The sequence below is a fragment of the Ziziphus jujuba genome, chromosome 1, assembly GCF_031755915.1.
Source record: "Ziziphus jujuba cultivar Dongzao chromosome 1, ASM3175591v1".
In the NCBI taxonomy this organism is placed as follows: domain Eukaryota; kingdom Viridiplantae; phylum Streptophyta; class Magnoliopsida; order Rosales; family Rhamnaceae; genus Ziziphus; species Ziziphus jujuba.
In genome coordinates this window covers 4464915-4536018 of record NC_083379.1, presented here as the reverse complement: position 1 = coordinate 4536018, position 71104 = coordinate 4464915, and the positions used below count along the sequence as shown (strand labels likewise).

Genomic DNA, 71104 nt, shown 5'->3' with positions numbered 1-71104 from the left:
TTAAATCAATTTAAACATCTATATAAAACAAATAATAAAAATATAATAGAATTTATCTTAAAATACCAAATCGATTTAAATGATAAAATCAAGGCAAATAACTTTGAAAACATTAACGAGAATAGGTAATAAAATCACGATAACAATTTCATAAAATTTGTGTAAAGCTTTAAATTTAAATAAATAATAAAAACATTACTAAATACATTTAATTTAAAATCATGTCATCAAAACAATTTGATACACCTACTATATGCTAGTGGCGCCAACGGTACTCAGCGTCCCGAGCACTGCCAGACAGGAGGTTAAAGAGAGAAATCGGCATACGATTGCGTGGCGTCCCACCGAGCCGCTGCAAACAGGCGTCCCGGCCATGGAGGGGCGGTCTATTCTCATCCGATGGCAACCACAGGACAACTCCATAATCACCTGTGCGCTACTCACACCCACCTGCGCACTCACCACATTAACCTGTGCGCTAATCATATCCATGTATAAAGAACACCAGTACGTGTATGATGCATCTAAAAATCATAAAATCAATATATTTATTTTCAAATCTCAAAATCTCATAAATACCACTAGGTTTATTCCATCCAATTAAACCCATAAATTTTCCACAATTCCTTTATAAATCATCATCATAAATTCATCGTATAAATTTCATCAATTTCAAATCCATCAACCCTCAATTCCATCAATTTAAATATCCAAATTTTCCAATGGCATAAATATTTTTGAAACATAATAAATTAAATCAATATTTCTTTCTCAAATCTTCAAAAAAACCAATTTGAATCAAATATGTCATTTAAACATCATAAAATCCACAACAATCAAAATTCTCATAAATAAATTCCATAATAAATCAAAATATAAATACATTTTTATAAAACACAATTAAATTCAACAATTCAAATTCACAACTTCTTTAAAATTGAATTTCATAAAAATAAAATCTTCATAATTTGTCAAAATCAAATTATGCTTTAATACACATATACATTTCAATTATTTAAATTGTGCAATCAAAATTCCAAATATAATTTTGCTAAATAATTAACGGATGAAATATCACATTTTCAAATAATCAATTATCACAAAATACTTATAATTTAACACCCGAAAATAATTTTGAAGTTTGGTCACTCACCTCGAGCACGCAATCCAACCGAGATCTTCTATATGATCAATTCTACGGCTCACACGTGCTCCTAGAACAATAATATTACACAGGGTCAAATAAATTAATATTTTATTCGGATAAATAATATCCCATACCTGGGGGCTAACACAAACAGTATCCAAAATTCACAAATAAGGTATTTATAGAAAGCTAGTGAGACGAGGATTACATTAACGACCTCCATTGACCTCAATTTCGTCGGTGGTGGCCGAAAAATGAACGGAAAGTTCCGGCCAAACACTCCCCTCCACGCATCTCACAAACGGCTTGGAATTTGGGCAAATGGAAGTCATTTTCGGAATCAGGGGGTTGAAATCTAGGGAAGACCGGTCTCACGATCGGAAACTGCCGAAAAAGGGGCCAGCTGGAGGACTGCCTGTTATCGGTTTTGGACGGTCGATCCCAGCACGTTCGCCAGCCAAATGGCCTAAAAATTGGCCGCCGACGTCGCCTGACCATGGGCTCTCAAGCCCACTGATGCGTGTTGCCTTCCAACCATTGAAACCCGGTCAAAGAGAGAGGGGGAGAGGGTCAAAGGAGAGAGAGTGAGAGAGAGAAGTCGCTGTGCGTGTTTTGCTGGTGTTTTTGGGGCTCGGGGAAGAAGAAGGAAAAGGGAAAGAAAGGAAAAGAAAAGAAAAGAAAAGTGTTTTTCCAACGTGAGGAAAGGGAAGGAAAGGAAAGAAAAAAGACAAAAAAAAAAAGAATAAATGAATAAATATTAAAATAATAAAATAATAATATATAAAATAAAGACAAAATAATATAATATAGTATTTTCTTATTGCTGATATGTGTCACTTCTAAAATATTACACATGGTGCATCCCACTTGGTGACACGTGGCATAATTATTCGTACTTTTAAAAATAATATTAAAATAATATTATATTTGAAAAACTTTGTAGATCCATAACTTTTTAATGAAATGTCCAAACCAGGCGTGCTACTAGTCTATGAACTCGTGACAATGCGTATTTTTCAGCAGTATTTTGGTCAACGTGAAATTCCACCAGGAGCAAAAAGTCAACATTTGACTCTTTCTCGGTCAATAATGGTCAAACCCAATCAACCTCAATCAACGTGAAGAAAATTCCGATGTTATTCGAGACGGAATGTTACAATCCACTACTAAGATTGAGAACCAGAGATTGATCAATTATCAAACAAGGAAAGATCACTCTAAAGCACGAGAATTCTTATATGACAAGAATCCCATTGATAGAGAATGTCTTTAAAAACATAAGTTGATCTTTTTTGAATTTATTCGAATTTTATGTATTATAGGAAGGTGTTAATTAGCTTCCTTTTTGTTCAAAACCATACCTCTATATATTCAAACCATCTTGTGAAGAATACAAAATGGAAAAACAATAATATACCGTAGATCATCTTCTTCATTAACAAGTTGTCGTGGCTCCCTTTGTGTGGCGCATTCATTTATCATTTATGTTTTCTTTTTGGAAAGATTAACATTCCACGTTGGATGCTAATGAAGGCTAACATTATATATATAGCCAAGATAGATTGCTTTCTTTTTTCACAAAAGGGGAGTTTGGCTTCCCAAGCCATGTCTCGCACGTTGCATGATGAAGCTTCCACCATGGACATGCATGAGAAATGGATTAATAAGCACGAGCACACTTACGCAGACACTGCAGAGGAGGAAAAGCGTTTGCAGATATTCAAGGAAAATGTAGGTCTTGTTGAAAACTTCCACAATGCATTTTCATATGTTTTAGTTTATGTTTTTTGCTTTATTTTAGTATGTTGTAATCCTGTTATGCATTACTCTTGGCTGCGACGACAATGCCTTTATTTGGAACTTGTATTAGTATAGGCTTTTGATTTAAATTAATTAAAAAATATTATTGAATGATCATTTTAAAATAAAATGTTATATGTACTAAAAATTTCATGATTTTAGTCATTTACTTTTATGTACTATTGTTAATTACCATGTCAAATGCGAATGACAATGATAATTTTAAAAAAATACGTAAAAATAAAATTTGAGATATGGATTAATCATCTTTATTAACTTTTTTTCATACTTAACTAAGAAGGGTATTGTGAAAATTAAATATTAAATAGAGGAAGTCGAGTGGAAGAATTAAGAATAAAAATAGATAGATCTAACTAATTTGTTTGAAAGTACACAGACTAGGTGTTTAAAGTTGACAACCATGAAAGTTTCAAAATTAAACTACTCCATAAAAAAACAAAAAAGATGGAACAATATTAACTTCCAGGTTCTACCTTTCTCTTTCACACGTGCGCACGCTTGCTGGCTGCAATTATTGTTCAAGCCTACACAACTTTATCATTACCACGGAATCCATGCAAATCTAGCCATAAAATGATTGAAGAAACTTCAAGCGTACGGTGTGAAACACATCTACTTTCTCTTGGGCAATGGGGCTTTGGGAATATCATATAGTTTTACTTTGAAAATCGAAATCATTAATTAGATAATAAAGCTACAAAATAGGACTCCTACTTGGTTGTATAAGATATATCGTGTATATAATAAAATAAAAGTTTGACAATAAAAGTGATAGAGAAGCTCAACCACATATTGTTATGATAAAGTGATATAAAATCACTGTATGCTGATATATATATATATATATATATAAATAACCTCTGCATATCATCATTGCATACCCAATTGATATTTTAGGAATATAGTTTATTATCAAGACTCAATTATAAGTAGACGAAGTGGGTTGGTCTGGTGGTCGCATGCCACTACTTGCGCCTTTGGCGCACGAGTTCGAGTCACCATGTGTGGGGAGGGCATAGGGGTAAGCCAAAAAATAAAATAAAAAACAGACTCAATTATAAGTAGCTCTAGGTATATTCAGTACAATACATACTAAACCATATTTTTGTGTTTATGTTATCAAAAAGTTTTGTGTTTATGTTATCAAAAAGGAAAACGTATACGGTAATTGGTTGTTGAAATAATCACAACTTTCTGGGCAAACCATATTAAAAGGTCCATGCATGAAAGTATTAGTGCCAGTGCAATATCCATTTCGTATACATACGAAAGTTTCTCATGGAATAATATAGTGTGCCTTGCTGATCCCATCTCGTGTCTAAAATACCATTCGTTTTCAGCCATATTCCTCAAAGAGTGTATACATATAGAGGTTAGTGGGCTATGGCCACTAGGAAGGTTATCGAGTTTTGTGGCACTTTTAGCCTAAGGAATGTGGGTTTCTCAAGTTTATCGCTGCACATTGAATGAAGTTTCAATGTCAAAAAAACGTGAAGAATGGATGGCTCGCTATGGACGCGTGTGCAAAGAACAACGCCGAGAAGAAAAGGCATATATTCAAGGAAGTTGTGCAGTTCAATGAGACTTTTAGCAATGCTGGCGATTGGCCTTACAATTTTAGTGTCAATGAATATGCAGACTATATTTTGAAGACACACGTGCTTGCATAGGCGCGTAAGCACACATCCTATTTTAAGGACATGCTAACAGGCAGAAGGTGATACTTTACCCCAGCGGAAAATATTCTACTTTTGGGTCTACAGGGACTTCTACGGAAATTTATACATAGAGATTACATCGAATATGTGGTACGAACATCAACATCATTTTGGTCAATAAGCTCCAGAAAGTATAAGTAAGTTTAGATAAAACAATATCAAATTCTAACTAATTACAGCAAAATATTCAAAATGCTAATTGGTGGTCCAAATCATTGTAAACTCACAGTCAAAGCAGGGCAAAAGCTTTACATGATAGGTCCATATTACCATAGAATTAACCATTAGAGCTATAGCTAAATGCATTTTTCTACATGTACTGAATTATCTTTAGGAACAGAGTGAACTAAATGTTATCTGGAGTAGGTAGTTGTAGAACTCTCTGTGTTAACGCAATTTGATGAGTTCATTCCGCGTACATCCACCAGAAAGTCTATAATTGATAACTTCAACTCTTTTTAGTTGGGTCGTTGGTGCCACCAAAAAAAAAAAAAAAAAAAAACAGGGCTGAGGGATTTTGTTTATTTCTTTGGATTGGGTAAAGTATGGTCGACTAAATTCTAAATTGAATGCATACAAGGTGCAAATATAGGCATTAATTCCTTATCCGGTTGAGTATATTGAATGCTTCTAGAAGTTTAAAACTCTATTTAAGATAATTTTGCTTATACTTTTTGAGAATTTTATTTCTCCGTGAAAGTTTCTTAAAAAGTTTTTACTTATTTTAGTTAAAAGCTTTTTTATATGCCTAAAGGACTTTAAAAAAACTGTTTAAATACTCTCCAAAACAATTTTGAGCTTTAAAAATTAGAAATAGTTTTATAAAAACTATGGGAAAAAAAGCCTAGTTGATATAGAATTTCTTTTTTTGGCAGTATTTTGAATATGTAAATCGAATGACTTAGAATGAAAAGATTGATGAAGGTGACAATTAACTTGGAGGACCTTCTAGAAACTTGTACTTTTAAGTATTATAAATAAAATGGATATGTTGCTCTAGGCTTCACTTGAATATGTCCAGAAGCCTGTGTCATGTGCGCAAATATATTGACCTTAATGTTGGTTATCCTCTCCTTCCTAAAACGGAGGCATTTTGTCTTAATTCGCTGTTTGTATGCATTAATTAGGCTGTACCACTTCTAGACAAATTATAAGAAATGGATTAAAAAAATAAAATTTAAAAAAAAGATATAGATCATTTTCCAAGGGAGTTAAATTGGACAGGGAATGTTTATTTTAATGAGATGAAGATAATATAACTGCATTGGAGGATTGCAGCAGCAGACACGAGGACATTCAAACGTTCACAACGTGAAAGAAACATATATATTTTATCATATCAGTATAAAACCATTATTTTATGGACAAGCTCCAAAATAGCAAACTCTAAAACGTTAGGTAATATATATTATTTAATATCAATTTTAGAAAATTACAGCAAAAGAAAAAAAAAGGGTCTAAATTTTGGCTTAATCCAAAATAAATTATATAATAAAAATATCGCAAACACCACTAACATATATAAAGCCAGCTCCAAACAAGCTTCAAAGTAGCGTAGCAGATCAATTTGTATAACATATAATATAATATATTTTTATGATTAGTTACAGGAAAACTTTGGCGTTTAACAGTACAGCGTTTACGGCATGGACTAGGTTGTCTAAATCATCACAACTTTCCCGGAAAACTAACCAGGCCGACCAAGAAATTGAGCAATCACCTTGGAAGGTGAACAAAGTGAAAGTGCTGTGGCCAGGTGAAGCCATTCTATATATACCCAACTTTCCTGGTATATATGCTCATATACATCTTAACCAAAATAGAATACCAAAAATCCTAGTAATTAATTCTTGCCAAATTCAAAAATTAATGGCTATGACACACGGAAGGTCCTCAATTTTTCTAGCACTTGTAGTTTTAGGAGTGTGGGCTTCTCAAGCCAAGTGCCGCACATTGAATGAAGTTTCCATGTCAGAGAGACATGAGCAGTGGATGGCTCGCTATGGGCGCACGTACGAGAACAATGCTGAGAAGGAAAGGCGTTTTAAGATATTCAAGGACAATGTGGAGTTCATTGAGAATTTTAACAATGCTGGCAATCGGCCTTACAAGCTAAGTGTCAATGAATATGCAGACCAAACCAATGAAGAATTCCAAGCCTCTCGCAATGGATACAAAAGATCCTCCAATTCCAAGTCATCTCAAACATCGTTTAGATACGAAGATGTGAGTGCAGTTCCATCCAGCATAGATTGGAGGAAGAAAGGAGCTGTCACCCCCATCAAGGACCAGGGTCAATGTGGTACTAATTAGTTAATATCATACCAAATTAGCCCTTTATTTTCTTTGCTATATGTTATATATATATATATATATATATTAATTAACATTGCATTGTGGTTGTTGTAATGTATATATATGTCCAATGTATAGGATGTTGCTGGGCATTTTCCGCAGTGGCAGCCACAGAAGGAATTACACAGCTGAAAACTGGGAAATTGATATCTCTTTCTGAGCAAGAATTAGTGGACTGCGACACCAGCGGTGAAGATCAAGGTTGCGAGGGGGGTCTCATGGACGACGCTTTTGAGTTTATCATTCAAAAGGAAGGACTTGCCACAGAAGCAAACTATCCTTACAAAGGAGTTGATGGTACTTGTAACACCAATAAAGAGGCTTCCCCTGCCGCCAAAATCACCGGCTATGAAGATGTTCCAGCAAATAGCGAGAAGGCGTTGTTAAAGGCGGTAGCTAATCAACCAGTCTCGGTTGCAATCGATGCCAGTGGATCGGCCTTCCAGTTCTACTCGAGCGGGGTATTCACTGGAGAATGTGGAACAGCTCTGGATCATGGTGTGACAGCCGTTGGATATGGGAAGGCAGATGATGGAACGAAGTATTGGTTGGTGAAGAATTCATGGGGCACTTCATGGGGTGAGAATGGATACATTAGAATGCAGAGAGATGTTGATGCTAATGAAGGTCTTTGTGGCATTGCCATGGAAGCTTCCTATCCAACTGCTTGAACATCTATGGGTGGTGAATAATTAATTTTCACTTGATACTAATATGGTAATTATATGGATGTTATTTCCAAATTATAAACTTATTTGCACTGATACTTGATGGATCTTGTAATTGCTTGTATATCATACAATTAATATATTATATGCTTAAAGCTTTTAAATTTCGTAACAGAAATTTCTTGATCTTACTCCAATTTCCAATTCCACCTACTCACAAACTACTATTTGGGCATAAGTACTTGCACAACTATGGCTAGCTAGGCCTTATTCCGAAAATGATTCTATATTCACAACCTTTAAAACTATACACACCTATGATTTTGGTACATTGCAGAATAGTCCCTCTATGTTAATACTTTTTACAATTTTATATTTTATTTTATTTTAGGAAATTATAAGTATGCCAGTGAAAAAAAAAAAAAAAAAAAAAAAAAAACCTTGACATTCGGTCAACATACTTTCCTTGTACCCAAAAAAATGTGATAAAACTTGTTAAGAAAAAAAATGCTGTGATAAAATATAAATTTCTCTGTATGTTGCTGAGTATTTTTCAGTTTAAAATGTTATAAAAGTTTAAAAATGATGAATGAAATGTAGATGTTATATATGGATTCGCTTTAATTGGTCCAAGCAAATAAGAATTCATAACCATATTAAACCTCACACAAAATGAGGAAAACCCATATGCATTGAAATTTAAACGCTAATTAATATTTTAGCATGAAAGATATAATTAAAGCTTGCACAGAACTTGGGTTAGCCTTTTACAAGTTTGTGGGCGATCGACTGCAGTCTTTGCGTTCTCATTAGGGATACGCTGCTGACTTAATTCTAGCACCAGTCACGCAGAAACTCCAGTAAACTGCACAGTTATACCATATAGCTAGCTCATAAATTACCCAAATTTGACGGCATATTTAAAATCCCCCATATTTCTCAGTTAACGTGCTGGCTACCCACACAACCTCTTGGAGTGCAGTTCACTCCTTCGATCGATTTTCCACAAGCACACACAAAAACAAACATAATCAGTATATGAAAAACCCATATCGTTCAGCATGAATGGAGGCATGATTATTCTCGTTAATAATTTAAATTATCCTAATTTCAACCCCATATCTCACGCCATCGTTAGAAAGTATTTCAGAATTTTAATTCTTCACCTCGTGTGATTGGAAATTTGTGCTTGCTTTCCTGCTATATATACCCAAGATTAGTGTGCTTGTTTCTTCACAGCTTTCCAATTGCAACTTTAGTAATATTTTATCCCTCTGCATCAGTTTGTAGCTATAGAGTCAATCAAATGGGTTTCACAACATTGGTGGTCATTGCCATTTTCATGGTATTGGGGAATTGGGCATCCCAAGCCAGTTCCCGCACTTTGCATGATGAAGTTACCGTCAAGAACATGCATGAGCAATGGGCACAAAAGTACGGACGCACCTATGCGGACGATGCTGAGAAGGAAAAGCGTTTCAAGATATTTCGGGACAATGCTGATTTCGTCGAAAAGTTCAACAACAAAGGCAATCGCACCTACAAATTGGGCATCGATAATGTGTTTGCTGACTTGACGTCCCAAGAATTCCTCACATATTATACTGGATTCAGGCCTACCCACTTCCCCAAGTCATCGGCCGGAACTAAATCTTTCAGGTATGCAAATCTCACCAATGTTTCAGATACCGTTGACTGGAGGGAGCAAGGAGCTGTGAATGAGATAAAGAACCAACGTGAATGTGGTAAGTTAAAAAAAAAGAGCACATATATATATATATATATAAGCGTCAACGCATGTATATATGTTTTTATATATATTTGTATATATTTAAAGTTAGGTATGATATGTTAATACATGTTGTGAAAACATGCTGATATGTTGAGTGCTAAGGTTGTCGTTTCTATTAACGAATGATATATATTACAGGATGTTGCTGGGCATTTTCGGTCGTGGCAGCGATTGAAGGCATTACCAAAATCAAAACTGGCAAGCTGGTTTCATTGTCCGAGCAGCAACTGGTTGACTGTGACAAGAAGAATGAAGGTTGCAATGGCGGTATGATGGATACAGCGTTCGAATATATAAAAGAGAACGGAGGTATAAGCAGCGAAGAGGATTACCCATACCAGGGAAGGGATGGAGATTGTGACTCTCAGAAAGCAAGAGAGAAAACTGCAACGATCTCTGGCTATGAAGATGTTACTCAGAATAACGAGGAGGATTTACGCAAGGCCGTAAATCAGCAACCTGTCTCGGTTGGCATTGCTGTTGGAGACGAATTTCAATTTTATGAGAGCGGTGTGTTTACCGGAGGGTGTGGAGAACGTATGAACCATGCTGTGACATTGATAGGGTATGGGTATAGTGATGAAGATGGAATGAAATACTGGTTGGTCAGGAACTCTTGGGGAACGTCATGGGGTGAATCGGGCTATATGAAACTTCAGAGAGAAGCTGGTCAACCTGAAGGTCTTTGTGGCATTGCCTCCGCGGCTTCCTATCCAATTATCTAATAATTATTGAACTTGATTAATCCTACCATACATATGGCTGGCTCTCTCCTCTCATTTTCTGTACTTGATTGGTTAATTTACATTCCCATATTTGATGCTATCTTATAATTATGTACCGTGCATTCTTGGCTGCGAGAATGCCTTTATTTGGAACTTGTATTGTCTAGCTTAATTTGATATAAATCCATTATATATATATATATATATATGAATATGCTAGTTTTGACTTCAATATTTATTTCATGTCCATATATTGTTGTATTTCATATTTAGCCAAGATATAATTACCAGTTCAAGACGGTTTTAAGATTAAAAGAAAGCACTGATGATCTCTTGGATTTTTACTACCAAGCATGTTGTACTCTATACACACTTCTTCCACTTGATTAAAAAATTTCGAAAACGCCTAGTCAAAACAAGAATGCTTGACTGTTAAATAATTCACTTTTTTCCTCTTCGACTCCCTCAATCACTACAAGCACTGGCTCCAAACGGGAGCACATTTTTTTTTTTTTTGGGGTCAATTACAATAATACCATCCACATATTTTCAACAAATTATCCAATCCTAATATTTGGAATCCAAAACTTCTCAAATATAAGAGTATGGTATACTAAATCACACATGTTACTTATTAGAGTGCATGCTGTGGATTTATTGATGCCTTTTTTTTTTTTTTCTTTTTTTTTCCTTTTTTTTCTATTTCACACAGACTTTTCAAACAACGATAACTGGTGGAAAAAGCTTACAACCAAAAGAAAAAAAGTTGCCCATGAAATCAGATGTTCAGTTGGCCTTAGGCATGTAATTAAGGGCGAGGTATTGAACGAGTCTTCAAGTTATGTATTTGTTACAGCTAGCTTTTTGCATAAATAATTTATCAATCAATTACCCCAACGTGCATGATGGGTTTTCAATTTAGTACTTAAAACATTTTTGCGGCCGCTAGCATTATTGACGACTTTCTAGCTTCATCATCCACCTCAATCACACAAAAACTTCGCCAAATTAAGCAATATATTGACAGTTCGTCCACTCTTCTATTTTTTTTCTTTTTTTCTTGTACTTGCCATATGCACTTGAACTTTATTGCGGAGGAATAGATTGGAAAATTTATGTGAACTTTATTTACGATGGACGTAGGCTAACCTTTTATGTATAAATACCTATTAATAATATGCTTGCTTCTTCATAATTATAAAACGTATTGTACTAACAAAAATCCTTTTCAGTTTCTACAAAACAATATGGGTTTCCAAATTGAAAAAAAAAAATTTCCAATTATGTTTGTCATTTTCATGGTCTTTTTGAGTTGGGCATCCCAAGCCATGTCCCGAACTTTGCATGATGAATCTTCCACCATGAACATGCATGAAGAACGGATGAATTGTTATTCTAAATATGGTTTCTACTGCTAAATACATTAACATCAAATACACACACATGAGAAAATGATGATAGAAAAACTTGTTAAATTTTAGTCGAGGCAAGAATTAGATTCTTTGGCCTTAAGACAATTTTTGCCTCGCACTAGTGTTCAACGGTTGAATGGATGGTGAATGTCTCCCAAGATACAACGATTACTTTCTGAGAATAATAGTACTCCAAATTCTCAAAAACAACGAACAATCTTTGTATTTTACTCTTTCTTTGTTTTATATGAATGAATAATTAAATAAAATAATGAATATTTCTTTCTCTTTTTATATTTCAATCGTAGAAATAATTATTATTATAGGAAAGATTGCACCTATTATGAAGAAACTCAATGCTTTAGAATATACGAAGCATGAAAAGTTGCTTCATTTCTATTAAAAAGTATATTTTCACTGTGAAATCATATTCTTTCACTATAATACTATTTTTTATAATTTTATTTATTTATTTATTTATTTTAAAATAAAATTTTAGTATTTTAAATATTATGGTAACTAAATAAATAAATAATATTTATAATTTCTATGCATAAAATTCCTGCATGAATAAGTACGGACACACTTATAGGGACGACTCAGAGAAGGAAATGAGCTACAAGATATTCAACTAGAACGTGGATCACGTGGAAAAGGTTAACAGCTAAGGCAATCGTACCTACAAGTTGAGGATCAATGAGTATGCAGACATGACAAGTAAGGAATTCTTCACTTATTATACCGGATATGAAAGGACTACCTATTCCTTCAACTCATCCACAATTAAATCTTTTAGGCATGAAAATGTGACTGTTACTCAAAGCAGCATAGATTGGAGGGAAGAAGGAGTTGTTACATCCATTAAGGAGTTGTTACACCCATTAAGGACCAAGGCCAATGCGGTACGTAAGAGAATTTATCTAGCACCATGCACATAAATTTATAATTACATATGATGAACTCTTTTTTTTTTTTTTTCCCCTTTCACTTTAATTACAATCATTTTAAATTGATAAAAGATAGGTTATTATTATATATATATATATATATATATATAGAGAGAGAGAGAGAGAATAAAAAAGATTACTATACGGTCTATCCACATGCAAAAGGATCGCACCATAGCCTCTTCTGTATATATATTTGTCTATCACTTCTCTTTTATATAAATTCATTTTTTTAATGTTTATTTTGACTTCATATGTGATTATTTTTGGATAAAATTATAACATTTTGAATTGAAGGCTCATATTAAATTAAATTATTATTTATTTCAAAAACTTAAGAATCATTGTTACTTGCATATGCATGCATGCAGGATGTTGTTGGGCATTTTCTGCTGTAGCAGCTATAGAGGGAGCTGTACAAATCAAAACGGCAATCTAATTTCACTGTCCGAGCAACAACTAGTGGACTGCACTGAAGACAATGACGGTTGCAGTGGAGGTTTGATGAATAATGCTTACGATTCCATAGTGAAAAACCAAGGGATAAGCAGTGAAGCGGGCTACGAGTACGAGGGAATTAATGGAACTTGTGAGATAGAGAAAGAAATGGAAAAGGCAGCACAGACAACAGGACATGAAGACGTACCTCACAATGATGAGGAAGCATTATTGAAGGCTGTGTCTTCTCAACAGGTCTCGGTTACCCTCGATGCTAGTGGCAGTGACTGTCAAATATATGGGGAGGGTGTCTTCGATGGAGATTGTGGGACATCACCAACCCATGCAGTTACAATAATTGGGTATGGGGAGACTGAATATGGAACCGAATACTGGCTGATCAAGAACTCATGGGGAGAGAACTGGGGTGAGAATGGATACATGAGAATTCTCAGAGGTTCTGATTCCCCACAAGGTGCCAGTGGAATTGCCCGTTATCCCTCCTATCCAATCGCATAGCAATGTCCTTTATGGGGGAAATTGGATTATCTCCGCCTCACCCATTAATTTAATATTATATTTCTCGTATTTATGTTTTTTTTTTTTTAATATATTCAATTCACTGCTAAAGAGCCTATATTTGCACCTTGTATGCTTTGGTTACTTGGGCAATAAAATATACAATATATTAGAGAAAATATCCTAAATCAGTTACTGTTGCACGTGTGGTTTCGCAAGCTGATCAGTTAGGTCATGTGAGAATTAGTTTCTTGTTCAAGAGTGGTCGTTATTGTAGTTTGACACGTAATAGCATCTGAATCCGATAAACTAATGATATAAAAAACCTACATAGCAAATGTCAAAATCCACAAGTAGCATATCAGAGTGATTAAAAAGTAAATAATACCCCATCCAGATTCATTTGAAGACATTGCACTTTCGTGTTAAAATACAGATATTGTACCAGAGCAACTTAGATGAAGAAATTAAATCAACATTGCGCTTTCAAATGAAAAAAATACAAAAAAGGTATCACGAGACATTAGATTGAAATTTGATGAAGATTCATATCAACCAACAACAGGACATCATAACTTTCTCATAAATTTCCTACTAAAAGTGATTCAGAGAGTTAGGCAAGTTTTCCACTACTGGGATTTGATTTTGTGCATAAAACCTTCCGTCCCTTGGCACGTCTACGCTTCAAAACCGCTCTACCACTGGTGGTTCTCATTCGTCGGCGGAATCCATGAGTACGAGCCAATGACTTCCGTGACCTGTTTCTCTTGGTTAGACAAAGAGCAGGCTTCCCAGCCCTCACCACTAAGCTGCGGCGGTTTCCTCTCCCAACCCCAATGTTAGAATTTAGATCCAAACCCAATGACAAACCTGTAAACCAAAAAATTATTTAAAATACAAGCCATGGAACAATATATTTAGTGACATACCGTAATTCTACATTTAGCTCACTGCATGTCAAGCCAAAACCTGAAAATGTCACCATACAAACATGTCGAGAACACTACTACAAACATGGCGACAACACTACTATAGAAAAAGGAAGACATCAGCAAGGGACTTTTAGTTCCAGTTCAAAGAACTGAACCACAAAACAAAGTAATTTAGGCATGCAAAGAAAATCTAAGTTACATAGGCAGAGGTCCAAGTCTCGGGTGGGTTATATGTCCAAGTTTCAATTTGATTGTTTCCCAAGGTTTTCCACATATCTGGACTACCCTTATCAGCGCCCAAGTATAGAATCCAGATATAATAGAGTCAAATAAATAATCGGAGTAACTAGCAGTATTATGCTTCATATTAATACTGAGAAAGTTAAATAAAATAAAAATTAAAAAATTAAAAAAAAAATTAAAAAAAAAAAAAAAAAAAAAAAGGCAAACAACATGGCCATGGATAAGAAACCAAGACTTTTTTCCATTGTTAAAATTTTTCACCAAATAAGTGGAATCTGGATTTTGCTGTTTCAATTTAAAGAAACTGCAATTATCTTTTGGGTTAACTACACATACCTCCGTTCACTACCCAGCAATCAATTCTCTGAACATCTTTACTTGTATCATTAACCAATTTTATTTGTTCAAATTGTAATTTAACAGATTTCTTGTTACTTCATCTCATTTTAACAATCTACCTTATAACTAAATTCAAAAGCTTTAGGAGGCTATGAACATAGAGACATGGGTGACGAGGGTAGAGTACTTGAGATAATTATTTGGTTTTTAGCAAGGAAAAGGATTAATTAATACAAACAAAAAAGTTCAGGGTTAAATCCTGAAAAGATCCTTAAAAATAAAATTTACAATAAACCCAAAATTACATGGAGTATCAGCAATAAATCCTAAAATTCTAGTCTCATATAAAATAGTATAGCAAAGCAATTTGCAAGTCTAGGTGAATCAAATGTTTCTGACTTCCCGTACCATGACAACCTAGTTTCGCGCAACAGACATTTTCTCATCCAGTAACAGTTTCTTCCAAATTTTTTACCAGCAATGTAAGTAATTTTGGCAAAAATGCACTGTTAGCTTTCATAAGCCAAAAAAAATATACATATCTTGCTTTCGAAAAATGCTCAACAAAAGGCAAAATGTACCCAACTGTGAAGCCAAAACCCAATCAGATGTTACGTCCAAATTCATAGACCTAATTGCTTAATAGTAACTCCCAATTGTCAAAAAACAACGAAAAATAAAAGTTTTTCTTTTAAATAAATAAATAAAAATTCACAAATTCGAATACAAGATTCAGCAGACCCAATCAGTTTTCTGACATAATCTTTTGGAACGAGAATTGACGGTAAAGAAAGATGATGATGAATTACCTGAAACTGAAGAACGGAAACCAAGAGAGGAAGTCAAAGGAGAAGATGCAAAGAAGGAACATTGAAGAAGGCCGGAACGGATGTTGAGGTTATTAGCAACTTTGAGCGAGACTAAGGTTCTGTTTGTTGAACCGGTAAGGAAAGTGAGAGAAGCTGAGGAAGTAGTACCAAGCCCTGCGGCTTTAGAGGATAGCCATGGTGAACACGAAACCACTGATATGGAAGCCATTATCTCTGCCTTATCTCTCTCTCTCTCTCTCTCTCTCTCTTTCTCTCTCTCCGTTTGTGCAGTCCCGTCCTCTCCTGTGTTAACCATGCCAAAACCGACCCAGGTGGGTCTACTGCCTTATCCAGTGTCCGTACAACTGGGTCATTGGAAGTGTAATGGGCCTTAACAATTTTTACGGAAACGGGCCGTCTGTTTGAACAAGCTTGGCCTAGTTTAGATTCCTTCCTTTAAAAGGATACAGGTTGCTTACAAAGGGGGATGCAGATCAAATGATAGAGCGCTCGCTTTGCATGTGAGAGGTACAGCGTTCGATCCCCTGCGTCTCCATTATTTCCCTCTGAATGATGGTTGTTTTTATTTTTTATATTTACTTTAAAGTTTAAAAACAACAGCTAGGTTCATTTCTCATAAGACTAATTAAACCTAAGAGAGAAGCATATTTTCATGAACTACAGAATAAAACAATCACTCAAAAAACTCTGATTGATACTATTTATGTACTGAAAGCCTAGTTTATTTTAAAAGTCTGATCATGCAAAGCTTTGCAAATTTCTTGCTCTGCCATGCAAGCTAATAATTTGCAAATTTTCTTGCTTTGTTCCAATTGCATTTATTCATAAATTAATTGTGTGTCGAGGACTCATAAACGTGCATCAGCATAAGCAAAAACTTAATGAGCAGTGTGGAAGTCATATATATATATATATATATATATATATATATATATATATTTTCACTTCCTAATATAACTTGAATTTATGGAATATAAAATGTAGTTGGATTATTAATATGCAAGTCATAACAGTCTACTTTGAGCTTGAAATGGACTAGAAGAAGTTATTAAAAATATTATCAACTTACATATCACAGGATTTGGTATCTTTTTTTTTTTTCTTTTTTAAATTATATGCAAGTCATAACAGTATTAATATTATTTTTTCTTGCTTTCTAATCAAGGCTAACATTGAAGGTATGCAAGATGTATGATCACATAAGTCCCACAATCATGTGCACACTATAGCCATAGGCATATAATAGATTATACATATATCTTTTTTATTTAAAGTGTTTTCTATAATGCATTTATTTTTGTCAAAATTAAATGGCACAAATTTTGAGAATAAAATCATTCAAAAAATATATAAGCATTAAATGAATATATATATATATATATATATATTGAAAAGAATGGAGCATATTAATTAACAAAATTGCTTTTGTTATTCTTGAAATTATCCACATCACAATTAAATATGACCAAATAACCTATACAATAATACATAATAAATATTATCCTAACCAGTAAAAATATATTTATATCTTATTTTATGAGAAGTTATTAATTGAAAAAAATAAATAAATTTTTTATTTAGATTTAATTAGCCTAAAACCAAAACCAGCAACTTTTTGAGAAATAGATATAGATGAAAACATATAAAAATAGTTTTTGGAAAAGGCTTATATATGGCTGAAAAAAAAAAAAAAGATAAAAGAAGAAGGTACTCCTTTAAATTTTGTATAAGACACTTAGCCATTTTTTTTCTTTTTGGCAAATAATTTCAAGACCAACCATGTTACTAATTTAATCCACTCCTTTTATAATTTAACCATCTTACTGGTAATTGTGGAAGCATATTAGTGAAAATCAAAGAGAGAATCTAATTGGGCATAACGCATCACCACATGAATATGCACATAACTCATAAAAAGCTAGTATTTTTCCTTTGGTACTCCAAGCTATAATTCATCGATAAATAGCAATTATAGCAATTTTTCTTGGTATAAATATTAAATACCCAATATTTATGGGCTTGCTTCTTCTCAGTCTGCCTAGCACTTAAATCTAAATTAATTTTGTATTATACTAACAGTGCTTTTCAGATTATTTGTAGACAATGAAAATTACAATTGAAAAGAGATTTGCACTTCAGTTGTCATTTTCTTAACAGAATAACAAAAAATGACTAGGATTCACTACGTGAATTAAATATTGAAAATCATATACTGTAAACAACAAAATCCAATTTTTAGAGGGTCAACCATTGACTTAGACACTCAGTTTTTGATAACACTTGGGTGATGAAGATTTAGTGAAAATAACAAGAATATGTGTATGAGTATGAAAATTTTGAAATTAATGAAGACGTAGACAATAAAATAATAATAATAATAATTAGAATTCACTACGGGTATTAATTGTCGAAAATCATATATTGAAAACGACAAATCCAATTTTTGGAGGGTTGACCATTGACTTAGTTTTTGATAACATTTGGGTGATAATGATTTATCAAAGAAAACGAAAATATGTGTATAAATATGAATATTTTGAAATTGACGAGGATGTATACAATCTTTGGAAAAGTATTCCGAATATGACGAAAAATATATATTCTGAATATGCGAAATAAACGACCCATTACTCGTCCTGATGTGGAAAATCAGTGTAATGCGAGCAAATTTGTGTTCATACAAAACCGTACAGTGATTTAGTCAGGCAGAGGGGACAACATGGTACATAATCCATCGTTCTTGCTTGTGCAACGTACAATTTGTGTTCAAGCGTTAATCGTGGACATACCGCAGCTCTATCATTCCAACGGAGGCCCACGCAGCGTGTTTTTTAAGCTGGGCTGAATCAAGCTGATTAATATTTGTCGCATCAATCCATGCCATGTGCACCCCAATCAAGTGGCCCACCCTATGCTTCCATAGTTTGGGCGTGCCGTGGTTTAACTTCAATCTTATTTTAAAAATAGAAATTTTCGCCAAATTTGGATTTTTTCAAAGCATTAAAAAAAGAAAAAAAATATCAAGGTAAAAAAAAGTGTAAAATTTTTATAATTTCTATTAAATTTTTTGATTTTTTTTCCAAAATTTTTTGTTTGTATCCATATAAATTCTTTTACAATGTGATTAAAACTTTTATAATATCCATTCCAAAATTTCACCAAAATTTTTGTAAAAATTTTGAAAATATTTTTTTATCTAAAAATTTTAGAGATTTTATTAATGTTTAGTAAAAGTTTAATAGATAAAATATACTATTTTACCATCAATTTATTATTAAAATATATACATATTACCTTGTTACTTTAAATTTTAATGACGGAATGATGTCTTTAATATTTTTGTAAGTAGCCAAGTTGGACTCACATGTAAAAGATTGGAAATGGGCAGCACTGCATATTACATGGCAATTGAAAATAAATAGACTATATAATTGGAGAATAATAATATAGTTATGCATAATTAATAATTCATGGATACTGTTTCAAATTCAAATATCATAGAATAACAATCATGCATATTATCAACCAATTCTATATCCATATGATTGATATATTAACAATTGCATGCAAAATTATCAAAAGAAGATATCTTTTCATATATTACACATCTATAAATTAACATGAATGACGAAGGAAACAATAATTTTCAATTATTAATGAGTTATATAATATTAAGATAATATTTATGAATTATAATAAAATTGTAATAGATATGTTATCTATTTTAATCAATAAATAATTTTACTAAATATATATTTTGTTGTAATTTATTTTTTACTAATAATAGCATATTTATAACATTTTAACACTTACTATAAATTTATTGATTAAGAGAAATATAACATTTACTCAATTTTTTTTTTCAATATTTATTGTAAAATTGATCATTAATTTGTTAAATAAATAAATTCAAAAGTTTTAATAAAAATTTTCATTTTGTTTCTATAAGTTTCCATATAATATCTAATAATTTTCTTAGATACTTTCACATTTTAAGTTTTTAATATTTTGTTGGATACTATTTTTTAAACATTATCTACAATCCATGTGGATAGATTTTTATTTATTTATTTTTTTAATATATTGATCGGGATTTGAATCACAAGGCTTCCTCACATGTCTATAAGATTTTTTTTTTTTAGTTTTTTTGATAAAACAGGTCCATAACATTATGTTCACTTTCTGTTTGAAATTAAATTTAAATGATATTCAGATTCAAAATTATAATTTGCTTCGAACTACAGTAGAGAAAAGGGAAAAAAATAATAATAAAATAAAGAGAGGAGTTGTTTTATAATTTCAACCCATCTACTTTTATCAAGTTAACTTTTATTTTCAACAGTCTAATGATTTGTTTTTATAGAACCCGAAAGCAACTAACGATTTTTTTTGGTAAGATTCAAGACCCGAAAAAATAGAAAGATTTGTGCACTTTATGTGTGATGGTATATCATTTAAATAATTACTTGTTTGATTCAAATATTAATGATATATTTACTCTTCTTCATTTCTAATTCAAAAGATAATTTATATATTACTTTTGGGTTCTATAAAATTCTAAAGTGATAGATTAGCCCTACAGAATCATTTTAGAAAAACAGACATGTAAAATCATGCAAAAGTATGCATTAGATATGGTGGCAACAAAAGCCCTAAACTGTTTTCTTTCTATTCTTACAAATTCCAATGAAGCTATCGGGAAAGGGTCCCTTAACACAAGTTGTGTGCTACCCAATTATGCAAATCATATGCCAATCTCTCTCATTTGTACATGTATATTTATATATATATATATATATATATATATATTTTTTTTTTTTTTTCTCATTCACTAATCAATTTCTGTAACGTGTTTGACAGGCAGATACAGGCATATGTATGGCCATGGCCCCCCTAGCCATACCAAATTAGTATCTTATCTTTCAAAGTTGCTTCAAACAAATTTAAAATTAATAGAAAGTTAAGCATTTGGCCCCCATAATCAAAACACCATATTGATTTTCTTGTAATCAAATATAAAATATAAAATTGTTACCTTAAAGCTTCTTATTCAAATATCCAATGTTTTTATTAAAAATATAAGGAATGTCATTTATATTTAAAATATATAAAAACAAACAACTAATACCTTGTGCTTTTTTATTTTTTATTTTTTTACTTATGAAGCAAGAAGAATAAGCACTGTTGTAGCTTTTTGGAGTTTTTATTTATTTGTTTTCTCTATTTGTTTTCTCTTTTACACTTAGAATTTTAATTTTTGATTTAATACTCATATACAATATGTTTGTTTAAAAATTTGTTTTCCTTCTAGACTATGGCCCTCCAAGTTAAACTTTCTGGTTCCACCCCCGGGTTGACGGGGATCAATGACTGAAACCAAACTCAACTTATAAAGCTTATTAATTAGTTCCGCCCCCAGTTGACGAGTATCAATGACTGAAACCAAAATCAACTTAAAAAGCTTATTAATTAGTTCCGGCCCCCCAGTTGACGAGGATCAATGACTGAGACCAAACTCAACTTAAAAAGCTTATTAATTAGTTGGTCGTGGAAGATAACATATGGAAGCCGTTTCAACTGGTAAATTTCTGCTTCGCAAATTTCTTTTTCCATCTTCATCGTGTTAATTGTTCGGGGACATATAGTTGTTCACCAGCATCAATTACTGAAAATTTTCCACTCTGATTGAGATGGTCTTCCATCCCTTTTTTTTTTTTTTTCCTTCCAAAGTAGTAAAAAGAAGTCCAAATTAATATTCCACCGTGCTGTTTGGATCTGGATGCTTTTTAAGTTCCCTACACTTTACGGTTAGGGTTATAATGCTCTTACTTATTTTAATTACTATTTTTTTTTCTTGCTTTTGAATCTAATCCACTCATCTTTTTGTTATTTAATTGCCGATAATGCTAAACACATATCATCAAGAATAAAGGAAAAATCATCTATAGTGAAAAACAAGCATAGGATATCTAATTGGGCAATGCATCATCCCCACATGAATATGAATTTCACGTCATGGATATGCACAGGCACGGTAGTGATAAATAGCTGCAACATATACATATATATATATATATATATATATATATTGTAATCCACAATAAATTGCTTGGTAGCAAGCAACTGTCCTGTCAATAATAAAAATAAGTCCAAAATAATATTTGACCATGCTGTTTGAGTTTGGAGGCTTTTGGTCTAAGTTCCCTGCACGTTACGGTATCAGGAATTGACTGAAAATTCATGTTACATATTAATTTCCAAAATATTAACATCGATCAAGGTGTGAATGCTAATTTTTCAATAAATAACCAACATTTCTGTGCTTGGCCTCCTCACGTTTTTGCCCAGCACCTAAAATCTTCAATATCATTTCACTGTAGATTACCTTAGACCATGGGAATCGAAGCTGAAAAAAGATTTGTGATTGCCGTTTTCATAATATCGGTGATCAGTTGGGCATCCCAAGCCATGTCCCGGACGTTGCATGACGATGAAGCTTCCATCAACGACATGCACAAGCAATGGATGAGTCAGTACGGACGAACTTATGCAAACGATGCAGAGAAGGAAAGGCGTTCCCAGATATTCAGGGAAAATGTGCGTTTCGTGGAAAACTTCAACAGTCATTTGAATAATAGTCGTACCTTCAAGTTGGGCATCAACAAGTTTTCAGATTTGACAACTGAAGAATTCCTCAAATATCATACCGGATCCAAGATGCCTGAAAAATACTCAAAACCGGTGGAAACTTCATCTTTTAGGTATCAAAACCTGACTGATGTGCCCGCTACCATCGACTGGAGGCAGCAAGGAGTTGTCACACCTATAAAGGACCAAGGAAAATGCGGTAAGAAAATTATCATTTCTATTATGCTTTTTCTCTAACACTCTTCCTTATATATATTTTTCCCAAAAGCTTTAAACTGATGATAGATGAACTATCATTTCTTCTATATTTTTTTTGTAATATACATTATTTGGTAAACAAAATTTGATAAAAAAAATTGGTGGCCGTAGCAGCAGTACTGTTAATCAGAACTACGTACAAATATGTTACTCCTCCCGTCATTATCATAGTTTAATCTTCAACAAGGGAATCGTACACAGACATTAAAATCTTAGGTATTACTGCTAATTACGACTATTTTTGCACATGCATGCATGCAGGGTGTTGTTGGGCATTTTCGGCAGTAGCAGCTGTGGAGGGGATTATAAAAATTAGAACTGGAAACCTAATCTCACTGTCCGAGCAACAAGTTTTGGATTGCACCCAAGGTACTAATGGTTGCTATGGCGGCTGGATGAACGATGCGTTTAAATACATAGTACAAAACCAAGGTATAAGCACTAATGCAATCTACCAATATAAAGGAACGCAAGAAACATGCAAGCCGGTGGAGAACGCTGCCCAAATATCAGGCTTTGTAGATGTACCTCGCAATGATGAAGCAGCGTTGCTAAACGCTGTGTCTGGTCAACCGGTCTCGATTACCATCGATACTACAACAAACGAGTTTATCCATTACCAACAGGGTGTCTTCAATGGAGGTTGTGGTACATCAACTAACCACGCAGTGACATTGATTGGATATGGAGTTACCGAGGATGGCACCAAGTACTGGTTGCTCAAGAACTCATGGGGTGAGGAATGGGGTGAGAATGGCTACATGAGAATTTTGAGGGATTATGATTCCCCTGAAGGACTTTGTGGAATTGCCCAAGTTCCTTCCTATCCAACTGCATAACTATAAATATATACATATATACATGTTTGCTAAAAGAGAAAATAGAATAAATCTCGACCTACTATTACTTCTAGAGATTTGCAATTCTCATGTTTATGCTAATTTTTAGATATTAAAAAAGCCTACATCTGCAACTTGTATGCCTTTACTTTGGGAATAAAGTATCCAATTAATATAGCTAATTAATTTTCGTAATAGATTTATTTCTACCTTAAGTTGAGCACAAATGCATTTGTGATAGAGTCCAAAAACAAAAAATGGTGCCGTTAGACTCATCCAATATCTAAGGGCTTAAATTTCCAACAAAATATCCTTTCTGCTTCTGCACGCTTCATACACCATCCGCCTTGGCAAATTGCCTGTCGATAGATAAATAATTACCATCACACCAAGTCAACACCGAGAAAAGTAATCTAAGTCTCTTAGTTGCCAGGTAAGTCTAAGGGAAGCATAAAGGATGCTCATATATAGAAGACCATATATATATATATATATATATATATATATATATATATATATATTATTCCAAAAGAAAAACGAAAGCCATTTGGGTCGTAAATTTAATGACAAAATATCAAGTCCAACAAAATTTTAAGTTTTCAACTTGTGCAAATTGAGTTACAACCACTGATGATCACATTAATTTTCTGAGTTCCAAAATGAATAAATAAATAAATAATTGATTTTGGGAATATTCGTTGAAAATGATGAAAATAATGAAACTAATGAATAAATGGAACAACAATGAAAAAAATGTATTCAATGAACAATATGTTATAAATGAAAAGACCAAAAGGCAAAATGATACATCAGATTGAAATTTTGATGTAGTCAACTTTCCCCTCAATTTACCTAAAAAGTGCGATTTGTTAGTGTTAGACATGCTCGTTTCTCACTAGATGATTTGCGCAAATTAAGAACCTTGTGCTCTTTGACTCTTTCTGCACGTAAAACAGCACAGGCACTGCCACCGGTGATTCTCATCTATATATATATATATATATATAAAAAATCTTGTGCATATTCCATTGGTCCGTGCCACTTAGCTTCGAGCAGGCTTCTTTTCTCCCAGTCAAGTGTTTGATGCAAATCATGTGATAGTGTAATATGTGAAGAGTCGGATTAACATATATTGAAGTACGTTGATAGAAGTACGTTAATGCTACATTTGAATCCTAAGAAGGTTAGAGAAAAGAATGACGAACAATGAAACATTACCTATTGCATACATTCCTTTTATACAATCTATCTTAGAACTAAACTCCAAAACTTTAGGGTTATTCATCCCCCCCCCCCCAAAAATAAAAAATAAAAACACTTAGAACTTATTAAAATAGACTCTTGCGTGAAGAAGGCATAGTACTTTACTTAATTACGTGTTTTTAACCAGAATACAGAAAAGTAATAATAATAATAATAATTTCATAAGGCTTGAATCCTGCAAGGATTTTAAATAAAGTTTAAAATATTCCAAAATTGCTTGAAATAATTGCAATTTATTCTATTTTTTATCGTAAATGTAATTGTATTTGTGATATGGAATTATGGATTTAATAACTTTGAGCGAAAATGCATTTATAGCTTTCGCAAGTTAAAAAACCATAAGGCAAAGATGCAAAACAGAATATAATCTCATCTACTCACCAATAAATTGCTGGACACGGTTGCTTGATGATAACTCCCAAATCCCAATTGTCAAACACACAGTACAATGGACTCATTAGTTTTATCAATTGTCATAAACGTGGATTACTTTACTTGAACTAAGAATGAAGATGGAAAGAAGGAACAATGAAGAAGGCCGGAAAGCATGTTGGGTTTATTAGCAACATTGACAGACTCATTGAGAAACAAATGCAGCTTCTTGTTGTTGAACCAGTGAGGAAAACTTAGAAATAGCAGAGTAAGAGGTACAGGGGTTTGATCCCTTGCATAGTGATCATGGATATTCTTTTGAATAATTTCTTAATCACAATTTTAACCACACTGTTATACGTTTAAGAATAGTATATCAAGCCCCATAAAGTTTAGGATAGGATCTTGGCTAATTGTCTGTTTTCTATCACACAAAACACATTTATATTTTTCTACTATTTTAGTCGTAACTGCATAAAAACATAATTCCTTTTCTCACGAAGTGTCCCGAAACCACATTTCTTGAAGCCGCATCCCCAGCCGAAGATGCAAAAATATATATACATAACATAGCTTTATGGTAATCCAGATATGTGGTCATAGTATGAATGGAAACTTAAACAAAAGATGATTCTATATCCCTTTTATATTTAGATATCAACTATAAATAGTCAAAGCTTGTTCTTCTGTACAATGTAGGTGGCAAGAATATGTATGTGGTACTTCATGAGCATTCATAATAGAAGTCAAGAATATACTGACGAGATCGAATTATCTTAAGAATTGATGGATTTTTCATGTTTGGAGACCGTTGACATTAGATGATAGCTCCAGTTTCCTCCAATTTTGGGCATTATTTATGGACATTTCACAGTTTTGGAAGCACAAGCATTTTATGGAAGTTAATTCAAAACTGAAGTAAACCAGTCAGATTCAATGTGACTCTCATGTGGTGGAAATTCTTCCTCCGCCCTGTGCTTAGTGTTTCAGGGGATGAGATCATCATATATACAACATCCGTCCTTATGTATTTTCGCTGCATCCTGTGCAATATCTGAGCTTTGGAGCTAAAGATCAACTTGTTTGACATATTTCAAACTTGTTCCCCTGATGCAATGTCTACCTTATTGGACTTTGCAAACATGTTGGTAGCCACATCCTCTGCCTTCTGAAATGCAGAATCAGAACCAGCAGATGCCTTAATTACTACTTTCCTTTTGAGAACAGTGCAATATTACAATAAACAGGTCCGTAATCCGTGCTTACCTCAAAAGTAATAATATATAGATTGTAGTTTAATAACTAATATACGAGTCATAAGAGTCTGATATGAGTCCAAAATGAGCTAGAATAAGTTGTTAAACAGAATTATTAATTTGCAAGTCATAGGATTTTGATAGCTCATGTGTATTAGAGGTCCCTCATGATCGGACTCTAGATAGGTGTTCCATTAACAGTGAATAAATATTGTACCTCGTGGTGTTTAGCCATGCCAGTTTTTGAGCTAGCTTGTATCAGATAACTATGCACGTCCTGATAGTAAGGTCATCATGTTGTATTTATACACTATCTGTTCATGAGATTAATGAAGCACAGTTTACTTTATTTATCTTTGCCTCTATGCTTTCATGGTCTCAGAGCCGTGACATACTCAAACGAGTCTTTTCGATCAAAAGGGCCAACACTTCTTCTAGTTCATCTGCTATAGTTACTGCATCACCTCTTCCTTATCTATCTAAGGTTACCCTACCAAATTATACGTTTCCTTTTCAGTTAGATCAAAATAAGTACATAATTTGGAGGTCATAAATTCTACCAGCAATTGTTGGCTGCAACATGGAAGGTTTTGTTGATGGCAAACTACTGGCACCACCACTCACCTCTATTGTTAGTAAAACCAGTGATGGCCAACTTGTAAATATGACAGTTTCGAATCCGGCTTTTCATCAATGGAGATGTCTTGATCAAGCACTTGTTGGTTGGATTCTTTTGCATTTTAAAAAAATGGTTAAAAATTTAATCAATAAAAAATAAGTTTTTCAAGCCGATTGAGGAGGTGAATATCGACCCCTTAAAAATAGTTTTCAATAATTTTGGTATAATTTTCAACATTCATATACTCATAGTCATAATCAAAATGGTAAAGTGGAACAAAAACACCATCATATTATTGAAACCACTTTCACTCTGCTTGCATAGAGCTCCATGCCTTTTAATCAATGCTGGAATGCTTGCTCTACAGCTACTTCTTTAATTAATAGACTTCCCACCAAAATACTAAATTTCTAATCTCCTTTTTAAAAATTATTTACAAAAAATTTTGATTTTTTTTTTTTAAAAGAGTTTTGGTTATGAGTATTTTCCTTTTCTTAGACCTTATAAAAATAAAAAAAATTTAATTACCATTCTAAACACTGTATTTTTATTGGCTATAGTTCGTCTCACAAAGGATATAAATGTTTAAATCTAATTACAGACAAGATTTATATATCCCCGAATGTAATTTTTGATAAAAATTGTTATCCTTTTTCTGATCCAACTGGGCCCCACACCTTAATAAATATTATGTCTAATAAGTCTAATTCTAGTTCCCCATGTGCTCTAGTATCTTCTTTACATGCTAAGCCACAATAGGTCCCAATAACTGTTGAGCCATCTTTAGTAGCCTCTTCGAGGACTTCTCTTCCATCTGTGTCTCATCATAAAGACCATGAAGAGCCCAACTCCACTACAACCTCTCACAAGTCCCCCATACTAGCTGTCGCTCCCTCAAAAAAACCACCAGTTCAAGATGAGTTTCGTTCTCAAGTGAACCTGGCTCCCACTGATTCCATCACAAGAACATTGCATCTACTCAACAACACTAATGTGAAGTCCGCGCTACGTGCAACTACTAACTTCCCTGCCCGTACTTTTCAGTCTTTCCTTGATAGCTCTTCTCCTTCACCTCTAGCTTGTGCCATGCGTCCTAGTCATTCCATGATAACTCATGCAAAGGCTGGTATTTTTCAAACCAAGGCTTTTGCTATCAACATCCAACCAACATCACCTCTATTTGAACCTTCTTCATCGGCCTTTACTCTCCTTTGTCCACAAGGGAAATCAACAATGGAAGATGAGATTACTGCTTTACCAAAAAATCGTACATGGTCTCTTGTTCCTCCTCAATTGCATCAACGCCTTATTGGGAATAAATGGATCTTCAAAATTAAGCGGCACCCTAATTGATCAATCTTGCATCATAAGGCATGGTTGGTTGCTAAGAATTTTCATCAAAAACTCGGATTGGGTGTCAAAGAAACATTCAATCCAGTCATTAAACCGTCTACTGTACATGTTGTTCTGTCTCTTGCTGTTTCTAGACAGTAGGATGTTTGGCAAATTGACATCAATAATGCCTTTTCAAATCGTTTACTGACTAAAGATGTGTATATAAAACAACCAGAAGGATTTATCGATGCCTCACAACCCAATGCCATGTTTAAACTCCATAAGTCTCTATATGGACTTTGTCGGACTCCTCGTGCATGGTATGATTAATTAAAAAGAACTATGTGCTTGGAGGTTCTGTAACTCAAAGATGGATTCTTCTTTTTTTATCTTCATTGTTCAACCAGTGTTCTTTGGGTTTTGGTGTATGTTGATGACATTTTAGTCACCGGTAGCAATAAATCCTTTATTAACCAATTCATTTGCAAGTTGGACACCACTTTCTCATTTAAAGACTTGGGTTCTTTGAATTACTTTCTGGGCATTGAGGTCCATCGTTCAAAGTTCGGCATGCATTTGTCTCCGACAGCTTATATCAATGATCATCTACAAAAAACTAACATGTTGGACTACAAAATGAGCCCATTGCCTACCAGCTCAACCGTTCAGCTTGCTGCTACTAGTAATAATTCGTTCTTTGATGGTTTCTTGTATCATAGCATAATTTGTATGCTACAATATCTCACTATCACGCGACCTGAAATTTCTTTTGCTGTGAATAAACTTAGTCAATACATGTATCAACTATCTGAACTACATTGGTCTGCTTGCAAGCGCATTATTCGGTATCTTCAAGGAACAAAGCATTTTGGCCTCTTACTCCACCCTTCTAATCATCTTAAACTCATTGGTTTCACTGACACTGATTGGACATCCAATCTTGATGATCACAAGTCTACAGGTGGCTATGACATCTATCCTAGAGATTTTTTGGTCTCATGGTCCTCAAAAAATAAAATGTTGTAGCTCGGTCTAGCACCAAGTCAAAATACCGTGCACTGGCCCACATTACAGCTAAGATTGCATGGCTTCAATAGCTTTTACACGAGTTGCAGATTCCATCTAAGCCACTCCTGTTCTCTGGGGTGACAATATGAGCGCTGAGTTCCTTGCTGCCAATCTTATTTTTCATCATCACAACATATAGAGGTTGATGTCCATTTCATTCAGGACAAGGTGCTACAATGTTCATTGGACGTCCAATACATCTTTACCGTAGAACAGGTTGCTGACATCCTTACCAAACCTTTGGTCACTACTCACTTTCAACAGCTTCAGACCAAGCTAAATGTTGTGACTCCCCCATTTAGCTTGAGAAGGGATGATAGCTCACGTATATTAGATGCCTCTCATGATAAGACTCTAGATAAGTGTTCCACTATCAGTGGATACCTATTGTACCTGGTGGTGTTTAGCCATATCAGTTTTTGAGCTAGCTTGTATATCATATAACTATGCATGTACTGGCAATAAGGTCATCATCATGTATTTATACACCGTCTATTCATGAGATTAATGAAGCATAGTTTACTTTATTTATCTTTGCCTCTGTGCTTTCAGAGATTTGATATCTCTTTTTTAGTACTTTTTTCTTGCTTTCTAATCTAATCCACTCCTCCTTTTATAATTTAATCATCTTATTGGTAATTGTGAAAACATATTAGTGAAAAACAAAGAGAGGATTTAATCGGACATAACGCATCATCACATGAATATGCACACTACTGATAAAAAAACTAGTATTTTATTTTTGGTACTCGACGATATAATTCATCGATGAGTAGCAATTATAGCAATTTTTTCTTGTATAAATATTAAATACCCAACATTTCTGTGCCTGCTTCTTCACACCCTGCGCAGCACTTAAATCTAAATTAGTGTTGTATTATACCAATAGTTTGCTCTTCAGATTGTTTGTAGACAATAGGATTCACAATTGAAAGAACATTTGCAATTGCCATTTTCATGGGGGGGGGGGGGGGGGGGGGGGGGAAAGGAAAAAGGAAAAAGGAAAAAAAGAAAGGGTTCACCATATGAATTAAATGTCAAAAATCATATATTGAAAATTAACCAAAAATCCAATTTAGAGGGTTAACTATTGACTTGGACATTCAGTTTTTTTGTAACATTTAAGATGATGAAGGTTTAGTGAAAATAACGAAAATATGTAAATTATGGACATTTTGGAATTACCAAGGGTGTATACAATCTTTTGAAAAGTATTCCGAATATGATACAAAATGTGTAATCTGAATATGCGAAACAAACGACCCATTACACATCCAACCGTGGAAAATCAGTGTAATGCGACCAAATTCGTGCCCACACGCAAAACCGTGTGGTGATCCAGTCAGGCAGAGGGGACAACGTAGTACATAATTCCATCCTTCTTGCATGTTCAACAAGCAATTTGCGTTCAAACGCGAATCATGGACTCCACAGCTCTAATGTGTTCCCACGATTGGCGCGATCCAAGTTGATTAATACTTGTCAGTGTATACTAACCTTGGCCCATGTCTAGCACACTCATGTGGGCCACCAAAATGGTGCCATTCGAATAGAGGCCCACCCTATGGATTCCATAGACTGGGGGGCGTGATTTGTTATAAAAAAACCGATTTTTCGCGACATTTTTATTTTTTTTTCAAAATATCAATTGAAAAGTAAGATTTAAAATTAAATAAATAAATAAAATTTTTGAAATTTATTAAAAAAATTTGATATTTCTTTGAAATTTTTTGTTTAATACATTCATGTCAGTTTCTTAATAATTTGATTAAAATTTTCATAATCTCAATTGAATTTCTTAAATTTTTTTCAAAATTTTCATAACATTTTCTAAGATATTTTTTATTTAATTTTTATTTTTATCCAAAAATTTTAGAAATTTTATTAATGTTTAGTAAACGTTGAGAGATAAAATATAATATTTTAACATCAATTAATCATTAAAATATATACATTTATCTTATTATTTTTAAATTTTAATAACAGAATGATATCTTTAATATTTTTTGTAAATAGCCAAATTGGATCCACGATCGAAAATGAGTAGCACCGAATACATAGCAATTGAAAATAAACAGATCACATAATTAAAGAATAATAATATAATTATGCACAATTAGTAATTTGTGAATAGCATTTTAAACTCAAATATCTGAGAATAATAATTATGTACATTGTCAACCAATCCCATGTTCATATGGCTGCTACATTAACAATTATATGTAAAGTTGTCAAATAAATATAACTTTTTATACATTATACATCTATAAATTAATATGGATGAAAAATAAAACAATAACAAAATTGTATAGTTGCATTGTCTATTTTAATCAATAAATAATTTTATTAAATATTTATTTTTTATTAGTTTTTTTACTAATATAGTATATCTATAACATTTTTATATATAAGTCCATTAATCAAGAGAAATATAACATCAATTCAATAGTTTTTCAATTGTTATGGTCAAATTGTTTATTAAATAATTAAATGAATTAATCATAAAGTTTGAACAAAAAATTTCACTTTATATAAATTTCCATCATTTTTTATTAGACTTTATTAATATTCGATAATTTTTTACATATTGATAGATATTTTTATATTTTAAACTTTTGATATTTTTATAGATATTAATTTTTTAAAACATTGTCTACAACACATGTCAAGAGATTTTATTTTATTTTATATATTGACCGGGGTTTGACTCACAAGCTTCTTCACATATCCATAACATAATGTCACTTTCTTTTTTACATTAAATTTGAATAATATTTAAATTTAGAATTATAATTTGCTTCGAAGAACAGTAGAGAAAAGAAAAAGGAAGAGAGGGGTTTTTCTACAATTTCAATCATCTACTTTTATCAAGTTAACTTTTATTTTCGATAAGCTACTTTAATGATTTGTTTTATAGGACCCAAAAGCAATGATTTTTTTGGGGGTAAAATTCAAGACACCAAAAAAAAAAAAAAATGATTTGTACCTTATGTGTGATGGTATATCATTTAAATATAATTACTTGTTTGATTCAAATATTAATATATTTACACTTTTTCATTTTAAATCAAAAACATTTACGGGTTTCATAAAATTATAAAAGTCAGAGATTAGGCCTACAGAATCATTTTAGAAAAACAGACATGTTAAATCATGCAAAACTAATTAAATTGAGTGGCCACAAATTCCAAATTCCTATAAAGCTATTGGGAAAGGGTCTCTTCAACAAATTCCAAATTCCTATTGAGCGTACATATCATATGTCAATTTCTCTCATTTGTATTTTTTTCTCCCTCCTTGACTAATCAATTTCCGGAACATGCTTGATGGGCATCAATCACTAAAAAAAAAATAAAAAATAATAAAAATAATAATTAAAAAAAAAAAAAAAAAAGCCTCATCTTAAATGCTTATTATTTAGTCGTATGAAAGCTTCGCAAATTTCTTTCTCCATCTTCATTGCGTTAATTGTTCGTGGACAGATGGTACGTTGGTTATCAGCATCAAATAAGGAAAAGTTTCTACTCTGATTGAGATGGTCTTCTTCCATTTGTTTTTATTTTTATTTTCATATATGTATTCTATTATGTATTAATTGTATAATACAGGATTTGGATTGATTATAATCCTCTTACTTATTTTAATTACTATGTTTTTTAATCCACTCATCTTTTTATTATTTAATTACCGATAATGCTAGACACATATCATCAAGAATAGAGGAAAAATCATATATAGTGAAAAACAAACATGGGATGTCTTATTAGGCAATGCATCATCCCCACATGAATATGCACAGGCACAGTTGTGATAAATATCTGCAATATATATATATATATATTTTGTAATCCACAATAAATCGCTTGGTGGCAAGCAACAATCCTGTCAATAATAAAAATAAGTCCAAATTAATATTCGACTGTGCTTTTTAAGTTGGGAGGCTTCTGGTCTAAGTTTTCTGCACGTTACGGTTATGAGGAATCGACTGAAAACTCACGTTGGATATTTCCAAAAGATTGACATCGATCAAGCTGTGACTGCTAATATTTCTATAAATAACCAATCATTCTGTGCTTGGCTTCCTCACATTTTGCCCTGCGCTTAAAACCTTCAATATCATTTCATTGTAGATTATCATAGACAATGGGAATCACATCTGAAAGAAGTTTTGTGATTGCCATTTTCATAATATTGGTGATCAGTTGGGCATCCCAAGCCATGTCCCGGACGTTGCATGATGATGAAGCTTCCATCAACGACATGCATAAGCAGTGGATGAGTCAATACGGACGAACTTATGCAAACGATGCGGAGAAGGAAAGGCGTTCCCAGATATTCAGGGAAAACATGCGTTTCGTGGCAAACTTCAACAGTAATGGGAATAATAATCATACCTATAAGTTGGACATCAATGAGTTTTCAGATTTGACAACCGAAGAATTCCTCACTTATTATACTGGATCCAAGAGGCCTACCCACTACTCAAAGACAGCCGAAACTACATCATTTAGGTATCAAAACCTGACTGATGTACCCACTAGCATTGACTGGAGGGATAAAGGAGCGGTCACCCCCATCAAGAACCAACGCCAATGTGGTAAGTGAGAGAATCAATTACAATTAGCACAACGTATACATTACGTATAATTTCACAACTGTTCATCGTTGGCATACTGGATTGAATTCGATCGGACCATTTCAAGTTTTGGTCCAACAAAAATTTTAAAAATGTCAAAGCTATTCGAGTACAGTCCAATATTCCAAAAATGATAAGTCTCTTTGCTCTTCATTCATACTAATTACGGTTATTTTTTACACATGCATGCTTGCAGGATGTTGTTGGGCATTTTCGGTTGTGGCAGCTGTGGAAGGGATTACACAAATCAAAACCGGAAATCTAATCTCGCTTTCGGAGCAACAGCTTGTTGACTGCGTCCACAATGGCAATACTAATGGTTGTAGTGGTGGTTGGATGGATGATGCATTCCAGTACATAGTACAAAACCAAGGTATTAGCACCGAAACAAGCTACCCATACGAGGCAGCAGACGGAACTTGTGATAAGGAGAAGGCAATGGAGAGGGCTGCCAAAATAACAGGCTATGTAGATGTGCCTCCCAGTAACGAGGAAGCATTGCTAAAGGCCGTGTCTGCTCAACCTGTCTCGGTTACCATCGATGCTAGAGCAAAAGAGTTCCATATGTACAAAGAGGGTGTCTTCAATGGAGGCTGTGGGACAAAGCATAACCATGAAGTAACAGTGATCGGTTATGGGGTGACTGAAGATGGTACCAAGTACTGGTTGATCAAGAATTCGTGGGGTGAGAGCTGGGGTGAGAATGGCTACATGAGAATTCTGAGAGATTATGACTCCCCTCAAGGACTTTGTGGAATTGCCATTCATCCTGCCTATCCAACTGCATAACTATGTTCCATCCAACTGCATAACTATGTTCCATCCAAAAGAAATTGGATTATCTCCACCTCATGCACCTACTATTATTACCTCTACATTTGCAGTTCTTATGTTTATGTTTTTTATTAGATATTTTTGGCTGTTAAAAAGCCTACATATATATATATATATATATATATATACATATATCTAGCATGCACCTTGTATGTCTTTACTTAGGCAATAAATTAAATATCCATTATAGCTAATTTGGGTGATATATTTATTTCTACTAATAAGTACAAACCAGCGTGCTTAAACTCAAATAACTTTTAAGAACATTTTCTCCTTCAGGAATTATATGCTATGAAACCCTCCTGAGTTCTCTTGCTATTTCATAACTGACATGCCCAAAGAGCAATGAGATCACTTGCAACGGGATATTTATCACTAGAAAGTTAATTTGACATGGTTTTCTTTTTCAAAGGATTGCAAGTTTGTAGTTAATTAGAATTGAACAAATATAAATAGTTCAACATGCTATGCAACTAAAAGATATTTATTTGATACTATGCAACAAAATATCCTAAGATGTCTGGTTCTAATTAGTCAAACATAAGTCAACTATATCAATTCGTTCCCAAAAAAATAAATAAATAAATTAAAAATAAAAAGCAACCATATCAAAAATAGAAATTTGTCTTTTCATAGTCAAAATTATAATATTTACACACATAAAATATTATTGGTTATTACATGCAATAACTACTCTAAAAATTAAATTTAATTGAGGTAATTTTCTACAGTAATCAGATGAAATTTGTTAAAATATTAACAATATTAGTAAAAATGGACAAATTTATCAAATAATTTGTATGTATTTTAATCCAGTTGATAATTCTATTATTCTTTTATAGATTTGTGTCCTTTGTATCATAATAATTTATTATTAATAAAATTGAAGTGTAAAATAAAGAGGGTTTCATAAGCTGGAGTAGATTTATAATATAATATGACCAGATCTTGTTTGAATTCAAACAAAAATTTGACTCAATTTATAAGTTATATATTTTAGGATTACAGAATTTAATACATTCCAATTGAGATGGGATAGTAATGGGCTCAGTGCCCTATTGTGGTTTTGCATTTTACGAATCCGCTAGCAGTAGTGTCTTTTAAAAATAGTCGCGACCAGATTTTGCACGCAAGAAGTTCTACATGGACCACGCTAGAATACGTCTTACATACCATAACACACTCATTCTGTAGTTTTGTTCAATTACCATTTTACCCTCATATACATGAACTTTTCGTATGACCCTTTATATGTGGGCTGCCTCGGCGCTACCATCCGAATAGAGGCCCACCCAACATGTTCTATACATTGGGCTTGATTTGACTCTTGAGACTTCCTTCCATTCGAAACTAGGGCCACAAGGTGGCAATCAAGAAACCAAAAAGTGCAGGGGTAAACAACAGCAACAACAACAATAATAATAATAATAAAGATTGATTTTATGATTTATTTCAACCATCTACTACTTTCATGGAGTTTAAACTTAACCATCTACTCTTATTTTAAAGTGATATTTTCATGATTTGTTTTACAGAAGCTGACAATTGTAAGACATTTTTTTTTTTTCTTTTTTTGCTAATTCATAGAAAAGAAATGATTATAAAAAAAAGAAGAAGAAGAAGAACAGGCTTGTGTACTTCGAGTAATGGTTTCATATAAATAATTAGTTGTTTGATTAAAAAATCATTATATATATATATATATATATATATTTTTACTCCTCCATTATCAAAGTTTAATCTCCAACAAGGAAATCGTACACATGACATCAAAATCTTGGGTATTACTATGAAATTGAAGCCCTAGTTCATTCATACTAATTAGACTATTTTTGCCCATGCACGCATGCAGGATGTTGTTCGACATTTTCGGTAGTGGCTTCCGTATACAAATCCAACTGGAAATCTAATCTCACTGTCCGAGCAACAACTTCTGGATTGCGCCCAAGGTACTAATGGTTGCAATGGTGGTTGGATGGATAATACGTTTAAATACATAGTAGAGAACCAAGGTATAAGCAGTGAAGCAAGCTACCAATATGAGCAAAGAGAAGAAGCATGTAATGAGGCGCTGGGGAAGGCTGCCCAAATAAGAGACTACGATGATGCACCTCCCAAAGATGAAGAAGCATTTACCTAAAAGTGTGATTTGTGAGTGTTAGGCACGCTCGTCTTTCACTGGATGATTTTGTGCAAATTAAGAACCTTGAGCCCCTTTACTATTCTGCACTTAAAACTGTTCTAGTGTACCAGACTACCAGCGGTGGTTCTCATATAAACTTGTGCATATTCCATTAGTCTGTGCCACTTGGTTGAGAGCAGGCTTCTTCTCCTAATCAAGTGTTGGATGCTAATCACGTGATAGTGTAATGCTACATTTAAATCCTAAGAAAGTTAGAGAAAAGAATGACAAACAATGAAACATTACATAACCTTTTGCATATATTCCTTTTATACAATCTATCTTAGAGATAAACTACAAAACTATTATGAGTTATTCATTACCCCATAAAAAATAAAATAAAAAATAAAATAAAATGAAACTTTAGGTCTTATTAACATAGACTCTTGGGTAAAGAAGGCACAGTACTTTACTTAATTAAATGTTTTTAACGAGCAAAATGATTAATTAATACAGAAAAATAATAATAGTAATAATAATAATTTCATGAGGCTTGAATCCTGCAAGGTTTATAAATAAAGTTTATAATATTCCAAAATTGCATGAAATAAATGCAATTTACTCTAATTTTTATCGTAAATGTAATTGCATTTTGCAATATAGAATTATGGATTTAGTCACTTTGGAGCGAGGATGCATTTATAGCTTTCATATGCGAAAAAAAACATTAGGCAAAGATGCAAAACAGAATATACGTCTTATATATTCACCAATAAATTGTTGGACACAGTTGCTTGATGAAAACTCCCAAGTCCCAATCATCAAAAACACACACATACACACACACACATACAAAATGTCACAAACTTTAACACACAATTCAATGGACCCATTAGTTTTATCCCCTGTTGTTGAGCCAGTAAGGAAAACTTAGAAATAGCAGAGTAAGAGGTACGGGGGTTTGATCCCCTGCATCTCCATAATTTTCTGTTAGTGATCATCGATATCAATTTGAATAATTTCTTAATCACAAGTTTAACCACAATGTAATAAGTTCAAGAATAGTATGTCAAGCCCTAGGTAGATTATGATAGGATATTGGTTAATTGTTTGTCTTCTATCACACAAAACACATTCATATTTTTCAACGATGTTAGTCGTAATTTCATAAAAACATCTCCAATATATATATATATATATATATAACATATCTATATGGCTTTTCCTTGTAGTTTTGTAAATTTTTATTAGGTTTAAAACAATTGAACGGTCACCTGGTTGAAGCTTCTAAGTATATAAATCTTGTACACCAAAATTCTGGTTGGGGTGGTCCATTTGGGATATATATATATATATTGCTGCTACAGTCTTGACAATAATGCCAACCTCCGTGCAACATTGGAGTAGCTGACAACACATGGTGGGTTCAGTTAGGTGAGATTTAGGATCTGGTTTCTATAAAATTCTTATTTCCTCAATATGTACCCCAACACACGGGTCTACCGTGTTAGTGGTACCAAGTCATACACTTTTTCTCAGACTAGCAAGTCTACCTTTAATTAAACGAATTTGTAATTCAAAGAACAGGGCAAAAAGCAAACTCTACCTAAAAACACTCCCGACTGAGCTCAACCATCTAAATTTAACTCGAATCAAATTTCCACATCAAGAAGACAGTTTGTTTTTAATGGAAAAAGAAACAGCCATTGCATTATTCAGTATCCAAAAAAAAAAAAAAAAAAAGGCTTAGAACATATTGGTTGCTGAAGAGACCCTTTTAAATGAAGGTGAATTAGACAATAAAATCGAAATTGAGATTCCAATTTAGATTGTGAATTTTTCGCCTTTCTAGTGGCTGAACCTGTGGTTAACATTGTAGAAAATCCACTAATAATGTTTCTTAAAACCAAACAAAAAAGGTGGAACGTCTTCTAGGGGCTACCAGATTTTGCAAGTCCAGCGATGGATGCAAATGGGTCCAATTCGTAATTTTCATAAAGGGTTGGTTACTACTTGCAAATAGTACTGTGTGTAAGAAGTGGAAAATCCTCAGCCGGGCCAAAGCGACTGCGACGTAATACTAATATGCTTTCTTGCGTGTGCAACAAGCGATTTGTGCAAACCAAGGGACAAAGTGGGCCTCTACAGCGCTACCATCCAAAATGAGCCCACTACACCCAACTGTAGCCCACCCAACGCCTTCAATACATTGGGCATCGTTGGACTCTTGACGCGTCCCTCTCTTCCACGCCTTCCTTAGCAACCAAGTAGGCCCACAAGGCCACAACTAACTTCAACTAAACTAGATAGATTTTGGTCACCGGAAAAAAATAAAATAAAATAAAAAATGTGGATGAATTTTGTCTTCTTTTTTTTTTTTTTCTTTTTCTTTTTCATTTTTGGTAAGAAAGAATTTTTTTCATTAATTATTGAAAATTTATCAACTTATTTCGATGACTTTTCAACTGTCTAACTTTATTTTCAAGTGGTACTTCCAAAATTTGTTATAAAGAAATTCAAACAAGATAGGAAGATCAACATTGCTATTGAAATAGCAGTTAATATGTTTTTCTTATTATTACTGTTTTTTTTTTTTTTTAATCTGGTATAGGGATCGACTCATAATATCATCGTTTAAATATATAAGTACGGATTTTATTACTAAGAAGAGTAATAAAATTTAATGTTAAAATATTATACTTAACGTAAAATCGTTATGTATGGAAGAAACCAATATATATTTAAAATTAAAAAAGTGACATCATATCAAAGTCATGGATTATCATTTCAATTTATTAGAAAAGTTGATATGTTAAAGCATTCAATAGATGCTTTCTTCTCATCCATTGTAGCTATTGGGAGAAGAGGGTCCCTTAACACAAGTTGTGTGTTACGCTTTTAATTAATAATTACTCATATCGCTTATCAATGTCTCTCATCCCTTATGAATCAAGCCAAACAAGCAACTTAAAGGCACAAAGACGGAAAAAAGAGCCAGATAATATATCTCACTCAAGGGACCTGATTCAAAGTATGAAAAAAACAACAACAGCATGAAATGCATATAACACAACATCCATTTCTAAATCACTTTGTTTCATTCGAAGCAAAGGACTCCACGTTGCACTGTCCCTTGTGAAGGATTAGGATTCCATGGAAGAGCTTAATTCCAACCATTTAGACCTTGTTGTTTGTGAGTGCAAGCTATCCATATAGCATTTTTCTCTCTTATAACTTTTCCCAAATGGGTACCGTATGTGGTGGTGAGCAGTTGATAAGGATAATGTGGGGGCACTAGAATCATCATAATCACCTAACCCATCATTCTCATCATCAGCATGACACCATCTTTTTAATCGTTTTTTGCCCTTTCATCAATTTGATTTCATATATAACTTACACTGAAAAAGTTAATTTGGATTGTACTCAATCTGAAACAGCAACAATGGGAGGGTCAGAGAATTCCACTTCTTTTATAGAGTACTAGACCTCCTGCTGTCCTTTATATAGTTGATACCCATGTCCTACAAAGTTGACGTAATGAGTCTTTGGCTCTGTGTGTGTATAATTTAATTAAAACGGGAACAACACATACGCTTTGACATTGACAACATCTAAATATTGGAAATCTAATTGCATGTCCTTAATTTGTGTACTGGAATTTTGTTGGTACCACAAACATTACATAGGCGTTTGAATAATTGACTTAAAAATGAAATATATGTATTGTTAGTTTTCGTTCTTATTTGGCATGTATTTAGCAGAAACTTAGTTCATTATTAAGATTTGTCAATTCTAATTATTACACCTTGGATGAAGTTAAACCATGAACCAATAAGAAGAGCACCCTCATTTCCTACGTTAACTTTGTTTTTATCTCTATATTATAACGATACTAAAATTTAACAAATTGATACAAATTCAAATGAAAAAATAAATATATAAATAAGAGAGAGAATATCTATAGTGGGATTTCCCAAATCAGATGTGTTTTCCAGTAGCAGAATCCATAAATCTTTGATCTATTGAAAATGAACATCAATTTTCTAATGGTCTAAACGTCCAAAAAACAAAATATTTGATTTCTCTAAAGAAGCCTCTAGTTCTACCTTATATGTGAAGAATGGAACAAAACGTGGTTTTTAGCATGTCGGCAAATATAGTTTATTGAGGAATGGGATCCTGTTAAGAGAGAAATCATTAGCTTTTTCCAAAGACTTAAAGATAATGAAGGCTCAGAAAATTTCCATTTGTTGCAATCACCTCAATAAAGGTGAAAATTAATGATTTTACAAAATGCTTCTTCTTGTTGGGACTTGATTTTGTTTTCTCTAACAAGATTCCTGATGGACGGTTCACCAACCTCAGTATACAGCCATTTTTATGTGGGGACCCCGATATGCGCCTCAGTGGGCCTCTTGAACTCTGACAGAAAGCTTTTGAAAAAAAGAACTGGGCTCGAAATATGACTACCAAGGGGGTGTGCTTTTGTGGTGAACCTGGCTATGGATGAGGAAATAGGAATGGTCCACCGACTTTGTTTCTTGTGTTCGTTTTCTTTGGCTATTTGAAAGCTTGAAAGAGGTACGCTTGCGGGACAAAATTTTGGTGAATACTACAAAACCCATAACCGAACCACCGACTAAACCAGCTTATGGCCGTGGAATCCCACTTTTCTTTAACTCGTTTGGTGATTTTATCATCCTATGTGCAACTAAAAACATGAGGGTGTTCATCCCCTAGTATTAAAAAAAAAAAAATTAAAATAAAAATTAAAAAAGAAAAAAAGAAAAAAAAGGGTGTCCACCCCAATCAAATCTAATAATTTCTAGTATTAATCAATCCGAGTATGTAGTTTGTATGTACAAGGAAATATTCTCTTGGATAATAGAGTCCAAGATATCATACTCAATACAATGTTCTGCTATATGTAATTGATGTTGAAATTGAATTTACATATCCCGTAATATTTTGCAGAACACGATCAAGATATTTTGAATTTCATCACTTATAAAATGAGATTATATATATAAATATATATAAGCTAATCTAAACCAATTATAATTTCATTAGAATGATTTTACTAAAATTCCAATCCAAATTAAGTTTGATTTAGATTGGCTCTCTTTATTAGTTTCTTTAGGATTGGTTTTCATTCCATCAAATCCCACTTAAAATTGAAATGAATATAAAAACTACTTTTGAAAGAATTTTTATTTTTAACATGTTTTGTGTGACACAAATACTAATAATGACTATTGATATTTTATTAACTAAAAATTAGATGTGTATTCTTGTGGCAGTTGATTTCTGAAATAACAAGCAAAAAGTTGGGGACCTATTTAGGTAAATTATAGCTAGAAGAAATATCAACTTGGAAAATACGTTGCCAATTGTTACCTGCTAAAAGTTAACTAACCTTGAGAAAAGCAAATATACAAAAGGTTCTTTGCTCATGATAGGACGTTGCTATACATGGAGTTAATAAAGACTTCATAAGCATGTGAAGCTGAAAACTTATTTCTCCAACTTTAGAAGCCTCTACCAAATCCTACTTCAACAACTAAATTACGAGTCTACAAAATACAATTTGCTATAAAAATGACAATTTTTTTTTTTTTGTCCCTCTACGGCATCTCTGACCCCACCGTACAGCATACTAGCCCAACCGAAAAAAAAAAAAAAAAAAAAAAAAAAAAAAAAAAACTTATAATTTAGTCAACTTATGGGTCTAGCTAGATGCCACAGTGCCACTACGATTCCGTGAACTGTATAATATGAATTGCATAATTCTTATACAGATCATTTTGATATTTCATGTTCTTATAAAATGACAAAATAATTGTATATTCATATCAGCTACACATGGTTTAACCATGTGAATTTCTAATTTGCCAAAAAAAAAAAAAAACCATGTGAATTTCTATACAAAATTCCATATAAAATAAATAAATTCTATACAAAGATGTTGGATGTGCCCCGTGACACACAAAGCAAACGAATGAAATGGGAACATTTCCAAACCCCTCATAAAACACACCAAGTGGCAAAAGCTAACCTCCCAGTTTTTCTACACATAAAAACAAATTTAACTTTCTTTTTTTTTTTTTTTTTTTTTTTTGTGGCAACCCTTTTCTTCACCTTCCACAGTTAATTGCACAACGAAATTAATCCGACCAGATTTTGCTCAAATAACTCATAAACATGAAAGGCCATTGTCCTGCCCCTACCATAAACCATGTGAACGACCCATGCTGGTCAAGCTCCTTTTTGTCCCCATTCAATACTAAAAATGTTAATACGAGGAAAAACCATATTGGAAATATAGATTTAAGAAAAATAAAATATATCAAACATTATATTGATGTATACATAAAAAATCTAATGCGAACTATAGTTTTCTGCCTCAAAATATGGAAAAAAAAAAAAAATCAACATAAAGTTCAGTATAAAATCATATATTGTAATTTATTAATGGAATGGATGAATTATCGAGGTAAAGTCTCTCTTCCACACGCTATAAATCGCATATATCACAGACAGCTTTTCCAACATACCTCTTTTTCATCTTCCAACATTGAGGACCACAAAATCCCAAATGGGTTTTGAGCTCAAAGCTCTGTTCCTTCTGTTTCTTCATGCCCTGTTCATGTTTTTGCAAGAAGCAAGAGCAGAGCATCATGGGTTCCATAACGTGAGTATTTTGAGAAATGGAAAGCAAGTGAGTAGGTGCAATTTGTTTCAAGGAAAATGGGTTTTTGATGCTTCTATTGGTCCTCTTTATGGTTCAAGCTGTCCATTTATAGATCCTGAGTTTGACTGCCTCAAATATGGCAGACCTGATAAGCAGTACCTCAAGTACGCCTGGAAGCCTGATTCCTGTAACTTGCCAAGGTACTAACAATCTTATTTTTCTTGTTAAATTTCTTAAAATTTCTTTTCCCTGAATTTCAAATTATACAGAACATCAGGGAAAAAAACATGTATGAGAAATGTCTCTTTGAAAAGAAAACTGGTTTTTCAGAATGTTGTTTAAAATCTCCTTGGTCTTTTTTTTGTGAGCAAGAAAATACAGCTGAAAATGGTTTTTCTCTGAGTTTCTTATTTTGTATGCATTTTTATGGAACACCCTTTACAAACAAGCTCTCTCTCAGCTAAGCTTTTTAAATTTCTATGAGGAAAAAAAAATAACATAAATACACTTGGTTCTTGTAGAAGTGTTTATGGGGTTTATTTTTGCAGGTTCAATGGGTTGGATTTCCTAAGGAGATGGAGTGGGAAGAAGATAATGTTTGTGGGAGACTCACTGAGTCTAAACATGTGGAATTCGCTAGCATGTATGATACAAGCGTCGGTGCCGAATACCAAAGCCAGCTTAGCGAAAAAGGAGACTCTGTCATCTGTGACCTTCCAGGTACCTTTTCGTCTTCACCTTCTGTTTCACTGCACCAGTACCAACCCCATCTTTGTCTCTTTTCCTTTTTTTATTTTATTTTTTTATTTTTATTTCTCCTTCTTCCCCTTTTTTGTCTCCCCTCCCTCTCTTGTTTGCAAGTTTTTTTTTTTTTTTTTTTTATAATTATCTTTCTCTTTTCTTCTTCAAATTCAAAAATTTAAAAGAAATGCAATTATCTGAAATCATTTTTGTTGCTTTCGTTATTTTATTTTTTTTCCATAAAAATTAATTCTCTAGTATTTTTTTTAGATACTAATACATTCTAATGATCAATTTGCTTAAAAGAAATTTAAGCCTTGAACGAATAAAAAATTATTAAAGCTAAATAGAGGACAATGATTTTATGGCAACTCATAGGGTGAAACCGAAGGTTTCTCTTTGTTGAGCCAACAGGAGCAAAATAATAGTAAAAGCAATTGGACAAAAAAAAAAAAAAAATTACAAATGCTGTAGGGAGGGGGGAAAAAAAATTGACCTAAAAATATGAACTTCGTTGTTCCTTCTCATTAAAGTTTTCATAAATTCTTTTTTTTTTTTTTTTTTAAATTAGTTTCTATGTTTTTGGTGGTAAAAAGTGTAAAAAGTTGTATTTGTAACTTGACGTGTGTAGGCCATGTAAACTATATGTATATGTATATAAAAGTAGGTGTGGGAATTAGTTTACTGTAGTGAGACATACTTTTCCTTTAAGCTTTCCCGTGTATTGTACAAATTTTGCACTTTTTTGTTAGAGAAAGCATAAAAATAATCTATACGTACCAACTCTACAATGTTCATAATTTTTTCTTTTTTGCTAAGAAATTATGATCATAATTTAATGATTATTAGTAGGTATACAATTATGCAATGTACAGATGGACGAACTAAGAAGTTAAATATACAATAATTTAAAAAAGAAAAAGAAAAAAAAGATTTAGTTGTTGGAGGCTAAAGTTTAAGTCAAAAAGTTGATTAACATAAATAAGAAAAATAGCAAATAAAATAGAAAAGTTGGTCAGAAAGGTGGTGCTTGGATTGTAATAAGTAGAAAATTGGTAGAGACAATGAGACATAGAGAGGTTTGGAAAGGTACAGGCTGTGATCAACAACCTGCCCAATGCCAACCTGTATGATCATATTGTGGGCTGCCCCTTGGCCTCTCCAATTATTTTTCCTTTCGATTTTAATCAATTTCATTCATTGCCATCTCCATTTCCATTATTCTGCAATTACATTTTTCAACCAATTTCTCTTTCTTTTTTCCAAACTAATTTTTCATTTATTTACTCATATAAAATATGCAATTATATTTTCAATAAATTTCTCTTCTTTCCAAACTGTATTAATCATTTACTTAGTCATAAATGAAAACCCTCACATCTCAATTAACTGAATCTCTATCCATCTCTAATGAGTTGTCATGCTGCAAGTATTATTTTTATTTGTTCATTATTCATTTAAAAAAAAAAAAAACTTAATATTTATATATTTTTTTTTTGGCTTGGAAAAAAACTTAATATTTATAATTAAATAATTAGAGTTTAATATGATTTCAACACTTTGATAGGACCACTCGGGACCATACTGGGGAATTGAAATTAGAAACGCTAAGGTTCATTAACCACGTGAATGTATTGCAAGTTGACAACTCGTAGCCCACATGTAAACTTTTCCAACAGTAAATGGTTCCCGTGACACGACTAAAATATATTTTTGCTACTGGAAGATAAAAATTAAGGATCTTTCAGGGAAAAAAAAAAAAAAAAAGGGATAAAATTTAAGGAAACTCGTAGTATTATTATTATTATTATTATTATATATAAGCGAATTATTGATGAGCAGTAAATGGACGGCTGCGATTAATTGAAGTGACTAACAAAATTGTGTGTGGGCAGGACTACGGAGTAACATTGTTTCTATACCGCACACCATACCTCGTGGATTTGGTCAAAGAAGATGTGGGACGGGTACTGAGGCTAGACTCTATTTCGAGTGGAAATGCATGGAAAGGGATGGACATCCTTGTCTTCAACTCTTGGCACTGGTGGATCCACGCAGGAAAATCACAACCGTACGATTCTTCATCATCATCTTCTCAACTTTTTTATTTTTTTATTTTTTAATTTCAAATTTGCAAAACTAACGGTGTTAACGGTTTCTGTGGTTGCAGATGGGATTACTTGAGGGAGGGAACCAATTTGTTTAAAGATATGGACCGTCTGACGGCGTTTTATAAGGGGTTGAGCACATGGGCTAGATGGGTTGACCTTAATGTTGACCCTTCAAGAACCAAAGTCTTCTTCCAGGGGATTTCTCCAACCCATTATCAGTAAGTTATCTACCTGGGTTTACTAATTACTGTGTTTAATCACCAATTACACTTTAATTGCTTTGAAGGCTGTTGACATTTTACATGTTATATTTGCACCAGGGGCAAGGAATGGAACCAGCCAAAGAAGAATTGCTATGGAGAACTTGAACCGCTATCTGGATCCATCTATCCGGCCGGTGCACCGCCTGCCGCTTCCGTCGTAAATAAAGTGTTAAGTACTATGAAGAAACCGGTTTATTTGCTCGATATCACGACACTCTCACAGTTGAGGAAAGATGCTCACCCCTCTGCCTACAGTGGGGAACGTGGAGGCAACGACTGCAGCCATTGGTGTCTTCCTGGATTGCCTGATACCTGGAACCAGCTTCTCTATGCAGCTCTTATCATGTGAAGTTCTAACACTTGGAAAACTTTTCATTTTCATTTCTTATATATGATTGTTTTGTATACGAATGGAAGTATTGAAAAATTCTCTTTCACCTCCATTGGTATATGATAATAAGGTGGGGAAAAGGTGGTCAAGTGTAAAGTGTTTTATTTAACCAAGTATATCATATATTGGAATTCACAGATACACAGATTAGCATTAAAATGTAAGTGACACTGCAAGTGTTATTACAGAAGGTTAGAACAGGTCTTGTTTGAGAATGAACGTTGGCTCTTTGGGATTATAGTTGGAACTTTCTAGTTAGTCTGATTTCGATTTGCTTAACAATCGTACATGTAGAACTTTCCACCGTTAAAACTGAATAAATATTGTTTTGGTTTCTTGAATATTTGAAAGTGTTCAAATGATGTGGTCAATCCCTTGATGGTTTTACTTGTTTCTTTTAATTTATTGGTAGTTCTAACCAAAAACAGATCTAGTGAATCCACTATGATTTAAAGTAAGATTGCAAGCAAATTATGATGGTAACTATCATTGAAATTCTTCCTTTATTGTAGAAGAATCATCTAGCAATTAAACAAGTTTTTGGCTGCTATAGATCGATAAGGAGACAAAGACCAAATCCATGAGAAGAGTAGAACTAATTAAGATATATGATTAAAAAATTGATAGGAGCATTCAGTTTTCATGCCATGAAGATTCCGTTAAATCCAAGGCAAGCACTGGCCGTTGTAAAACCTTTGATTGGTTTGCAAAGACACCAGCATTGTCTAAAATATCACGAGATGGAAATCAGGAGAGGTAGAAAGCTTCTAATACAAAACATCAAAATATATTGATAGGTACAACTGTAGTTCACATTGTCAAATGGTGAAGCATCACCAGCCAGGGTCCATAAAACAAATCCTGCAATTCATTAGGATATTGAACTCAGGCAAATCTACTTTCAAGAATTTTCACGTGACTTAAAGTTTTTTATAAATTTATATGATGGTGAAAACAAATCCCAACTAAGTAGGCAAAAACGGAGAACATGTTGCCCGCAATATTGCAAGGGCAAGCAAAGCCGAACAAAAGTTTACAGGTAGTACTCTTGTTGGATTGCACACGTATACTAATTCGTGCACCTACAAAATCTCGTTATATCAGTGCATAAGTAGAAACTAACCTCAAACATCTCGAGCAAGGAATTAGCAGATATAATAGCTAGTAGCCAACATATACTGCTGCATTCACTATGTAACAGTCATCATTTTTATCCCCCATTTCCTCCACATGTACGCCACTTGAACAAATTAGTCCACCATCCACAACTTCGACTTTCACAATTTCTCCACTGAGAAAAGAAGAAGAAGAAGTTAATGACAAAAGAAATGCTTAAAGGAGTTCTATGGATGAACTTTTTTTTTTATTGCAAACCAGAGTATTGGTGGAACATTGGACATCAGAGTAAAACAGCCCAAAGATTAGTTATGTTAATATATATTAACCCAAGAAGCTATGCAGAGGCACTAACAAACATTTCAAGTGTTTGCAAAAAAATATTTGCACCATTTACTAGGCCAATATTAAATCACAATAAATGGAACAATTTATTTGCTACCTCCTGTACGTTCTTAACAAAATAGGGATGGTACTTGATTTCACGCTGAAGATAGCAAGGCTATCTTCTATTTCAAAAAAAGTCAAGAAGGAAAGAAACACGCAAAACCAAAGGGCCAAACATAGTTAAACAAACTTATCCACACTATGGGAACTAGATAGATTTGTTGATACCAAGGCTAAACTTCTATTTCGAAAAAAGTCAAGAAGGAAAGAAACTCAAAAAAACCAAAAGGCCAAAAATAGTTAAACACACTTATCCACACTATAGGAACTAGATAGAATTGTAATTCCTCAAAAATGAATTCAGCAGAGGTCTTGATGGAATATGATTAAGCCCCAAAGAAGAAATTTCTACTATAAAGTTTAGACAGCATAAATGTACTAGATCCAAACAGATGCACCACCAACATAGCTTCTTCTAATTGATTTATGAGAAATGATAGGCACCATTTCTTTAGTTAAAGATTGTAATTGAATATTAGAGTAGGAAAGCGATCAAAAATGAAAATAATGTAACTTGAGTTTCAAGAGGCGTAGAAACTCACTATGGAAAGACTGCCTTGACCTTTTCAACATCCAGGGACTGTTGGAGCGGATGAGGCACCCCCAGCTTGATTTGTAGCTTCATCTGATCAAATGTGACGCCAGGTATAGATCCTGCATCAGATGCATGGTCAATGGAAAACCTTACAAGACCATTACCATCTCACAAAAAAACTAGGTTTCAAAATCCTAAACAGGACTAAAATCACAGTCTACATTGATTCAGCATGAAAAATCTAAAACACTGAAACCAACATAAGCATCAAGAAAAGGCTCACAATACGATCATCTCAATTATGCTTCTACAGGTTTACCTCTTCCTGTCCATTTCCACTATGGATATTAACTATAGGTCAAGACTCAAGACTATGAAATTAGCCAAGCACTCATGCAACATTACATCTCCTTTAAATTTATACATCCCAGCAAATGAAAAAAGTACTTTCAAGCCGAAGCCCAGATGTCTAACCCACAGAACTTTTATCAACTACAAACATCATAAGTTCACAAACAAAATTCATAAGATGGGTCTAATATTCTTGTTTAATTATTCCTATGTAACAAACTGTCCATTCTCATTACAGCATAAGAAGAAAGATTTATACTAATTCCATATCACATCCAAAAAGATTCAGATATATATATATATATATATATGTATAGCTACAGAGAAACCCAAGAAGATCAAATACCTCTTCGAAAGGCAGGGATTGAATTGGAAGAGATAGCATCTCTACACGCCCGCATTGCTGCAGCCGTAATATCCTGGCTGTTGAAAGCAATTTTCCATAGAATCCCAACAAACACAAAGATTAATTCTACAAACTCATAAGAATCCTCTAAAATCGGTAATTTATCTATTGAGGAAAAGGGAGAAAAAGGAATCGTAATCGATGGTGGCAAAAAGAAACTGACCCATGTTGGTCGTAACCCACACCCATCTCGACGAACAAGAGCTTCATCAGTGGGGTTGAGCCGCTGGTCGTGATATCAGTAGGCCCACTTTGCTCGGCTTCCATGGCCGATGATGCTGCTGATGTAGCTGAGATGTAACGGGAAAACCGAGGAGGTCGAGAACAGGTTGGGTTTGTAACGAGAGGAACAAGGAATTGTGAAGTTGATCGGTGACTCCGAAAACTGGAATTACTAGAACGAACCACAGTACCACTCGAAGCAAATGGCAAGCTTGGGACGACCAAGCAGGTTGTCATTTTTACTGTGCCACGCGAAAATATTTGTTTGCCCCGTCGTTTTGATTATGATTAAACCACGCTGTCATTAGTTGGGGAAAAATAAAAATAACAAATAAAATTTGCTCTCTCTCTCTCTCTCTCTCTCTATCAGCATATGATTTATGTAATTAAAATTATATTTTGAGTTCAACAAAATAAAGCTATTCGTTGTCTAATTTTCCAACACAAATCAATTAAAAATCTTGGTTCCATTAATATTTTTGTTATCTCTATATCTGTTTTTTTTAAAGAAAAAAGCAAAAAAACAAATCTCTATTATCTGTTTTTTTAAGAAAAAAACAAAAAACAAATTTGTGTAACATTGTTGTCTCTCTTTTTTAAAATAATATGTTATATTATCTATTTTTAGTACATTCGTTAAATTTATGCCAAATATTTTTTTTCCTTTTATTCCAAATATGTGTTTTAATTTTAGAAATAATCATATTATTATTTAATTGATATATACATATATATATATGTGTGTGTGTGTGTGTGTGTGTGTGTGTGTATATGATTTATTTAGGAATGCTAATGAAAGCTTTCCCTACAAGTTCTTTAGTGATTCTATCACGAATAATCAAACCTCTCAAATAATTACTAGTTTAATTTCCTTGTTTAAGGAATACAATTTACGGAGCAGATTTGGAAGCCAAGTCTCCATTCTTATTACTGGCTCAGAAAATTATGGATTCGTCGAAGCTGACTTGCTGTCTTGAAGACATTACATAGTTGATTGAGACTTTGTTTGAAAAGAATGTATAGTTCTGCTTGATTTTTTTTTTTTTTTAAAAAAAAAATTTTAATTTTTCTTTTTGTTTGTTCTACTAGCAAAGGATTAGATCATCATGAAACAACCGGAACTTTAGGAGCTCTTCACATCCTCAAGCACTTCATGGTATAAATATTCAACTAGATATTGGGCTGGGCACCTATTTCAAAATAGAGGATACCATGGGTTTGTGTTTTTATTTGTGGACTGAATCATGGGTACCAAATTAATGCTCCATCTATTAAATTTTGGATACCAAATTATATATTTATATATTAATGATTAACAAATTAATGTAATGGATAAGTAAAATCAATAAAATAATGTAACTAGCATTCAAAATTTAATATGCAAAATTATGTTAAGATAATATTCGTGCCAATTGCCAATAGTTCATCAAAATTTTAGACACCAAATGTGCCGCTATATTGGATCTCACTTATTTCATTTTTTTATTTATTTTTTCTTGTTTTTTTTTTGGGCTTTTGCTCAAAAGGCATGTTTTATAACAAAAACCCAGAAAAGCTTACAAGGAAGCACAACAAAAAGGTGAGTGGTTTAAAAACCACACTCCTGGGAAACCAAAGACCAAAAAACACTAGGGAGCATGTTTCTATCAATGACACCTGAAACATTGTTCTGGATGCTCCCATGACAGATAAAATGAGCTAATAAATTATACTCCCTGGGCGACCAGCAAAACAGAACTTCATTAAATTATGTTTCAACCGAACTATGTCCTTGAAAACTCCTTCCACCATCCAGTGCAAGCCTTGCCAATCATTATTGTTGTACATTGGAATTTGTTAACTTTCAGTCACTACCATGTTGTCTTTTGGTAACTAAAAATTAATTTGACAAATGATTCGCTGACTGTAATACTATTCTATATAAGTGATTAAACGAGTTACGTTTCATCGACAAAAAGTTTTTAAGTAAATTGACCTGATACTGACATTTTAACAGGTTTCATGGACAAGTTGACCTAATTGTGACCCACACCCAATCCGAATATGTTCATTATGCTCCTTCCAGTCGTGCTCTCTGTATTACCAACAACAATCCTCGATTTCTATCGAGGTACGGGCCCACCAAGGAGAGAGCTAAAGAATTTTTTATTTATTATTATTATTATTATTTTTTTCCTAAGAAACGGAATGTCATTCAGAGTTTACGAGAAAAGATAGGGCTTAGCAGAGAGATTTGAGTCCACTGATTCAGAGTAGTAGCCAAAATGTCAAGCAGCAAGTGGCCTGGTGCTGGTGATTGCACTCTGTTATTTAATATCTATTGTCACCATTAACAAGATTGCTTTTTTAGATTTTTACCCTAAGTGAATAAAAATGAATTCAAAGCCATTGTATTCACAGAGACGATGTTCTATCTTTACAACAAAAATAACTCAGAGCGGTTCTGAAGCTGAGTTTGCTACAGAGATGTATTAGCAAGGTGTAGACCTGCATACAAATTTCTGCTGTTGCTGGTTTTGGCATTGAACATGACACGTTCTCGCTTTATCTCTCAGCTCCTGAAAAGCCCTCATTGTTTCCACATCGAAACCTCCAGCGAACTGATCAATAATAAACAAGAAACATTGTTAGCACCTCACCATCCAAATTACCTCAAAAATGTCATGTAACAACTTATAACATTAATTTACCTGGTGCACGCGGAAGGCAAATCGAACGCCTTGTACTATCAACTCTTCTTCTTCGGGGCCACCGCCACCAACTGTTGTTTCAAGCTCCGCAGATACTCTCTTCATGCACTTCATTGCCAACTTTACAGATGCCAGCTTGATCTGCCATCAAATATATGTAAATAAAGAGCTTAATTAAATAGCATTCATTATCCAGCTTCAAAGCAAATTAGAGAGAAGGTAAGCTTTTCAATGTAACTTTTCAACATAGGGCATAGCTTATATATATTATCTTGACGCCCATGTGACTTTATATTCAAGAAAAAACCATTTGTATTATCTCTAGCTATTTACACTTGGAATCTATTAGATTTTTCTTTTCATTTATTAGATGGATTCAAGAACTTTCCACTCTTCCTTCACACATTGAAAAAAACGCAATTATACAAGTATAAAAAACATGGAAATGCACAAAGTCAAAAAATGGAGAATCTGATTCTCTTCTTTTACACAAAAACCTCAATAAAATATGGAGACAATCAGATAGGTTTAGAAATTTGGGGTTCACATGTCCGCATGCAGGCGTGCGCAGATAAAATTAGGGGAAAATGGAACCATTCTTTTGTCATTTTGTAACGCCACTAACTTATACAAATATTGTATATGCAGGCACTGTCAAAATAATTCCACTAGCATGATTTATTATAAGTGACCCATAATCAAGAATCCAAAGCTTTAATTAAAAAAATAAAAAAAGGGGATCTGTGGGTGATGGGTGCAATATATATAAATTAATTATATAAAACTATCCAAGCAGATTTTCAGAAAACAGAAGTTACCTGGCTCACATATCCAGAATCAAGCATCCAATCAGTGGGAATTTGGAAAACTTTGTATCTTTTGGTCGCGGATTCTCTCATCCTCGAGAGATTGTAAACACCATGTTCCAATCTGTTTTATCAATAACCCAAAAAAAAAATATATATATAGTAAATTTCTTTTTAAAATTAAAATACCCTTTAACATTTTGGAGTGGAGGTTAAGTTTAATTACTTTTCGACCAAAGCCTGCATTTTCTTGAGAGCCGGACCACAAGGCTGGCGAGCATCATCACGAAACGACGAAGCCTCTGATCCAAGCTTCTTCAGATCACAATATCCAAATGCAGCCTCACGCAGTGCATCGGCCTTATGCTCCGGCCAATCGAAGTGCTTCAGTACCGCTCTTTCATCCACCTGAAAAGTCAGTAACACTGATTAATTAGGCCACCATATACCAGGAATTTTTTGTTTTTAATAAAAAACCAAACAAATAAATGAAAAAAAAGAAAAAGAAAAAAAAGAGCACCAGATAGGAAAGCTCGTCGTCAAGCCATTTGACAAAAGGCACAACATCCTCAATATCCGTAAACGCGGCGTTCTCAACCTCTTTTATCAGAAACCTTATGAAATCTCCCTGTGTTTCTACGTCCGTTTTTATCTGCCAATCAAAAACCCATTCAATTCAATGCAAAACAAAATCAAAAAATTAACGTTCCTCGAATTACAACTTTTTAGACCCTATTTTGACTTAATGCTTGAGAAGTTACTTGAACAAAGTTGACTGAATTCCAACTTAAATTGCCCAAATTGCCACCGCAACTTTTTCAAAATTACACTTTTTTTTTCTTTTTTTTTCTTTTTCATTTGTAAGAACAAAATTTGAAAAAATCGCATTTCGAATCCTGGCTCTGTCTTGTCTTGCAAGTAATGAATAAAATCCGAACAAAAAAGCGTAGAAACCAACAGTAAAGACAAAAAGGAGTAGTCAGTAGTCAGTGACATAAATAAACCCAGTGGCAATAGCGTAATTACGTTCAAAACTTAAGAAACCGGTAACAGAACTTACAGCGAGCAAGTGCGACGACCGGTTCTCGATCTCGCCGATCATATCTCGGGCATTGGCGGTCGAAGATACATCCGAGACGCCGGACTCCCGTCGGGAGTCCCTCCGCATTAGAGAGTGATAGAACTCAACCACCTCCGGCACCCGCCTCACGTTGGCCGGCAACGGCTTCAATCCCTTTGGTGGTGGTGGCGGTGGAGGTGGCGCCGCCTTCGATGGCGGAGGCGGAGGAGGCGGCGGAGCTGGAACGGCCTTCAATGGCTGAGGAGGTGGTGGTGGTACTGAGTACTGGTTGGGTACCGGAGGTGGTGGTGGTGGTGGAATGGCTAGCTCCGTCGAAGCTTTGATTTCTGAGGAAGCAGTACAAGCACCATTTAACGAAGATGAAGACGAAGACGACGAAGAGGATGAGGATGGTCTTGGAGGGGGCTTTGGAACCCTAGGTGCACGAGATCTGACATTGGAAAGAACCGAGTAGGACGACTCAGCCAGTTCCTCCGAGTTACACCTAGAGTGTCTCGGTCTCTCACTTTGATCCGATTCCTCTCTCTTCGAATCCGAAACTTCATGAACCTGAACCTTTTGATTCTCCGCGTTCGTACTGGTGTCCGCACACTTAATCCCTTTCTTCACGTTCCTGATCAGTGTCGATCTCCCGGACACCTCCATTAGTCCCTGAAACCTCTGCGATGAAGATAGCTCCTCGTTTTCTACCAAAAGCTCTGCTCTGCTCCGATCCGACGCCGTTTTCTTCAATTCCTCTATCTCAGCCTCAAGCTCCTTCACCTTCTCCTCGCTCTCTCTGCTCTCGCCATCAAACTTCTTCTTCATGTCCTCCATTTCGCTTCTCAACCTGTCGTTCTCACCCTCCAAGCTCTCGATTTGCTTGGAGGCTCTTTCGAGCTCTGCGTCTTTGGCAGAGATCTCGTTTTCAAGCACGGGAACAATGGCTACGGCCTCTTTAAGAAGCTTGTGCTCGAGAAGCTCGGTCTTCAAGCGTGACTCCCTCTCTCGGAGCTCTTCCACTAGTCGGATGAGCTCGGAGACGTCCGGTGGCTTAGGCTGGACCTGAGCGGAAGAGCGTGGAAAATAGACTCCGAATGAGCGTGAGAAAACCGCTTTCTGTGTCACTTTTGCTGAACTCGGCGATGGCGAAGGTGGTTTCGGTGAAGCCTCTGCTTTAGAATGGGCCGGCGATTTAGATAGGCCCATTGCCACCCTCATCTTCCCAGCCACCATTGCTGAAGCTTACCCACTTCCCCTCTCTAACCTCTCTGTTTTTCCAATCCTCTGTCTATCTATTTATCTCTCTAGGCTTTTTTAGGCTTTGGGGTTGTGTTTCTTAAACTCCTCTTGTTTTCAATCTGTTTGGGCGAAAGTGTTTACAAAGACGTCCTTGTCTGATTGTCTGTCCCTGTTGGCTTAGAGAGATAGAGAGAGAGAATGGAAATCCGTGTAAGTATTATTAAGTCTGAAACTTGAATTCATTTACCTAAAAAAAAAAAAAAGTCTGAAACTTGAATTCCTATTTTCCTGAACAAAAAATTAAACTACAAAATAAATATAAATAAGTAAATAAAAAAATAAAATTGTGAAAAATTAAAGAGAGGGAAAAGGCATTGGCACCGGTAACGAGGAACGGTCGTCTTTTCTTGGATCCAGTTTGAAAAAAAAAAAAATTTAAATTAAAATTAAAATAACCTTCATTTCCAAATTGAACTCGAGCGTGGCACAAACGCGCTTATGGGTTCATGTGGGGAGAGGAATGTTAGGAAATCGGCGCGTGGAATTTGAAGTGGGTTTTGGGAATTTTAGTTAAGGTGTCGTGAGAAGGTAACCAAATTGATTTAGAAAGAGTGGGAAATTTTGGAAACTGGAAATGTGCTTCTAACGGTCGGCTTAATTATGTTTTCTCGTCAATATCTTGCTTCTTCTCGCCTGCTTTGACTGTATCGTTGCCTTACCTACTTCCTATTGATTTCATTTAATACGACATGGTCAATGTAGCTTTTGACTGCAGGCCAAAAAAAAAAAATGTAGGATTTTGATTATTTTTCCATATATTTTTTCTTTCTTCTTTTTATATAAAAATGTAAACAGTATTCGGTTAATGTTTAGAAAGATTATTATGATTGTTATTATCATTATTATTATTATTATTATTATAAATACTGCATTTGACTTCCTAAAAAAATGTTACACCAGTGCTTCAATAATTCTCAATTTTCTACTTATTTTATAATTTCATTTAAAATAATATAATGTATACAACTATATTTAAATAAAATGTATTTGACATTTTAAAATGAGATCTATTTGATTCGTTTTTTGGTTTTTTTTTTTTTTTCCTTACAAAAACCAAATTAAATTGAATCAATTATTTTTAATTCGGTTTATTTGGTTGGATTTATCATTTTTATCATTTTGATTTCCAATAATTTTTTTAAAATTATTATTATTTTTAATTATTCAAATTTAATATTATTAATATATTTAACTAAAATAATTTTAAAAAATAAAATATATTAAAAATATAATTAATTATAATAAAATATTTAAAAATTATAAAATTGTACGAACCAAATCAGCATATATAAGAAAACCAAACCACGCCCCTTCGATTTAGTCGATTTTATTGGTTTGGACCGATTTATGTTCATTCTCAATCCATCCTATATTATAAGGGTACAAAAATAAAATAACATCTATTTTTTATAGTTAACTCTAGATATTTTGTAAATAGAATTATTTTATATATATAAATATATTCATGATGTATAGTGTTAAAAGTAGAGAAAAATCATCTACTCCACATTGTTTAGGCATCAGTGCATGTAAAACAAAGCTATTGGTGGATAGCTAACAATACAATGTTCCATCAATAACCAAACATATATTTATATATTGTGAGAGAAATCAAATCTATACTTAAAAACAACAGAGCATATGCCTTCTTCTGTTTTTTCTGTTTGTTTTTTTTTTTTTTTTTGCTCTGTCTTTAAAACAACCTTTGAATGTCATATAATATGCCAAAAAAACAACAAAGTAAATTAATTACGGTTTGAGTTATAGTAATCACATAAAAGGAGGTCCTTCAACAAGGGAGAAAAAATTATTAAAAAGAAAGAGAGATGGGGTGGGGGGAACCCCCATTTATTTTTTTTATTTTTTATTTTTTATTTTTTGTTGGTTTAATATTAAATGGATAGAACATTTAAAGTCGCACGTCATTTTCTAATAACTACGCGTAGAGATTATCCTTGAAAAGGAAAATTGGAATGGTCATTCGAAAACTCTAATATTTTGTAATCCATTTTATATTAAATAGTCGAATCATTTTATCCTAAGATAGGGGACAGATTTCTTCGGAAAAAAAAAATAATAATAAATAAATATATATATATATATATATATATATATAAAAGAGACAGACATCTCAATCATTTTTTTTTTTCTTGCTCAATAGTAGTTTCGATGCATCGAGTAATAAAAACGATAAATGAATGACCAAGTCCGTAAGTCGTACATGTTAGATTTGTGTGTAAGTCTATTAATTAACCAAGCAAAAGTAAATAAATAAAGTCTATTTTCTCGTCAAAATTTTTCTTTGTAAAACCGAAAAAATAGCTTTTAAGCACATGTCACGAGCTTTATAATTCTATTATGAACAGTGCTATATGTCCAATTCTATTACCAAATAGACCAATTAGACACGAATACAATTATGAAGATTTACATGATTGGCCCACTTCTGTAACAACTTAACCAATATGGTAGACCAAAAAAAAAAACATTACCCAAAATATAGTCTACTTTGAGAATTGCCCTCCAATAATTTACTAGCGACTCTATGTGATTCTTTTAGCGTGATCAACCAAGAACGTGTATGTAAATTGCCAGCTTTTCAACAGCTGCTTTTAGGTGGATGAGTTGGTCATAAATTTGTAGTTACCTAGAGACGATTGCTTTGGAATTACGTTACATGGGCTCTCATTCTCATACATCACTTTCATTCTCAACGATAGCATATTGTGACCATTAACAGACTTTGAGTGTGAGATGCTCCGAATCCTCTTTTTATTTTTATTTTTGGACTCTACGGAGACCCTGAATCTGAATCATTTTGCAGACTACTTTGTTTCAATTCAATTGCCGTTGCCTTCCTGCATATAAGCGGTGAAAAGCAAGTGGAGAAGGCTTAGGAGTAAGTGTTTGTAACACAGTTCTGATCAAAATCTGATTTGAGGTGATGATACGAGGAAAAAAGAAGCCCTTCCTGTGATGTATTCTTTAAATTTTTACTGCTCCCTTGTGATGCATTAATTTTTTTTTCCTACCTGCATATATACGTGGTTTTCAAATATTAATAAAAGTTTATTAGACATCTAAATTAAATAAAAATTTAATTAAAAATAAATAATAAAAGTTTTAAATGGTTTTCGATTTAGTGTGTTTATTTTTTATTTTTAAGTTTAGTTTATAGATGTTGGAGATGTATAACAAACTGTAATTAAATTTAAAGAAATATATATAACCACTATTAACATTAACAATTATTTAAAATAAATAAACTATACACACAAATAGATGAAAGAATTATATAAAAAATAATAATAAAAAAACATTACAAATTGAAAAAGACACGTTAGCCTAATTATTTCTCGGTTCGGTTTAGTATGTTTTGCCAACAATATCATTTGTCAACTTGTCTGTTTCTATATTTGTATATATATTGTTTGACTAGCATGAAAGGCATGGTGCCTTAAATGATATTGAATAAAGGAGAGAGAGAGAGAGGGTTTGTGCAATATTATTTTATTTATTTATTTTTTTCCTGATCATTTGTGCAATATTGTTAGTGACATTAATATCTTTTACTACTTACACCTAAGATTTCTAACCTTCGTATCTCCACTCAAACGCTGGTAAACAAAAGTAATATGCTTTCACTGATACTTAAAAAAAAAACCTGTGGAACAGCTTTTGATTATGTTTTTCTGACCCTTTTTTTACGCACCCAGTTAAATGTAGTCAAAGTCTCCAAATGTATGTTTAGTGCATCTATTAAATTGTAAAATATAACCATCTTTTTGTTTTTGGTTACCAATTAACGAAAGTATGCTTGTTTAGTACTGTCCAGAGGCATTGACATGGAAATTTCAAAACATCATGCACTGCATTTTGGATTTCACATGTTTTTAAGGATGGCACGGCCTTCATGCCTTGGTGGTATCTAATTAGACATATATATACACACTTCTTGTGATTATAGTTCTTAATAATGTACAAATATATCATTAATTATTCGTTAGTATATGAAATTAATTAAATCTTAAACTAAATTATTATAGAAATTGTGAAAGATTAGGAAGGAAGAAATTATAATAAGGGAGGGATAGAGGGGAGCGGTGTGAAGGAAAAGGAAAAGCATGAAAGGAATGTGAGGAGACGTTGATATAAATGTATATGCAAAAACCATGCACACTGCAGCGGTGGTCCTGTTGGGCTCATCTTTGGAACCATCATCCGATAACTGTACTTTCGTGATGGAGCCGCCATGAACATGTTGCAAACGCCAACCAAGCATCAATTAATATTACACTTACAAATGCCCCACAACTACTTCTATTATTTCGTTTCAATTAACCCAAGCCACAAAAATATGTATATCTTTAATGCTCTTTGTTCATTTTTTTTGGGAGCCATTTTAAGGAATTTGGGAACACAAATTCATGGAGATGAAGATGAAGAGTTTTGAGCGTTAACAAATTTTTATCAAGTATACATAGTTTTACATGCTTACAGATTAGCCACACAATTAAAGGACCCAAAAAAATTAAGAAAAAAAAATTAAAAGTCTCATATATATATATATATTATATAATATCACTACTTCCAAGTGATAAGCTTATTGAAGAAAAAAAAAAACAAAGCAGCTAACTACTACTACTAATAATAATAATAATAATGTTATATATACATCTTGTAGACTTGTAGTCTGTAGGCATCCAAAATATTTAAAATCTAATTATGGAGGCCGACCATTTGTAATTGTCTTGTCTGAGGTACATTGCCATTATGGCATGGTAGACCATTATCATACTAGCCGTTAGATCCCTAGCGAATAGCACTCCGCGACCGTCGTACATAAAATTTTCTTCTCTCAAGGGGTTCAAACTTCAAACTAAATCTAAACAGTGAAGATTCATGGTCCAGATGGAAAGCTCCCATTGGAAAGTACTCTTACTAGGGGTCTTGTCCACCTGTAGACGGTGAATTGCCGCAGCTTTGGACAAATAAATTATTTTAATTAGAGTTTTTTAATTCATATTGATTTGATAAATATTATTTTTTCTTTAATTAAAAATTCCTTCCCTAGGTTGTGCATTATAATTCTCCTCGTTCCTCATTGTATGCCCTTTTTTTCTTTATTTATTTTTTTAAAGACCCTCACCATTTTTATTAAAAAAAAAAAAAGAGAGAGAGAGAGAACTACTGTTTAGTTGCCCTATGAACTTTCTGATGATAGTACGATACAATGTTATAAATTATTATTATTATTATTTTTTCTGCTGTCCCCTATGCCCTCCCCACCCGCGACTCGTACCCGCGCAACTCTAGCGCAGGTAATGGCGCTCGACCACGCGAGCTAGCCAACTTCGTCGTTATAAATTTTAATTTGAATATATAAATAATTAACGTACTTTTATACTTTCATGTTGTGGATATTTTTTAAAAAACCAATGTGTAATTTTAAATAAAATGATCTCCACAATGATATTCGTTAGAAGAAAAGACAATATATCTATTTATAATATCTAATTGGAATTAACTCATCATCTAAATAATGAGGATTGACTCTAATTGAGATTATTCTGAATTTTTGAACAAATCTTCATTTAGAATATTCAAAATGAAATTAGTTATGTGGTATGTTTGTTACATATTTCACCTCAGCATCTTTATTAACAAACGCAGTTCTGAAAAGAAATTATCAACGTACAAAGATCGCTTGCTTTGTTGTTCGTATATATATATATATATATATATACCGATGCAGAAGTTAAGAATCTGTAACAGCATGTCAATTGGGAAGTATGCTAGTATCATAATTTGACAATATTTTACAGTTTGGATTCTTGAGTGTCAAAATTTTCCAACAACAAAGATGGTGTTAAGTTTGACGTTCAACCATAAATATATATTGTTTTTGTACCGTTTGTGATCTCATAATTATAAGGAAATTGACATTTATACTAAATGTGGGCCCTGTAACCATACTGAAATTTAACATTGTTATTTTTTAAGTATTTAGCATTTAATTTTTTGGGTGTAAAATTTGCCATTGGAATGCTAATACTAAAATTTTAACAATTTAATTGACATTTTAAATGTTATCGCAGATGTTTCTATAATCTCATCACATCCTGTAGTCCCACGGTTTTGTCTTTACGTGCATATAGATGGAGCTTGTGAATTATTTATTTATGCCTATCATATAGAGAGCTCGTCTATATATACTTTTTTTTTAGGTAAAATTTTTCTACACATACCTGGATAATAGCTACTGGACATGAAGAAGAGTTGGACTACTTTATTATCGAATCCAGTAAACTGTCTTCACGTTGATATATGTACCTTTGAAATCATCTGGCATCTTGGTCCCGAGTGATCCATAAAAAGCTTAGTACTATTCCAAATATTAATTTTAGCGCTGAAAAAGTCTTGGAAGTTGGAGATGGCGAAAAAGGACATACAAATAGGTGCAATTAGGCATCGCAGCGCGTAAACCCAGAGTTTGAGTTAACCATCTTCGAGGACATAGCCCTTAGGGCCTAGAGTACCACTACTACTAGTAGTATGTTTTAATTAAATTTTTTGATGTAAATGTTTTAATTAACCTTACAGTACGTCTACCAATGTTATATGGGATAAGGTAGTGTAAATAAGTTATTGTTTTCGTACATGATCAGCATGTAAAAAACCTTTGTTCATTTAATTGTCTACAGTCTACTCTGGTCTAGCTGGATCACTACCCCATAACAAATTCCTTCTTTACTTTTTAATCCTTTTCCTTTTCCCTAATCCATATTTCTTTGCATAATTACAGTAAAACTAAAGCTTCAGGTAAATAAAGAAATTTTAAAAAATCTATGTAACGCAGGGATGCAGATGTATACCAACCATGAACAAAATTGACAAAGGCTAGCATGGTCTCGAACTCAATCATGGAAAGCATATAATCAGATGCTTCTCTAAATGGTGCGCTGCCTGTTCCGAACGTATTCAAATTTCTCATGTTCACATCATTTTATGGCATTGGTTGGAAAGTTTTTAAATATAGGTCTCAAACTAAAATTAAATTTCCTAACATGCTTATAACATTATTCCTTTTCTTTTTATAATTTTTTTTTCTAGTAAATATTGTACATATTACAATAATATTATTATATTAGGATAGAAAGATTCAAATCTTAATTATTATCAGAGAAAACAAGTAGGAAAATTCTGCTAATTAATCTTGGCACAACCATTTTAATGGAATAATTAGCCTGTAGATTTATGCTGATTCATACAAATATAAAGGGATTCTTCTTGGCGTTATATGAAAAATTAGATTAATTAAGTAATAAATTACTTTTTAAGTTTTTTTAACTATAACTTTTCTCTTATTCAATTGTTTACTGTTTAATGACCTCAATCGCTTGGCAGCGCATCATAAACTCGTATTCCCTTCCTGTTTTAGAAGTCTGACTTTTCTGAGCACAATGTGGAAGTTTTTGATCGAATTTTATATATAATGGTACCCAATGCTACATATACAGACAACTCTCTTAAATTTATTAGTCTTGAAATTGAAACTGACAGTATTATATTATTATTGTTTTGGATTGCTTTAAATAAAAAAGAAAACTTTAATACAATAAAAAAAAAAAAATCCTACTAATCTCAGGTGGATTTAGATATAAGATTGTTGACTACAAAAAGGTCAAAACGTACAGCTATAAAGATCAATGTAATTAACATATAATTAGTTTGACTTTGACGTAGATTTATTGAAACATTGAAAAACGAACACCAAATACAAGACCCCTTTTAGGGCTTTTATAGTGTCTATTTGGTTGGATTAATAAATTTGTTGCTCTTCTAACTTATAAGAATTTCTCGATTAAAGAATGAATGAAATTGAGAATCATAGTGTGTTTGCCTTCACATCTAATGAAATTGAGAATCATAGTGTGTTTGCCTCTACATAGATGTGAAAGCGTACCTTTGCGGGACCGCGAGCCAAGCGAATTCCCGTGATGCTCTGTTTGGGCCAGTTGCTGGTCACGGACTCTGATGTTGGGACCCTGTACGTTTGTGTGTTTGCGGTGGGGAACAAAGGGAAATAATACATTTTACCATACAAATTCTAATAAAATAAAATCAAATACTGTATTTTTCTACCCAAAAAGAAAAAAAAAAGAAAAACAAATACTGTATTTTCTTTTTCTTACGTATGGGAAGTGATTTTATATCGCAAATTTGTAATAAAAGGTTTAATAAGTTTGCTTATTTTTCATAAACAAAATCTTCATACCCACCGTATATATCATCTACGACCGGGCAGAGGCATACAGCAGGTTCAGCCAACAATGCAGCTTATCGAACTGGATACCTGACCTCACAGCATTAGTTTTGTTATGCCATATTGTCAAGCGTGGAGTACAAAATGAGCCCAGTCAAAAGGAATTTGGGCTTTCAAACCGAGTCCATGGGCTCCACAAAGTAAGGATTGATGATGGGTCAGATACAGTACAGCCCATGACACTTAATTTTCCAATATAATTTTTGAACTTGAATTTTTCAAACATGTTTTTAAAATTGATTTAAAAAACATGATTTTAAAAAGTATTTGTAAAATAAGCCTATAAATTTTATAGAAGGTTTGAAATGATTTAAAATCGAGTAAGCTACTTGTTAGCAGTAGTGATGGTTATTGGTGGGACATATTGAGTAATTATATGGATCTCCTTTATCTATTTATTTATTTTTTGAATTTTTGAAACTGTAAAACTACATAAGAAAGTGAACCTTGATGGTAGCTACCAACATGCAGAGTCCACTCTTAGCATTAAAAAAAAAAAAAAAAAAAAAAAACGTAGATCACACTAGTGTTATTGTTATTGTTATTATTATTATTATGAGCCCACTATTATTTGAAATAAATGCCATATGCGAAAAAGCAATGTTGAAGATATTAATTTTTTTTTATTAAAATTTTGATAATCAATTAGATAGAAAAATACTAAAATTTTGATAAACAAATTTGATTACTCTAGATCTATCCTATACACTAATACAATACAGCATTTTAAAAATAAACATAAAATAAAAAATATAAAACATGAAAAACCAAGCTAGCACTGATAATTTCACGGAGGCTAGGGATAACCGAATAATTTATTGGGTCCAAGCTGGATTTTAGCGGTAAAAAATCAAATTTTTTTTTTTTTTTTTTGGGATAAGTGATAAGGGATGAATTTGGGTAGTGTAGTAGTATTTTTGAATGTATAGCAATGCTTCATGCAATAATTGTAATTAGTATATTGAGAAATTGGTTTGAGTTGGCCGCATGCAGATCATGCAGAAATTTGGAAATTTATGTCGTATCAATTTTCTCCTTAATTATCAAGAAATAGAGTGATAAACACAAGACGATTTAGGAGATAAACATTACATTACTGATCAGGGATGGAAACGCAGTACTAGTTTCGTAGTTATGTTCAGTCATATTCGTCCAATTTTCAGGTGTTTTTCTGTACCTATTTGTAATGAATTAATGAACAAATTCTTTCTGGCAAGTACCTTATTCGATTTGCTAAATGATATTTTTTTGCGTGCTGAATTAAATTATCAAGTAAAGCTCTAAAAGAAAGGAAAACTAACGGCGTTAACATCTAGGTTAATTTGACGTATGATAATGAGTTAACAATACAATCAAATCCAATTTCAAGCCATCTAGCCATGTATCCCATCTTTAGCATAAATGTTATTCTGGGTTGTGGAACTGATTTTTTTATTTTTATTTTTATAATATTTCTGTGAATTTGATTTGATTGAATTTGAATATTATGAAGTTTAGTCTAATCAAATTTGGGTTTATTTTGAATTTAGCCTAATCAAATTGGATTAAACTTTAAATAGTCCAGTATTCCATTTCAAATGGCCTAAAAGGTTTTGTTTTACCATATATAAACATAATTATATTTGTATATTATTAGGAGATATTAATTTCAGGAAAAAGGGAAAAAAAAAGAAAAAAAAGAAAAAGAAATTGACCGGTCTGCGGCTATGTAGCACATATATTGCCGCTAGGTTATAGTTTCAAATTCTAATTATGTTTGCCATGTATATGCAAACCCATATTTAACAATTAATTTGAGAGATCGATTTTTCTTTTTCTTTTTTTTTTTTTTTTGAAGCACCGATAGATCATTTAAAGTTTCTCCAGACGACTTTATTTTATTATGATTCTCTCAAATATATTTGAAAATTGAATCCTCAGCTAAGAATAATTTTTTTGTTTTGGGTGAATTCAGCAAAGAATCTTTTATTTTATCTTTTACAAAGTAGTTGTTGTTGTTTTTTTATTTTTTTATTTTTAGTTTTTTTATCCCTTAATCTTTTACAAAGTTTTAGATATTTGTGCAGTGTTCACAAACATATATCAAGCTCAGAAAAGTGTATTCTAGAATATATATATATAAGACAAAACTTTTCCTTGTTGAAACAGAATATATTTTGTGTTGGAAACTTCAAGGCGAAGATTATCACTTCCTTGGTTAAACCCACAGGAGAGCAAAAAGTTTTGCCTTGTGATATGCATCAATTGTGTAGATAGGAGATGGATGCAAACAAAAACATGTACATATTTAATTGGTAACACATCTCAAAACGCACATATATATATATATATATATAATATATATATGTATATATATATATATATATATATATATATATATATGTAGTAGTACTACTTCTCCAAAAAGTTATCTTAGCAATTTTTTTGGAAAAAAGGATGTTAAATACTAAAACTAAAACACCAAATTGGTTTTGAAAAATACAGAAATTACTTCCAACAACCAATTTTCAGAAATGACGTAAATCCTCACTTATAACCAGAAAACGACTGGTGACCTTTCAAGCCAAGAATATGTGTATAAAATATAATCATGGGCGTGCTTGACGAACCTGACTTAGAGGCCATGTCAACTTTATATGTCGGGGGAGGTAGATCTAGTTATATATATATATATATATATATATATATATATATATATATATATATATATACATAACTTGTATTTTCCATTAGATTCATATTATATATTGACACCTGTAAACGTGCCTAATTGTTCTTGAAAGGTATGCAAGCACCTTGCTTGAAGTACTAAAAAAACAAAAAATGAAGCTTCAAACTTTCTATTCCCAAATTCAACAAATGGCTTTTGTTTACCATTTTTTTTTTTTTTTTGGTGAATAATGGCTTTTGGTAAGAAGCTAGCTAGCTAGTAGTGTGTGTACTCATAAATTGAATCATACGTACAAGGTAGAGGGAAGATTTATATGCTATCATAAATTGGTAATTAGTATGCTTTGACAAGCAATTAGTTTTATTGATTTAATAATGCAATACTATTGTGTTTAATATTATTTTTCGAAATATAATTGTTACTAATGAGACAGCTTAACCTATCAATTCATGAAATTAAATTTGTTCTGAAAGAAGAAAAAAATACTTCAAATTAATTATTTTCCATTCTTATTCGATGTATAAAGAAGAAAAGTAATATAATATTCGGTTGTAATCATTCCTTTAGATTTCTGAGAAATTTGGCCGGTTAAGTTATATGACCGTAAGTGGAAAGATGAAATTGTACTCAAACATCAATTACAAGTAAATTTTCAGTTGATTAATGGAAAGTGTGCCACAGTCAATTTGGGTTGGTCAGATTAGATAAATAGTTGGAAAAGGAGATTTAACAACAGATAATTCTGGAGTCGATTGGCAATTTTCAAAATCTGCCATTGATGAAGGACTACAAAACTTTACAGGCTCTGATACCAAAATCAAAGAGAACTTAATTATAAAGATCTTCTTCCAAAGAATTCCTTAGTACAGTATCATAATATTGATTGAAAAGCATAACGACAATCAATCTTTAAGGCTTGTACGTAAAAACTTTTTGACTGACTCAATGCGTGATTATCTTGATACAGCCTAACAAATGATGCTGACTCAGCTAACAGAAATAACAAAAATGCTGACTCATCATCTAACCAATCTTACAACTTGATTTTTCTCTTTAAAAAATATTATATCATTCACTATCTAAAAAACTGAAAGTTACTTTAATTATTAAATTATGTCGGAAAAATAATTCTTTATATACGTATACATATAAAAAAATAGTAAACTCTCATAATCCGTTCAAAAAAAAAAAAAAAACAAAAAAACAAAAAAACAAAAAACAAAAAAAATTTTGATCCTAAAGTCAAAGGAAGGAGTATAACAAAAAGGCACGTCAAGCTACCTGAAGATCTAAAAATAGAATAATCTTGTGGCAATTTGAAAAATTTTAAAAAATGAATTCCAAAGCATTGTATATAAAGCATCCAAAACTGGTCATTTTGATCATCACAAATTTTTTCAGGATGATCAAGAAAAAGATGGCGGACAACATAACAAGAAAGTGGAGGCAACTCAGCGGCCAAAACAAGTGGGAGGGTTTATTAGATCCTCTCAACAAAGATCTTCGTCGATACATAATTCACTATGGAGAGATGGCTCAAGCTGCTTACGACGCCTTCAACACCGAGAAGGCGTCTAAGTACGCCGGAAGCAGCCGGTACTCGAGAAGAGATTTCTTCTCCAAGGTTGGATTGGAGAAAGGAAATCCGTTCAAGTATTCAGTGACGAAGTTTCTGTATGCAACTTCACAAGTTGATGTCCCTGATGCTTTTATCATAAAGTCTCTGTCTAGAGAGGCTTGGAGTAAGGAATCTAATTGGATGGGATTTGTGGCTGTGGCTACGGATGAAGGCAAAGCTGCTTTGGGAAGGAGGGACATTGTGATTGCTTGGAGAGGTACAGTTCAGACATTGGAGTGGGTTAATGATTTTGAGTTTGTTCTTGTTTCAGCTTCAAAGATATTGGGTGGTGATCAGGATGATGATAAGAATGATCCTAAGGTGCATCAAGGTTGGTATTCCATCTATACTTCTGATGATTCCCGTTCGCCTTTCAACAAAACCAGTGCTAGAAACCAGGTATGTCAGTATCTCATACAAAGAATATCATTTTCTTCCAATTGAGTTTAAGTCTTATTATTATGAGAAACTTTGATTAAGAATATTGTTTTGGTTATTTTCTAACTCAGTATGTACTTTTGGTTGTTGGGTTTCAAAAGGAATAAAGAGTGATTGTGTGTATTATGATTTTTTTTTTTTTTTCAAAACAAAACATATTTCCTTTAATTGATAATCGTGACCAAAAAAGTTAATTGATTAGTTTAAAAATCACTGTGGCGTAAAACTAAGTAAAGAAAAGACAAAGTTGGTCTACATGACCGTTTACTTCACGTACAAGCCCAAGTAAAGAGAAATGATATCCTGCGTTAAATAAAAAATAAAAAAATAAAAACATAATAATAATAATAAAAGTTGGGTGGTATGTTATTTTCCAGCTACCAGAGGTCTAGAATAGCATACCGGATAGGATGACCTTTTTTTAAAATTGGGAAAAAGGAAATAATAAAAACAATGACATAGTACGTGGGTTTAATTAATTAAATATTCTCATATTGATTTTATATATGTTAGATATATACATGGAATTAATTAATTAAGAACTGATATTGCAGGTACTGAGTGAGGTTAGAAGACTAGTGGAGAAATACAAGAACGAGGAAATCAGCATAACAATTACAGGACATAGTTTGGGTGCAGCAATTGCCACACTAAATGCGGTTGACATAGTAGCCAATGGATATAACAGACCAATAAACCAGCCAAACAAGGCCTGTCCGGTTACAGCCTTTGTATTTGCGAGCCCTCGAGTAGGAGACTCGGACTTTAAGAAGGTGTTCAACTCATATAAAGAACTTCGAGCCCTGCGTGTTCGTAATGCTTTAGATGTTGTCCCAAACTATCCTTTGATAGGCTATTCGGATGTAGGAGAAGAGCTAGACATCGACACTCGAAAATCCCAGTATTTAAAGAGTCCTGGAAATGTGTCGACTTGGCATAACTTGGAGTGTTACTTGCATGGAGTTGCAGGGACACAAGGCGGCAAAGGAGGGTTCAAGCTGGAAGTCATTAGGGATATTGCATTGGTTAACAAAACCACAAATGCTTTGAAGGATGAATATTTGGTACCCGAAAATTGGCGGTGTGAGAAGGACAAAGGTATGGTTCAGCAGCCAGATGGTTCTTGGAAGCTGATGGATCATGAGGATGATGACTTTGAAGCTTAATAAATATACATATAATTACATATAATTATGTGGGGGTTGAAGGGTAGAAATTATTAGTTTGTGTTATGTTATGTAAGTATGAGACACATATATGTTTGTTATGTGGTTCATTTAAAATTTTTAGCATTTAATTTAATTGTTTAGTCAATAAGGGAAAAAAACTTGTTTCGTCTTCTACCAAAATAATAAAATAAAATAAATAAAATGTTTTGTCAACAAAATAGAGTGATAATAATGATTTGGAGTCAAAAGATGTAACATTAACGTATTAATTGGAGAGCTCGTTTGCAGCTTGCATTGTTCTTATTGTATATTCATTTTTTTCTTTCTTTGCTATATATTATATGTTCAGTTTTATTACACAATCTACTCCATCAACAACCAAAAAAAAAAAAAAAAATGGAAGAAATACCATCTACGTCTCCATGGACAGACCCTAGAACTTTTTCAAGTGGAGCACAATTAGAAAATAAAAAGGATAATTACAATCACAAGGATCTCTTTTATACCTTTGAATGAAAGGCATGAGGATGGAGGTTTAATATATATATATATATATATATTATGGTATCCCGCTTTAGCTTTTGAAATGTAACACATGTTTTTCCATTGAG

At 33.1% G+C, this 71104-nt stretch overlaps 9 protein-coding genes and 1 pseudogene across 9 annotated transcripts; 7 read left to right on the top strand and 3 right to left on the bottom strand.

Moving 5' to 3' along the window:
- The first annotated feature begins 6555 nt into the window (after window positions 1–6555).
- On the top strand, window positions 6556–7712 carry LOC107410825 (senescence-specific cysteine protease SAG39-like). Its single transcript, XM_025077232.3, has 2 exons — window positions 6556–6988; window positions 7120–7712. The coding sequence occupies exons 1-2, from the start codon at window positions 6556–6558 to the stop codon at window positions 7710–7712; spliced, it is 1026 nt and encodes a 341-aa protein (XP_024933000.2).
- A 902-nt stretch (window positions 7713–8614) lies between these two features.
- On the top strand, window positions 8615–10445 carry LOC107410984 (ervatamin-B-like). Its single transcript, XM_016018489.4, has 2 exons — window positions 8615–9454; window positions 9640–10445. The coding sequence occupies exons 1-2, from the start codon at window positions 9016–9018 to the stop codon at window positions 10224–10226; spliced, it is 1026 nt and encodes a 341-aa protein (XP_015873975.1). The 5' UTR covers window positions 8615–9015; the 3' UTR covers window positions 10227–10445.
- Window positions 10446–12348: 1903 nt separating this feature from the next.
- Window positions 12349–13542, top strand: LOC107410494 (vignain-like; annotated as a pseudogene).
- A 370-nt stretch (window positions 13543–13912) lies between these two features.
- On the bottom strand, window positions 13913–16188 carry LOC107410862 (large ribosomal subunit protein bL34c). The gene is made up of 2 exons (XM_016018351.4): window positions 15866–16188; window positions 13913–14412 (listed from the first exon to the last, which is right to left on the bottom strand). The coding sequence occupies exons 1-2, from the start codon at window positions 16179–16181 to the stop codon at window positions 14156–14158; spliced, it is 573 nt and encodes a 190-aa protein (XP_015873837.3). The 5' UTR covers window positions 16182–16188; the 3' UTR covers window positions 13913–14155.
- Window positions 16189–22203: 6015 nt separating this feature from the next.
- LOC107410781 (ervatamin-B) lies at window positions 22204–23813 on the top strand. The gene is made up of 2 exons (XM_016018253.4): window positions 22204–22733; window positions 23054–23813. The coding sequence occupies exons 1-2, from the start codon at window positions 22280–22282 to the stop codon at window positions 23629–23631; spliced, it is 1032 nt and encodes a 343-aa protein (XP_015873739.1). The 5' UTR covers window positions 22204–22279; the 3' UTR covers window positions 23632–23813.
- Window positions 23814–33523: 9710 nt separating this feature from the next.
- LOC107410772 (ervatamin-B) lies at window positions 33524–35245 on the top strand. Its single transcript, XM_016018242.4, has 2 exons — window positions 33524–34141; window positions 34377–35245. Exons 1-2 carry the CDS (start codon window positions 33688–33690, stop codon window positions 34967–34969), a joined length of 1047 nt encoding a protein of 348 aa, XP_015873728.1. The 5' UTR covers window positions 33524–33687; the 3' UTR covers window positions 34970–35245.
- Window positions 35246–43564: 8319 nt separating this feature from the next.
- LOC107411466 (protein trichome birefringence-like 38) lies at window positions 43565–47677 on the top strand. The gene is made up of 5 exons (XM_016019058.4): window positions 43565–44030; window positions 44379–44550; window positions 46467–46642; window positions 46742–46900; window positions 47003–47677. Exons 1-5 carry the CDS (start codon window positions 43735–43737, stop codon window positions 47292–47294), a joined length of 1095 nt encoding a protein of 364 aa, XP_015874544.1. The 5' UTR covers window positions 43565–43734; the 3' UTR covers window positions 47295–47677.
- Window positions 47678–47919: 242 nt separating this feature from the next.
- LOC107410807 (uncharacterized) lies at window positions 47920–50752 on the bottom strand. The gene is made up of 5 exons (XM_016018295.4): window positions 50355–50752; window positions 50132–50208; window positions 49442–49553; window positions 48460–48627; window positions 47920–48197 (listed from the first exon to the last, which is right to left on the bottom strand). The coding sequence occupies exons 1-4, from the start codon at window positions 50648–50650 to the stop codon at window positions 48498–48500; spliced, it is 615 nt and encodes a 204-aa protein (XP_015873781.3). The 5' UTR covers window positions 50651–50752; the 3' UTR covers window positions 47920–48197; window positions 48460–48497.
- A 1917-nt stretch (window positions 50753–52669) lies between these two features.
- Window positions 52670–56412, bottom strand: LOC107410698 (protein INCREASED PETAL GROWTH ANISOTROPY 1). The gene is made up of 6 exons (XM_016018165.4): window positions 54970–56412; window positions 54430–54561; window positions 54136–54317; window positions 53922–54033; window positions 53104–53244; window positions 52670–53013 (listed from the first exon to the last, which is right to left on the bottom strand). Exons 1-6 carry the CDS (start codon window positions 56203–56205, stop codon window positions 52885–52887), a joined length of 1932 nt encoding a protein of 643 aa, XP_015873651.3. The 5' UTR covers window positions 56206–56412; the 3' UTR covers window positions 52670–52884.
- Window positions 56413–68608: 12196 nt separating this feature from the next.
- On the top strand, window positions 68609–70801 carry LOC107410992 (phospholipase A1-IIgamma). Its single transcript, XM_016018502.3, has 2 exons — window positions 68609–69285; window positions 69879–70801. Exons 1-2 carry the CDS (start codon window positions 68671–68673, stop codon window positions 70488–70490), a joined length of 1227 nt encoding a protein of 408 aa, XP_015873988.2. The 5' UTR covers window positions 68609–68670; the 3' UTR covers window positions 70491–70801.
- Window positions 70802–71104: the final 303 nt, after the last annotated feature.

What these genes read in the sequence shown, in the direction of transcription:
- LOC107410825 (XM_025077232.3), top strand. Translation starts at nt 6,556, where the DNA reads ATGGCTATGACACACGGAAGGTCCTCAATTTTTCTAGCACTTGTAGTT. An exon ending in CAAGGACCAGGGTCAATGTG is followed by an intron (nt 6,989 to 7,119) that starts GTACTAATTAGT and finishes TCCAATGTATAG; the next exon opens with GATGTTGCTGGGCATTTTCC.
- LOC107410984 (XM_016018489.4), top strand. Translation starts at nt 9,016, where the DNA reads ATGGGTTTCACAACATTGGTGGTCATTGCCATTTTCATGGTATTGGGG. An exon ending in AAAGAACCAACGTGAATGTG is followed by an intron (nt 9,455 to 9,639) that starts GTAAGTTAAAAA and finishes TATATATTACAG; the next exon opens with GATGTTGCTGGGCATTTTCG.
- LOC107410862 (XM_016018351.4), bottom strand. Translation starts at nt 16,181, where the DNA reads ATGGTTAACACAGGAGAGGACGGGACTGCACAAACGGAGAGAGAGAAA. An exon ending in TTTCCGTTCTTCAGTTTCAG is followed by an intron (nt 14,413 to 15,865) that starts GTAATTCATCAT and finishes TTTGGTTTACAG; the next exon opens with GTTTGTCATTGGGTTTGGAT.
- LOC107410781 (XM_016018253.4), top strand. Translation starts at nt 22,280, where the DNA reads ATGGGAATCGAAGCTGAAAAAAGATTTGTGATTGCCGTTTTCATAATA. An exon ending in AAAGGACCAAGGAAAATGCG is followed by an intron (nt 22,734 to 23,053) that starts GTAAGAAAATTA and finishes GCATGCATGCAG; the next exon opens with GGTGTTGTTGGGCATTTTCG.
- LOC107410772 (XM_016018242.4), top strand. Translation starts at nt 33,688, where the DNA reads ATGGGAATCACATCTGAAAGAAGTTTTGTGATTGCCATTTTCATAATA. An exon ending in CAAGAACCAACGCCAATGTG is followed by an intron (nt 34,142 to 34,376) that starts GTAAGTGAGAGA and finishes GCATGCTTGCAG; the next exon opens with GATGTTGTTGGGCATTTTCG.
- LOC107411466 (XM_016019058.4), top strand. Translation starts at nt 43,735, where the DNA reads ATGGGTTTTGAGCTCAAAGCTCTGTTCCTTCTGTTTCTTCATGCCCTG. An exon ending in TGTCATCTGTGACCTTCCAG is followed by an intron (nt 44,551 to 46,466) that starts GTACCTTTTCGT and finishes GTGTGTGGGCAG; the next exon opens with GACTACGGAGTAACATTGTT. An exon ending in CACGCAGGAAAATCACAACC is followed by an intron (nt 46,643 to 46,741) that starts GTACGATTCTTC and finishes CTGTGGTTGCAG; the next exon opens with ATGGGATTACTTGAGGGAGG.
- LOC107410807 (XM_016018295.4), bottom strand. Translation starts at nt 50,650, where the DNA reads ATGACAACCTGCTTGGTCGTCCCAAGCTTGCCATTTGCTTCGAGTGGT. An exon ending in GTGGGTTACGACCAACATGG is followed by an intron (nt 50,209 to 50,354) that starts GTCAGTTTCTTT and finishes TGCTTTCAACAG; the next exon opens with CCAGGATATTACGGCTGCAG. An exon ending in GTCAAGGCAGTCTTTCCATA is followed by an intron (nt 48,628 to 49,441) that starts GTGAGTTTCTAC and finishes TTCTTTTCTCAG; the next exon opens with TGGAGAAATTGTGAAAGTCG.
- LOC107410698 (XM_016018165.4), bottom strand. Translation starts at nt 56,205, where the DNA reads ATGGTGGCTGGGAAGATGAGGGTGGCAATGGGCCTATCTAAATCGCCG. An exon ending in ATGCAGGCTTTGGTCGAAAA is followed by an intron (nt 54,034 to 54,135) that starts GTAATTAAACTT and finishes TTGATAAAACAG; the next exon opens with ATTGGAACATGGTGTTTACA. An exon ending in TTGCCTTCCGCGTGCACCAG is followed by an intron (nt 53,014 to 53,103) that starts GTAAATTAATGT and finishes ATTATTGATCAG; the next exon opens with TTCGCTGGAGGTTTCGATGT.
- LOC107410992 (XM_016018502.3), top strand. Translation starts at nt 68,671, where the DNA reads ATGATCAAGAAAAAGATGGCGGACAACATAACAAGAAAGTGGAGGCAA. An exon ending in AAACCAGTGCTAGAAACCAG is followed by an intron (nt 69,286 to 69,878) that starts GTATGTCAGTAT and finishes CTGATATTGCAG; the next exon opens with GTACTGAGTGAGGTTAGAAG.